The sequence below is a fragment of the Rhinolophus sinicus genome, chromosome 14 (genome assembly GCF_057876585.1).
Source record: "Rhinolophus sinicus isolate RSI-liver-muscle chromosome 14, RSI-T2T, whole genome shotgun sequence".
Taxonomy (NCBI): Eukaryota; Metazoa; Chordata; class Mammalia; order Chiroptera; family Rhinolophidae; genus Rhinolophus; species Rhinolophus sinicus.
This window is the reverse complement of record NC_142514.1, coordinates 182,770,354-182,839,305: the sequence shown is the minus strand read 5'-3', so window position 1 is coordinate 182,839,305 and position 68,952 is coordinate 182,770,354. Positions and strand designations below refer to the sequence as shown.

General features: G+C 51.9%; 2 protein-coding genes across 8 annotated transcripts; one reads left to right on the top strand and one right to left on the bottom strand.

Annotated features, from left to right (window-relative positions):
- Positions 1 to 9,772: 9,772 nt before the first annotated feature.
- On the top strand, positions 9,773 to 27,829 carry LTBP3 (latent transforming growth factor beta binding protein 3). 4 transcript variants are annotated; one of them, XM_074336678.2, is made up of 28 exons: positions 9,773 to 10,837; positions 13,849 to 14,178; positions 14,322 to 14,524; positions 14,707 to 14,812; positions 15,008 to 15,100; positions 15,277 to 15,399; positions 15,904 to 16,059; positions 16,148 to 16,333; positions 16,901 to 16,917; positions 16,994 to 17,066; positions 17,256 to 17,342; positions 19,142 to 19,267; positions 19,352 to 19,483; positions 19,611 to 19,739; positions 19,977 to 20,099; positions 20,364 to 20,486; positions 23,225 to 23,347; positions 23,593 to 23,712; positions 24,648 to 24,776; positions 25,083 to 25,250; positions 25,434 to 25,517; positions 25,767 to 25,895; positions 25,988 to 26,125; positions 26,217 to 26,357; positions 26,505 to 26,666; positions 26,760 to 26,840; positions 26,924 to 27,055; positions 27,167 to 27,829. In XM_074336678.2, the coding sequence occupies exons 1-28, from the start codon at positions 10,513 to 10,515 to the stop codon at positions 27,316 to 27,318; spliced, it is 3,891 nt and encodes a 1,296-aa protein (XP_074192779.1). In that variant the 5' UTR covers positions 9,773 to 10,512; the 3' UTR covers positions 27,319 to 27,829. The 4 variants fall into 4 exon arrangements, with proteins under 4 accessions (XP_074192779.1, XP_074192778.1, XP_074192780.1 ...); XM_074336677.2 differs by having other exon boundaries at positions 9,775 to 10,837; positions 15,901 to 16,059; positions 26,927 to 27,055; XM_019737808.3 differs by having other exon boundaries at positions 9,777 to 10,837; positions 15,901 to 16,059.
- Positions 27,682 to 39,067, bottom strand: SCYL1 (SCY1 like pseudokinase 1). Of its 4 annotated transcripts, none has more exons than XM_019737811.3 (18): positions 38,868 to 39,067; positions 38,374 to 38,514; positions 38,084 to 38,206; positions 37,777 to 38,003; positions 37,268 to 37,358; positions 37,036 to 37,191; positions 34,619 to 34,777; positions 33,657 to 33,764; positions 32,857 to 32,970; positions 31,033 to 31,188; positions 30,286 to 30,474; positions 30,090 to 30,165; positions 29,649 to 29,813; positions 29,285 to 29,427; positions 28,528 to 28,599; positions 28,224 to 28,436; positions 28,074 to 28,147; positions 27,682 to 27,946 (listed from the first exon to the last, which is right to left on the bottom strand). In XM_019737811.3, the coding sequence occupies exons 1-17, from the start codon at positions 38,976 to 38,978 to the stop codon at positions 28,103 to 28,105; spliced, it is 2,289 nt and encodes a 762-aa protein (XP_019593370.2). In that variant the 5' UTR covers positions 38,979 to 39,067; the 3' UTR covers positions 27,682 to 27,946; positions 28,074 to 28,102. The 4 variants fall into 4 exon arrangements, with proteins under 4 accessions (XP_019593370.2, XP_019593369.2, XP_019593368.2 ...); XM_019737810.3 differs by having other exon boundaries at positions 28,074 to 28,128; positions 28,528 to 28,596; XM_019737809.3 differs by having other exon boundaries at positions 28,074 to 28,128; positions 38,868 to 39,064.
- Between the last annotated feature and the right edge of the window lie 29,885 nt (positions 39,068 to 68,952).

Below are 68,952 nucleotides of genomic sequence, written 5' to 3'. Positions count from 1 at the left end.
GCTTCAAGCTCTGCAGGAGGCTGGACCAAACATAGGCCTAGAATCAGGCAGGCCTGGTTTGCTTCTGGATCTGCTACTTACTGGCTTGTCACCTGGAGTAATCTATTTCACCTGTCTGGACTTCAATACCTCCTCTGCAAAGCAGGGCCAAGCACACCGACTTAGCAGGGTTGCTGTGAGATATGAAGAAAGAGGTGCTAGGAGATAGTCTCGAGTGTATGCAGGTCTAGTGAGCAGAGATACTACTTTTGTTCTGGACTCTCTTTCCCAGGATGTTTGTATAGTGAACAGCCTTGGACAACAGCATGTGGCCCCCGCTAGAGCAAAGGACGGGCAACTTACTGCCCATTAGAATATGTTTGGGTGCCCTAAGCTCAAAGTTCCTCTCCTAGAACACAACTCAGCTTGTGTGTAGGCATCCATGCGAGTCCATCTGCATTGTCTTCATGAGACATGAGGCTAAGGGGAAGTGACATGAATATGCTCACATTCTTAAGGCGGGCTGTGCTGGGAGTAATGAAGTCCTCCGTGTCTGACCTAGAAATCTTAGGTCTTCTGCCAGCATCCGTGCAATTGTGTCACTCTAACCTGTTTGAAAGTAAGGTGAAAGCGACCTTTCACAGTTCTTGACAATTTTGGCAGTGAGGATGGGATGCTGACAGAAACATGGTTTTTCTGTAAAAGAAATGATGAGGACCTCACAGGCAGATTAATAGCTTTTGACAGAAGGTCAAGGGATTCCACAGCACACACATTAACCAAACTGTGTAACCTACCAAGCAATAAATGGTCTTTGACTTTATATCCTGTTCGCAAGGAGGAATGAGGGAGGTAATTGCAGGCCAAGTACCGAGAAGTAGGTTCAAAGTCAGCTACCAGCGATTGCCCTGGTTGTTGCTAACTGTCCTCTAGGTGGGGTTGGGGAGTGGAGGGGTAGCTCCTCACAGCCTGGCAGTCAGCCTCAGGTCTGCCCCATTGTGACAGCCGGTACTAAGACTCATCCTGGGGGTAGAGAAGTTTTCATCCCTTTTCAAACAGCATTTACAGAGATGCAACACACACACACACACACACACACACACACACACACACACACACACTAAATCTGAATGGAGACAAATTCACTACCACTATGGACAAAAACCAGATGAATCGTTAGAACTTGGGCTGATCACTTGGGATATGAGGGACAGGGCATGTGACACTTGGTAAGGAAGAATGACAACAGCTGGGCCATCTTACAGCCCAGCTCTTCCTACAGTCTATCATGCCAACCTTATATCCATTCCGAGATAACAGTAGAACGATTCTGTTTTTTCCCCCCAAGTGGGTTCTGGCTGCTATAAGGGAGCTTTGTCCCTCTCGGAGATTTCCTTGAAACAGACAAATTCCCATAGGAAACCGTAGACGAGGCAATGATTACTCTTCGAGCTCTTATTGTCTTAGTTTGGGCTTACAATGCTGATAAAAATGACCCAAAGAAATCTACATAAATTCGTATGATCAGTTCCACAGCCCTAGACAACTCTCCTGGCCCTTATATTAAAACAAAGTAAAATCGAGATATTATGACAGTGGGACAGAAATACCCTCTCTCAAGGTGGTCTCCTTTAAAAGAAAAGTCCCAGCTGTGCAAGTCAAGCCCAAGTCCTGACAAACATCTTAGAACACTGCACCCGACAACAGCAGAATTCATATTCTTCTCAAGGATACATGGAACATTCTCCAGGATAGACTATAAGTTAGGCCATAAAAGAAGTCTCAATAAATTTTTTTTTAAAGATTTTATTGAGGAAGGGTAACAGGACTTTATTGGAGAACAGTGTGTACTTCCAGGCCTTTTTTCCAAGTCAAGTTGTTGTCCTTTCAATCTTAGTTGTGGAGGGTGCCGTTCAGCTTCAAGTTGTTGTCCTTTCAGTCTTAGTTGTGGAGAGCGCAGCTCAGCTCCAGGTCTAGTTGTCGTTTTCTAGTTGCGGGGGGCACAGCCCACCATCCCTTGCGGAAATTGACCGGCAACCTTGTGGTTGAGAGGATGCGCTCCAACCGACTGAGCCATCCGGGAACTCAGCGGCAGCTCAGCTCAAGGTGCCATGTTCAATTTTTTAGTTGCAGGGGGCGCGGCCCACCATCCCTTGCGGGATTCAAGGAATTGAACTGGCAATCTTGTGGTTGAGAGGACGCACTCCAACTAACAGCCATCCGGGAGCTCAGCGGCAGCTCAGCTCAAGGTGCCGTGTTCAATCTTAGTTGCAGGAGGCGGAGCCCACCATCCCTTGTGGGACTCGAGGAGTTGAACCGGCAACCTTGTGGTTGAGAGCCCCCTGGCCCATGTGGGAATCAAACCAGCAGCCTTCAGAGTTAGGAGCATGGAGCTCTAACCGCCTGAGCCACCCGGCCGGCCCTCAATAAATTTAAAAGGGTTGAAATTATACAAACTATGTTCTCAGACCATGAGGAAATTAGGGAAATTCACAAGTATGTGGGAATTAAATAACAGACTCCCAAATAACTAATGAGTCATAGAAAAAAAATCACATGGGAAATTAGAAATTACTTTTGAGATTAACAAAAATGAAAATTTATGAGATGAAGCCAAAGCAGTGCTTAGAGGGAAACTTATAGTTGTAAATTCTTATAAATGAAAATAAAAAATCTCAAATCAATAACCTAACCTTCCACCTTAAGAAACTGAAAAAAGAAGAGCAAACTAAACCCAAAGCCAGCAGAAGGAAGGCTATAATAAAGATTAGAGAAAATCAACTAACCCACAAGTTAGTTCTTTGAAAAAAATCAACAAAAATTGACAAACCTCTACCTAGACTGACCAACTCAAGCCCCCATCAGCCAACGGGTGTGAACCTTGCAGCTCCTGGAAAGCAATATGGTTGTGCTTGCTGAGTCAATGAGTCCCATATGTGAGATAGATAACGTCAGTAATATCCCCGCCCAATAGAGGGCTTTGGATGGCAATGTTTTCAACTAACTGTGGAAACAAATCACCGCTGATCAAACGCTCTAGATCACTTATGTAGATGCCCATGCTAAGAGCCCTTTCTCTGATGAGACTGACAGGAATCAAGCTGTTGACTGAGACTGCGCTGTCCAGATTGACTCCATTTCTGTCTGGATCCATCATCATACCAGACATGGCAACATGTCCACTATCATAGAGTGGGCACAAAGCAAACGACTGTCATGCAGGGTCTCTGGTCCCACTCCCCGCATAAGAACACAGGATATGGTGAGGCCAAAAAGGAACACCCACAAAGCCATAGATAGGGGGTTCATACCACTATATTCTCGCTGGCGGCTGGGTTGGAGATAGAGGAAGCTGGAGCCACATGATCTGCAATCCGTCGTCCGCTTCTCTGCCAACCGACCCCACTTGCTAACCGCAATCCACGCTTGCTAGCTCAGCCACGGGAGTTATATCAGTGGCTAATGGTTAACTGGTTACAGTTTATGGCCAACTAGTCACAGCTGATGATGGCCATCTACTACCCGAGCCAGCACCTTTCCACGTGAGGACGAGAGCCTGGAATCTGCTCTCTGGGACTCTGTCCCCACACCGACTCTATGCTTTTGAATCCTTCCCAGTCCTTTACAGGGGTGGGCACATGGAGGGTCCCAGGAGTGCTGGTGGTAAAGCCAATTTACAGCAGTCATGGTAGGCAGACCAGTTGACTGGGAAGCAGTGGGCTTGGGCTCTTCCAAACCCTTCCTCACTGAAGAATTTAGCACATCCTCACGTGAGCCAGCCCAACACCTGTCCCAAGCTGTGGCACTGTTGACAAGGCAGTTAGTTAGGCCGATTCCTGAGTGATAGCACATGCAGTGGTGGTATATTCACACACAACTCAATAACAAGCCCCCACGACTGCCTCTTCTGGAGGTTAGGTTCACATGGTAATGAGTGGCCTATGCCACGTAGCTGTGGCTCTGAAAATCATAACTTACGTGACTGTATTTTCACACTAACAGGCTTTGAAAATGGATCGGCTTTCCTTCTTGTTTTTCACTGCAATGTGAATTGACTTGACATTTCTGTGAAACAGGAAAGAGCCAGATGATATAGTGACAAAAATAATTAACACTCAACTTTTGGTGTATGTTTTCTTTGGGCCAGGCACTGTGCTGAGAGCTTTACATGAATTCTCTCATTTCATTCTCAGGACAACACGGTGAGTTAGGTCTTATCATCAATCCCCAGTTTGCAGATGAGGAAGCTGAGGCTTGGACAGGTTGAGATTTATCTATGATCACCCTGGCAGGATGTGGCAGGACTGGGACTCCACCCAGGCAGTGTACGTCTAGACTCTAGAGCCTCATTCTCACTAGTGTACTTTTGCTGGTTCAGAAGGTGGAGAAGAGCAGTGGGGCTGAAGATCTTCTCTGATTCATGAAGGGTGCCCATCCCTCAGTGCCCTTCCTCACAGTATGGGGCACATCAGAGGGGCTCGGTGACAGCCACTTTCTGTGAAGTGTCATTGGAGAGAGATGTTTCAGGGCCAAATCGTTCCCTCCAGGTCTCTGTATCTTCCAACCCTCATCTTTAGAATTTATGAGCAGCCCCCCACCCCCCCACACACACCAAGAGCCTAGAAGCGTCCCAAACACATTCAGAACTCAGAGAGGTGCCCTAGAGCCTGGCACACAGTCAGCCCTCTTTCCATGGTACTTCTTCTCCTCCCCACACACAGCCCAGCTCCCACCAGCCAGCCTATCATGGCTCCCAGACGCAGATACTAATGAAGAGACCTAACGTATACTGAGTACTTACTATGTGCCCAGCATCCACTAAGGACTGCCTAAATGTCAGCTCATTTGATTCTCTGTTTAAAAATGAGGAAACGGAGGCAAGAAGCGGAAGACCTTTCCCAAGTCACAGAGCTGGTATAGGATGCAGCCAGGAAAAACGCATGTGAGAACACAAGAGCTGAGCTATGCTGCCTCCCAAAACTTAATCTCTTATGCCGGCTGCGGCTGCCCTGTCCAGCCAATTCCCCTAATGAGGCACCAGGAGCGTGGGTTTGAGTCCTGGCTCTGCAGTTGACTGGCTGTGTAACCTCAGCCAAGTTTCTTGCCTTCTCTGGGCCTCAAGAACCCCTCTGCACAAGGGACCCTTCCCTAACATTTAAGCAGTCTGAACATTCCCTGGGCTTGGGTCCCGTGTCTCCTCTTTGTCCCATTCTAGCAAAGCCCCTCATTGTCGCTGGGGCCCCACCCACCTATCTTTAGGACATCTGTGGGACCCCTCTCATTCCTCCATCCCAGGAGCACTGCTTAGGTTTTGGATTGAGCAGACCTGACTTCAGTCCCCACCTCTTATCACCAGATGACCTGTGTCAAATTGTTTCATTTTGCAGAGAGTTGGTTTCCTCTTTGTAGGGTCATTGAGAGGATGAAATAACTGAACGGCGTAAAGTGCACAGTAAATGGCAGGTGCTCTTGTAGTCTCACTCCATTCAGTCAGTCAACAAACTTCAGCAGCGTTTCTGTGCAACCCTGTACTAAGATCTGGAGACAAGTTTGTGCCTTCTGGAAGGGCAGTGAGATGGACAATAAGCAAGTAAACAAAGCCATGGGCCGGCCCGGTGGCTCAGGTGCTTGGAACTCTGTGCTCCTAACGCCAAAGGCTGCCTTTCGATTCCCACATGGGCCAGTGGGCTCTCAACCACAAAGTTGCAGGTTCAATTCCTCCACTCCCGCAAGGGATGGTGGGCAGCGCCCTCTGCAACTAATATTGAACACGGCACCTTGAGCTGAGCTGCCTCTGAGCTCCCGGATGGCTCAGTCGGTTGGAGTGCACCATCTCAACCACAAGGTTGCCGGTTCAACTCCCACAAGGGATGGTGGGCTGTGCCCCCTGCAACTAGCAACGGCAACTGGACCTGGAGCTGAGCTGCGCCCTCCACAACTAAGACTGAAAGGACAACAACTTGAAGCTGAACGGCACCCTCCACAACTAAGATTGAAAGGACAACAACTTGACTTGGAAAAAATCCTGGAAGTACACACTGTTCCCCAATAAAGTCCTGTTCCCCTTCCCCAATAAAATCTTTAAAAAAAAACAAGCAAACAAACAAACAAAGCCATAAAGAAGAATATTTCAGGCTGTGACAAGTTCTGGCAGGAAACAGACAGGTGATGGGATCCAGAGGGCCAGGGTGGCTGTTTTAGAGAAAGACATACAGAAATGCCTCCCAGAGGCAGGGACCCTGGACACCAGGGATCACTCAGGCAGAGGACTGGGCTTAGCACCTCTGAGGCTGAGGACCTCGCAGGGCCAGGTGAGCAAAAGAAAACCACTGGAGGGCCAGCCCGGTGGCTCAGGCGGTTAGAGCTCCGTGCTCCTAACTCCTAAGGCTGCCGGTTCGATTCCCACATGGGCCAGTGGGCTCTCAACCACAAGGCTGCCAGTTCAATTCCTCGACTCCCGCAAGGGATGGTGGGCAGCGCCCCCTGCAATTAAAAAATTGAACATGGCACCTTGAGCTGAGCTGCCGCTGAGCTCCTGGATGGCTCAGTTGGTTGGAGCACGTTCTCTCAACCACAAGGTTGCCGGTTCGACTCCCGCAAGGGATGGTGGGCTGTGCCCCCTGCAACTAGAAAACGGCAACTAGACCTGGAGTTGAGCTGCGCCCTCCACAACTAAGACTGAAAGGACAACAACTTGAAGCTGAACGGCACCTTCCACAACTAACATTGAAAGGACAACAACTTGACTTGGAAAAAAGTCCCGGAAGTACACACTATTCCCCAATAAAGTCCTGTTCCCCTTCCCCGATAAAATCTTTAAAAAAATAAAAAGAAAATAAAACCACTGGAGGTTTTTAAAGCAGGGCAGTAGCATGGTTCGAATTAGGTTTTAAAAGGGACTCTGGCACCAGGTGGTGGAGGGACCAGAGCAGGCAGAAATTCTGGTGAGGAGACCTGTTAGGTGGCAGAAATGATTTGGAATGATTGCAGAAGTAATGGTCTCCTTGGATTTATACGACAGCTTATGTCTTGGAGGCATGAAAGCGTGCCGGTAAATTCTAGGAAGATGGGGGTGACACAGGAGATGAGGATAGAATGGGTGGACAGGCCAACGACACCACATGTGTGGACTGTCGCAGTCTGCCCTGCAGATCCACTGTGCATTCTTGCCTTCCCTGCTCCGTGCCACGAGGCTCACGTGTGTTGTATTCCCCCGAGACTCCCCTGCCTGCAGGCTTCCTTTTGGGTTCAGCCCCTGGGAGGCCCAGCTGGCTGGCTGGAGAGCCGAGGGTAATATTTATTTCCCCAGATCCCTCCCTGCGGGCTGCAGGTGGACAGGTGGTGCCGGTCTCTGCTGAAGACCACAGCTCCAGCTCCGGTGGCTCCACTCCAGGGGGAGGCTGATGGGGGAGTGGCTCCCTCTCCTAGTCCCTTCAGTGGGGCTCTCCTTCCCTCTGCTGTCCTGCATGCTCTCCTTAGCACTTCGTAAATAGTTTCTCCATTCAGTTCCCCTCAACTACCCACCTGAGGGTGTCCTCTGTCTCCTGCTGCTGGGTCCACTGGGCTTAAGGACTTTGGCCATGACAATAGGTAACAGTTACTGAGCACTCGTTAGGTGCCTAGTACTGGGGGGGGGGGCTTGCTTTCATTGCTCCCAGTCACTGAGTCCCTGAGCAGCCCCTGAATAGGGCTGTCATTACCCCCATCCTGCTCTCAGCAGCGTTAGACACTGTTGGCCACACCCTCCTCCTGAAATATTCACTCCTCTTGGCTCTTCCTGCATCACACTCCTGGTTTTCCTCTCTCTGCTCCCTCCAGCTGCTCCTCTGAGTCACTTCTGACTCTGCCTCCTCTCCGTGACCTGGGAGCGGTGACCTCCCTGGTTCGCCCTGGCCCTTTTCTCTCCTGAGCTGAGCCCATCCTTTCCCGTGGCCGGAAATGTCCCTGTATGCTGAGGACCCATCTCTAGGCTACACATTCCGTCTGAGCTCCAGACCCCTGGGTGAGACGCCTCCACTTGGATGACACAAGGATCTCAATCTCAGCAAGTCCCCACCAGAACCATTCACGCCACCTGTCTCTCCAGCACCCTCCACTTCACGCAGTCTCTAGATTCCACCTCCCAAATACATCTCCACTGCGTCCAAGTCCAAGCTAGATCAGCTCTCCTGAAATGACAGCAACAGCATCCCCTTGGGCCCTGAAACAGTCCCATCGCAATGAAAACCCAGATTCCTCACGTGGTCTCCACCTCCCAGTGCTCTGTCCTCCTCCCAATCCTGTTGCTCCTCTGGCTTTCTCTCCCCTCAGGCTGCCTGCAGGCTTCCCTCAGGCTTGGCTGGCTGCTCACCCATTAACTGCTCCTCCTCCAGATTCGAGCTTCGAAGTCCCTTTGGCAGAGGGGCTTCCTGGACCTCCAGATCCCACCACCACTCTTGGTCCTACCTCCTGCTCTTCTGTCACAACACTGACCTCTGTTGTAGTCACTGTCATGTGTGAATTGATTTATCACATGTCTGTTTCCCCCAGTACAGAAGCTTTAGGAGGACAGGAATTGGTTCTATTTCTTAGCAAGAGCTTGGCATGTGGTGGGTTCTCAGCTTATTGAATGACTAGATCCCCATTTCACAGATGAGAAAACTGAGGCTTAGGGAGATTAAGACTCCAACCCTGGTCTGTTGACAGTCCCGGGGTCCAAGTTGAGCCACATCCAGCTCTAGGCAGAGGACGGTCAGGTTCAGATAAGTGTGAGGAAAAAGTTACTATCAAATGTCCAGCCACACACCCAGCAAGTGGTCAGGTGGGCGGCACTCAGTATTATTCCCTGCCCGGATGTGTGACCTGAGCCCTGAGGGCGGGTGGGGCTGCCCCTCCCACTCCCTCCTGGATCCCCAGCAGCAGGGATCCCCTAGTGACAAGGGATTGCCCCATTCCACCCCTGCAACACCAGCTTAAGCAATTCAGGCAGGGGCTCCACTAAAGGGTCTCTCACTCTCTCCAAAACTACCCAAATAAATCCACCCTCAAATGAGTTCCTTACACAGGTGTGCCTGAAGACCAGTCCCCGAACGCCCCCACCGTCAGTCAGACTGCCACCCCTTGTGCCCAACAGGAGAGGGTTTGGTGCCACCCTGACTTGGCAATGTCCTATTCTGGACGCACTCTAGTCACACCTACCCCCTGCTGAGTTCTGTGAGTCAGAGACTGAATCAGGGGCTGTCCTGGTCAGCCCCCCACCTGACCGCTTGCCCCAGGACACTGCAGCCCTCCAGAGCCTCCCTTCTAGACCAGTGGACAGGCCTGGCTCCTCTTCAGCCTTGACCAAACTCAAGGCCCCTCCCCAGCCCCTGCCAACCCCTACCCTGGAGCCCTGCTGTGCCCCTCCCCAGGCCCCTGGGCCCTCAAGCAGCACCCCCCTCCTCCCGGCTGTTAGCCTGGGAAGGGGGCCAGGCCCTGAGCTCAGACCTTGGCGATTCCAGAGTGTCTGAGGCCCAGAGCCAGCCCCGCCAGCCAGGCCAGACAAGGCGAAGGGGGAGGAGGGTTTAGGGTGGGCACCAGGAAGCCATTGGGAGGGGAGGGGGATGGCAGAGAAGCTGGGTTTCCATCTACTCTTCAGGACCCCTCACTGAGCCCCTGGCCGAAGGGGAGTGGAGCAGTACCAATGAGAAGTGACTTTAGGGTGGTAGGACCCCCACATGCGCAAGGGAGGCTGGGAAAAGGCTGACGCCTGGGTTCCAGCCCCACCTGGCCTCCCCTTCTGTTCGTGACCTGGGCAAGGAAGCTCCTTTGCCCTCAGCCTCGGTTTCCCGCTTTAATGGGGCAGGCGGATGTCCAGGCCGACCTCCCCGCCCCGCCCAGAAGAATCTGGCGGCCAGGCGGGCCGGCCCAGGTGAGGGCCCTCTGGAAAGGGCCCCGCGCGGCGGCGGGTTCTGGCGGGGCGGGCATCTGGGGTGGGGACCGCCCCCAGCCTCCACCCGCCTGCACCCCCTCGCTCCTCCAGGCGGCAGCGGCGACGCTTTAAACAGAAAAAAAAAACTGTCTCCCTGGCCGGGGGCCAGCGTCCCAGCCCCCTCGCTGCCGCGCTGCAGCCAGGGAAAAACAACTGCTCACTTCTCCCTGCGTCCTGCCCGCGCTCCCTGCTTCCCCGCCGTCCGGGAGCCCAGCCCGGCCGGGGGAGGCGTGGAGCAGGCCGGCCGCCCGGCCTTCCTCCCCTCGCTCCTCCTCTTCGCCTCGACTTGCTGCGGCCTCCTCGCGCCTGCCTCCGTCTGGGGCCTTCGCAGGCCCCGGGCCCGGTTCGTGGCTGGGCTCTTTCCCGGGCGGTGGAAGTTTCTGGGCTCCCCGCTGTCCAGCCTCCATCTCTTGGGCTCTCCTGGGACCCCGCCCGTGCCTGCTGTCCCTTCCCTGCGAACTTCCTCTGTTCCTCGCCTTCGCGACCCTCTCTACCCTCTCCCGGGGTTCCTGGCTTGCTGCCTGCCTTGGGCGCCGGGACCATAGCCCCCGCCCGGGCGCGCCCTCCGGGTCCTGCGGCCCCGGATGCCCGGGCCCCGAGGGGCTGCTGGCGGCCTGGCCCCTGAGATGCGCGGGGCGGGGGCGGGGGCAGCAGGGCTGCTGGCGTTGCTGCTGCTGCTGCTGGGCCCGGGCGGAGGGGCCGAGGGGGGGCCGGCGGGCGAGCGGGGCGCCGGCGGGGGCGGGGCGCTGGCTCGCGAGCGCTTCAAGGTGGTCTTTGCGCCGGTGATCTGCAAGCGGACCTGCCTCAAGGGCCAGTGTCGGGACAGTTGTCAGCAGGGCTCCAACATGACGCTCATCGGCGAGAACGGCCACAGCACGGACACGCTCACGGGCTCCGGCTTCCGCGTGGGTGAGGGCCAGGGGTCACGGGCTGGGGGAGCCGGGAAGGCCCGCACCAGGACAAATGCTGGATACATGGCAGAGTAGGCCATATAACATTGGGGGCCAGGGGTACTGAGAGCAGTGCTCTGGGGACCTGGGACCCGGGGGTGGAGGGCATCAGCGGGCTGGGGAGGCTGGAATCCTGGGACCTGAGTTGGGAGGGCTGCATGGCTGCCCTGACTGTACTGCTCTGGCTTAGAGCTGAGGCGTAAGGTGTGAGGGTACTGGTGGGGTCCTGGATGACACAGGCCTCTAGGAAGGTGCTGGGTTCTGAGAGGGAGTCAAGGTCAGCACACAGAGGCTTTGAGGAATGTGAACTGGGGGCAAGAGGTCTCAGAGGAGGGATAAACATTCCCCCAAGAAACAAACTTACTGGAAGAAACAGGAAAAGTCTTAAAAAATGTCTAAAGTCGGGCCCGCCAGGGGCAGACACCTGCATTCTCTGGGAGGAAGCATTAAGGTCAGGACTGGGGCGAGGGACTTAGTTACTGGCAAGGTCTGGGAGGGGAGGGGTGTGGAGGCCCAACAAGTGGGGTGCAGGCCTGGAGGTAGAGGCTGGTGTGGGTCCTCAGCCCCTCCTTTTCCTGGTGTCCCATCTATGCCATTATGGGGGACTTAAGCTCTCAACGGTTCTGCCTCAGGCCCTCAGAGTCTCCCGCCAACAAGCTCTTATGACTCCCCAGTGCCACCTGGAACCCAACCCTTTCCCAGCATCTCTCTTCAAAGAGCCAGGCCTGGGGCTCAGCTCTCCTCCCCCAGGGCCCTCTGGGGCAGGCGGAGGGAGGTGTCCCAGCAGTAATTACCCTCCTGGACAGGGTAATTAGGCCAGGCCCAGGATGGCACCAGCATTCTTATACATTCCTATACTCACAGACCCTCACAGACCCAAGGAACCCCACGGATGTGGTTCACAGTTCTCATGAGGGGTGTGTGTGTGTGTGTGTGCGTGTGCATGGCACACACAAAGGTATGCATGGGCTTTGGAGTGGCACAATGTGATTAAGTACATACTTCTTGTGCTGTTGTCTTAGGTGTGTGTCTCCAGTCACTGTGGGAGTGTTTATATGAGCCTGTGTTGGTGTCATAACGAGTCTGTGAGTGTGTATGTGTGCCAAGATGACTGTGCATGTGAGTGTATACAGGCAGGGCCTCCCAGGCCCCCTGGCCATCCTGCCCAGGATGCTGTCTCCATCCATGCTGCCCACATCCCCCAGGCTCTGCGCCCAGGCCACAGTGGGCGGGTGTCACTGAGAGGTCACCCTCACCGCTATGGGTGACTCACTGGGAGGCAGGAAGAAGATCCTGCCTCCCCCAGCCCAGGACACACCCCTTCTGCCCTGAAAGTCCTGGCCCCAAGAGACCAGGCAGGATGGGATGGGCTATGATGCTGTTAGCCAGGCCCTAATGGCCACGGATGTGGCCTGTCCCTCTGAAGTCCTTCAGGTGTCCAGGAGAGCAGCACCCCATCTTACCATCGTGGGAAGTGAGGGCAGCCACGGGGCAGGCAGAAGAGGGGTTGGGTCTGCTGTGTGAGCTCAGGGCCCCAAGGCTGGATGTCAGATGTGAGTGTGTGTGACACAAAGACAGAGGTCCCAGCCTCTCAGTCATTCCCCCTGCACCTCCTCTGGAACCCAGAGCTGAGGCAGACCTGGCCCTCCCCTTCAAAGCACCCTTTATGGTATGGGAGACAGACATATAACCAACTCAAGCAGAGCTGGGGCAAAGGATGATAACTCAGGAGAGGGGACGGGGTGGGTGGGGTGTGAGGAGGAGAAGCTGACACTGGAGGGATAAGATTTGAGTATGTAGAGATGGGGAAAGGGCTCTGAAGTGGAGGGAATGGCATGAATAAAGCCCTGGAGACAGAAGATGTGGCTCCTTTGTAGCAGAGAGATGAGTCCTGGGCAATGGGATGCACACGGAAAATGCAGAGGGGGATGGGCTGAAAGAAGGTTCGTTCTGGGCCACGGAGAAAGTTAACTGTCCTTGCAAGGAAGCCAGCCATGAGCAGGAGTGTGACTACGCCAGGGCTTTGCCTGAGGCAGATTTCTAGGGGTGGTGGTGGTGAAGGGGGAGTGGGGGGGAGGGGTGTGCTGGGATGTGACTAGGCAGGAGAGGCTGGAAGGGGAGGGGCAGAGGGCAAGAGGAATGGGGAGATGGATGCATGAGACAGTACAGAGGCCAGAAGTAGTGGGGGCAGGGAGGGAGGGGAGCAGGAGAGATGGACCCTAGAGGCTCAGTTATGAATGAGGGGCGGGAGGGCAGGCAGGGATCCCTGGTGGTGGAAGGTCAGAGAGGGTGGGGAGTCAAGATGCTGATTTCCTGTAGTGTCCCCTGGGTGGAGGTGCCCCAGAGAGGACCTGGGGAGCTGTAGCTACAGATGTGGGCATCGTCGGCAGTGGTGAGGTGTGGGCCCTGACATGGCAAGGCAAAAGGAGGGAGAGAGGAAGAGCCCAGAGGACTGAGGCCTGAATCGGGAAGAATTTAGAAGAGGAGGAAGTCCTAGGTACAGATCACATTCCCAGGAAAGGCCGAAGAAAGAGGAGGAAAAGTCTATTCCATCATCATCATTTGCTACTACTTATTAAGTTCCCTTTCTGTACCAGGCACTGGGCTAAGCATTTGTACAGGTATTACCTCATTTAATAGACAATATCCCCACAGATGAGGACACTGAGGCATAGGGAGGGGAAGGAAGGAAGTTGCTTAGAGCCCAACAGTTGACAAATGGCCTCCTAGCTAGGATTTAAGTGCAAGACTTGAAGCTCCAGAAGCCAACATGGGTAGGATGCTGGGGAACATAGAGGTCAGTTTCTGTGTGTGTATGATGTGTTACAAAAACCAGCTTCCCAAGGAGAACAGTCAGTGGGTGGCAAGGAAGTAGGAAGGGGGGGGGGGGACACAGGATGTGGGTGAGGACTGGGCCTGGGTGCTGGGGGTGGGGGTTGGCCTACGCCCTGATCCACCTCCCCTCCCCAGTGGTGTGCCCTCTGCCCTGCATGAACGGCGGCCAGTGCTCCTCCAGAAACCAGTGCCTGTGTCCCCCGGACTTCACGGGTCGCTTCTGCCAGGTGCCCGCCGGAGGAGCTGGTGGGGGCACCGGCAGTTCCGGTCCTGGGCCCGGCCGGGCCGGGGCCCTGTCCACAGGTGCGCTGCCGCCCCTGGCTCCGGAGAGCGAGTCTGTGGCCAGCAAGCACGCCATCTATGCGGTCCAGGTGATCGCGGATCCACCGGGGCCTGGGGAGGGGCCCCCTGCCCAGCATGCAGCCTTCCTGGTGCCCCTTGGGCCAGGACAGATCTCAGCAGAAGGTACCGGTCCACGGGCAGACCTGGGGAGGCTGGCGTGGGCGGGTGCTAGGGTGGAGGGACCTGGGCAAAGGCCAGCCCTGCAGGAGTTGCACGCTGCCACCTGGTGTGGGGCAGTCCTGAGGCCACGGTTCCCCGCCCCCCAGTGCAGGCCCCGCCCCCCGTGGTGAACGTGCGTGTCCACCACCCACCTGATGCCTCCGTCCAAGTACACCGCATTGAGGGGCCGAATGCCGAGGGTCCAGCCCCCTCGCAGCACCTGCTACAGCACCCCAAGCCCCAGCACCCCCGGCCACCCACCCAGAAGCCTCTGGGCCGCTGTTTCCAGGACACACTGCCCAAGCAGCCTGTGAGTGAATCCATAGTCCCGGCTGGACCGGCGGTGTGGTCTCTCAGGGTTGCCTTGTCTCAACTCACAGGGATTGCTCAAAACCGAGGGACCATGGGATGAAGAGGGAGGAAAAGGGTCTCAGGAGGGAAGTCCGGTGGGGGCTGGGTGCCCTGTGATCCTGTCCATGCTCCTTCCACTAGTGTGGCAGCAATCCACTCCCTGGCCTCACCAAGCAAGAGGACTGTTGCGGGAGCATCGGTACCGCCTGGGGCCAGAGCAAGTGCCACAAGTGCCCCCAGCTGCAGTGTGAGTGCCTGTGTTCAGGGATACTCCTACTGCAGGGTGGACCCGTTCACACCCCTCCCAGCCCAGTGCAGCCTGCGCTTCCCACTGCCCACCAAATTACTCTCTACATCCCACTCTGCCCCTCCCTGTGCCCTCCCTTTCCTCCCTGCAGGGCCCTCCAGTGCCCTCCCCTGTCATGCTGTCCTCTCTCTGCAGACACAGGGGTGCAGAAGCCAGGGCCTGTACGTGGTGAGGTGGGCGCTGACTGCCCTCAGGGCTACAAGAGACTCAACAGCACCCACTGCCAGGGTATGGCCAGCGAGGACATTCTGTGGGCTGGAGGGGCAGGCCAGTTGTCCCTGGGGGAGGTCCCACAGGTGGGTGAGGGAGGAGGCGGGGCTGGGGCAGGGCCCTGAGGTTCTTGGAGCAGCTTGCTGTCACCCTGTGGCCCCAGACTAGAGGAACCAAACTCCCACTTACCACAGACATCAATGAATGCGCAATGCCGGGCATGTGTCGCCATGGTGACTGCCTCAACAACCCTGGCTCCTATCGCTGTGTCTGCCCACCTGGCCATAGCTTGGGTCCCTCCCGCACGCAGTGCATTGGTGAGACTGAGGGCTTGGGTCCCTGGGAGGTCACAAGGCGTGGGCAGGAGGGGTAAGGCTACAAGCAGGAGGATCGGAGGTCGCAGAGGTCAGAGTGGGATCAAGCGTTGACTGTAGGAGGAGCAAGGCCTAGAGTAGATAGGATCAAGGATCAGCAGGGTCAAGAGTCAGAGGGATCTGGAGTTAGAGGTCACATGGGCTCAGGGACTATATGGAGTCAAGGTCATATGAGATCATACACTTGATGGGTAGGAGCGGTAAAGTCTAGAGCAGCTAGAATCAGGGGTCAGTGGGGTCAGTGGTCACAGAGGTGTCAAGGGTCACATGAGGTCAGTGTAACACAGGTTCAGGGGTCACATGAATTCAAGGTCATATGGGGTCAAGGGCCACATGAGGATCAAGTGTTATTTGGACCAAAGAGGCAAGGTCTGGAGCAACTGTGAGGAGGGACGTGGGCAGTGTTCAGGCCCAGATGCCCATGCCCATCACTGGCCCCTGCAGCAGACAAGCCAGAGGAAAAGAGCCTGTGTTTCCGCCTGGTGAGCCCTGAGCACCAGTGCCAGCACCCGCTGACCACGCGCCTCACCCGCCAGCTCTGCTGCTGCAGTGTCGGCAAGGCCTGGGGTGCGCGGTGCCAGCGTTGCCCAACTGATGGCACTGGTGAGCCTGGGTGTGTGGGCCTAGGGGCTGGCTGGCCCTGTGCCAATCCAGGAAACACTCACTTCTCTGTCCCTTGCTCTGGCCACAGCTGCCTTCAAGGAGATCTGCCCCGCTGGAAAGGGGTACCACATCCTCACTTCCCACCAGACGCTCACCATTCAAGGCGAAAGTGACTTTTCCCTTTTCCTGCACCCTGACGGGCCACCCAAGCCCCAGCAGCTCCCTGAGATCCCCAGCCGGGCGCCACCACCTGAGATCACAGAGGAAGAGAGAGGTCTGACCTGACCTTTTCTATTTTCTGACAGATGCTGAACCCTTAGATCTGACTCTTTGATCCCTGATCCACAGATATAACCTCAGAGTCTAACCTCTAACTCCTGATACCTGTCCTAACCATTGACCCCCAGAGCTAATCCTCGCACTCCTAACTAAGATTGTAACCCCAGGATTTAACCCCTAACTGACAGTATCTGACCATCCAATGCCTTCCAGATCTCTTCCTCTGGCCCCAGAGCCCTTTGATTTCCAGACCAGGGCATCGATTCAGCCCAAATGCTGGCCCTAGATCTGACCCTTAACCCAGAGATTTGACCCTAGCTATTAGCTCCTAAGCCTTGTTCTATAACCCAGAGACCTTGAACAACCATCACTCCCCATATCTGTTCCCCTGACCAGTGATGCAAACACTCCCTGACCCCAGGATCTAACCCTTGACACTTGGCCCAGAGACATGACTGTTGAACTCTTACAGACCTTAACCACAAATACTCAACAGCTGATCCCACACTTGACTCTCTTCTCCCAGCCCCACACTTAATAGCCCCATCTTTTTCCCTTTTAGGGGTGAGCACGGACTCAGTGAGTATGAGAACCCAAGCGGGAGGGACAGGGAGGTAAAGGAGACACAGAGGGCTCATGCTGCTGTCACCTGCAGCCAGTGATTGAGGAGCAGTCAGCACAGCAAAGCCATCCAACCGCCACCACATCTCCTGCCCGGCCTTACCCCGGTGAGATGGGCACTGTAGGGACCAGTCCTCAAGAGCTGTCGCCCCGGGGGAAGTTCACGGCCTAGGCAGGGGGTGGGGGGACCGGGGGCGGTGAAGTTGGGTGTTAAGTTCCCAGCTGTTGGTCTTCCGAGAGAGGGGCGGCGCTCCCACCCTTCTCACCTCCTGACGGGTGTGCGTTGCTGCTCCCAGAGCTGATCTCCCGGCCCTCGCCGTCTACTGTGCGCTGGTTCCTTCCGGACTTGCCCCCGTTAGAGATCGCCCCTACTCAGGTCACAGGTAAGACCCGCCCACTTAGGCCACGCCCCGGGCAAGGCACGCCCCCTAGCTTAGTTTTTCTCCTCTCCTACCTCCCTCCAATCATTTCCGGAGCGAAAACGCTTATCTAGGGCTTACTGTGTGCCAGGCCCCAGGGATGCCTCGGTGTGCGGCAGAGACCCTACTCCGCCCTCAAATGATCTGGGCATTATGGTGGTCAATCCAGTCCGAAGGCATTTATTCCTTCATTCATTGAACAAACATTTACTGAGCACCTACTATGTGCCAGGCACTGTTTAAGTGCTGGGGGTACAGAAGTAAGCAAAACAGACGTAAATTCCCTGTTCTTGCCGAGTAGGCAGACAACAAATAGATCAATGAGTAAAAATCTAGGCTGTCTCATAAATGCTATGAAAAAATAAATCAGAGAAGAAGAAAGGAAGTCTGGGGGTTGTGATCATTTGTAGGGTGGCAATGAGAGGAGGCTCCGACAGGGCTTTAAGGATTGTTAGAAATTAAAGACGAGAAGGTTGGTGAAAAAAACATTCCAAGTGAAGCTAAGTTTGGGCAAAGACATGGAAACATGAAACACTAGTGGAAGAGGGAGAAACCATACACAGATCAGTGTCTCTGAACCAGGGAAGGGCTGGTGCATGGAGCCTTGTGAAGAGGTTTGGGTTTGATCCCAAAGGCTATGGGAAGTGTATGTAGCGTTTCAGGCATCATAATAATTGCTAGCTATGGCTGAGCAATCGCCCTCTGCCAGGCACTGACTAAAGAGTTTTACATACTAAATATCATTTAGCCTTCTCATACTCTGTGAAGTGGGCACTGTTGGCCTTATTTTCCGATGAGAAAGCTGAGGCTCAGAGACGTTCAGTAACTTGTCCCAGGTCACACAGCTGAGCCCGATTGAAGCCCGTGTCTGTGTGTACTCCAAAGCCACATGGGAGCCGCCAGCATGATTGAAACCCAGAGGCTAGATTTGCTCCTAGGGTAAGGATCCGGTGGAAGGTGGCTGGCCTGGAGGCCTGCACAGACTAGGACAACCCTGTGACAGCCCTGAGGGCTGTGGGAATGTGGAAGAAGAGGCACCTGGGGAGGCTTCTCAGAGGAGGGGGTGTCAAGAATGCCTAGGGAGAAGCACTCTAAGCAAAGAGAACAGCCTGCAAAAGCCCACTGGCCTGGGGTGTTTGGGGTAGGGCAAAGTTCAGTATCAAGGCCTGTTGCGTGGGGTGGGGGGTGGAGCAGGGGAGGGACTAAAAAGAGGGAGAGGAGGGAAGCAGGAAATCCTGGGACTGGTGACAAAGAGGGTGAGGGGGATTCCTAGATCTGGCCACCTATGAACAACCATGGGGCAAACCGCAATTCTCTGGAAACCAGTTCCTGCCTTCCTTAGGAGGGGAAGCAAATCAACTATTCTGGAATGGGGGGCTCAGGTTCCTGAGACAGGGGTGGTTGGGGGTCACTGGGCTAGAGGAATTTGGTGTGACTGAGGCTGCAGGGTTTAAAATATTGAGGTGACTGGGGACATGGTATAGTGAGTGGGAGAGAGTATCAAGGTGCCCTGGAATTGGGGAGATAGGATGTCAGGCACCTGGGGTCATGATTTGGGATGGTCTGGGATGGAGGTGTAGGAAACCCTAGGATGGAGTGTGGGTGTACAGGGACCTAGGGTCACCGTGTGATCAGGCTCAGGTATCCAGGTCATTAGGAAAGGGGTGGGTATGGAGGTTCCACTGGGAACATGGCAGACCGTGAGTGCTCCCTGCTCCGCCCCCTGACCTGCCACCGCCCCACTCTCGCCCCCTGGCCCGCAGAGACAGACGAGTGCCGATTGAACCAGAACATCTGTGGCCACGGAGAGTGCATCCAAGGTCCCTCCGGCTACTCCTGCCATTGCAACCCGGGCTACCGGTCGCATCCGCAGCACCACTACTGCGTGGGTGAGCGGGGCGTGTGGGTGGCCCGGGGGCGACCCTGGCTCGCGAGACCGCTGTGAAGTCTCCCTGACGGCGCGTCCTTCTCAGACGTGAACGAGTGCGAGGCTGAACCGTGCGGCACTGGCAGGGGCATCTGCATGAACACCGGAGGCTCTTACAACTGCCACTGCAACCGCGGCTACCGCCTGCACGTGGGCGCCGGGGGGCGCTCTTGCGTGGGTGAGCGAGGCCAGGGCGGGTACGGCGCCGGGGCTGAGTGGATGAGGGGGGGCTCTCCTCCCGACCGCCCGCGGAATCCCTTCCGCTGTCCCTTGCACTCCGTTCGCGCCCCCTTCCTCCCGCTCAGACCTGAACGAATGCGCCAAGCCCCACCTGTGCGGCGACGGCGGCTTCTGCATCAACTTTCCTGGTCACTACAAGTGCAACTGCTACCCTGGCTACCGGCTCAAAGCCTCCCGACCGCCCGTGTGCGAAGGTACAGGAGACGCGATCCAGACCGAGGGGGGCCTCAGCTGTCCCTCGCCCTGGGGTGGGGGCGGAGGACCTGAACTGTCTCTGCCCAGCTCAGGGCCTCTCAGAGGTTGGGGTCCGGAAGCCCAGAAGGGCCGGTTTGCCTTGCTGATCTGTGATGGAGGGAGGCCCTGCCGAGGACCCTGAGTGCCTGGCTGGCCACGTTATCCGTAAACGGGTCCTCCTTCTCCCTCCTGAACAGATATCGACGAATGCCGAGACCCTAGCTCCTGCCCGGATGGCAAATGCGAAAACAAACCCGGGAGCTTCAAGTGCATTGCCTGTCAACCTGGCTACCGCAGCCAGGGGGGCGGGGCCTGCCGCGGTGAGGCTGGGATCTGGGTCCGGAATAGGATAGAGGGCGGGACTTCGGAGGCCAATAAAAACGGCCGGTCCCGGAGTTGCCCCCAATATGGGGCCGAGTCCACGTGGGACAGGGCGAGGGTAGAAATATTGGCCGTCAGAGTCGTCTCGAGGGCGGGGCCTCCCGGGAATAGAGGTCCCCCTTCCCGGGAGGAGGGGACTCCCCACGTCGGCACAGTGCACTGTGCAGTGGGGCGGAGACCGAGATGAGCCTTCTTCGCCGCAGACGTGAACGAGTGTGCCGAGGGCAGTCCCTGCTCGCCCGGCTGGTGCGAGAACCTCCCAGGCTCCTTCCGTTGCACGTGTGCCCAGGGCTACGCGCCAGCACCAGACGGCCGCAGTTGCCTGGGTGAGCTCCAGCCCTCCCCCGCAATGCCACCCGCCACCCACTCATGCACCGAAGCTGGGGACCGGGTCACCCGGTCTCTCAGACGGGTGTGCAGGAGGTACATAATTCACCCCTCGGTTCACTGATCAATTCACTCATTGTCTCAGCGAACCTGACCCAGGAAGGGCCACCAGAATTTCAATGTAGGAAGAGTCTTAGGAGGCAAGGCTTGAAGCTGCGTTTGCAAAGCACGTTACTTAAATTTGAAGGGAAAAAAAAACATATAAAAGAAGGGGCGGTTAGTAGTCTCTGTTACACTAATATGTCTTACGCGCCAAGAGGCCCGCTGGTGGCTGGGATTCCAAAAACTGGGGAACATGAGACACAGACTGTAGAGCACAGGGCTGTGGGCCTGGATGGAATTTGGGTGCTCCTGGGAAACCCCAGGGCTGGGAGGAGCAGAAGCCTGAATTGTCTTAAAAGGTCAATAGGAATTAGCCAAGCAAAGAAAGGTGAGAGGGACAGCAGGCAGAGGGCTCAGCACTTGTGGACTCAAGTGAAAAACAGTGCAGCGTGTGCTGGAAATTGTAAGGTACTAGCAGGGGGTGGGGACTGAGGCTAGCTGGTGAGGGGCATGTCCCCATCCCTGGAGGGTTCCCTAAGCACACCTCCAGGAGGTTGAGCTTCATCCTAAGGATATGATGAGGCACCTGAAGCATTTTAAAGGGACAAGATTCACCAGTTGCTGTAGAAAGTTCCCTGATGCCAAGTGTGGAGAATGGCTGGAGGTCTATTGGGGAGACTCAGAACAGAGATACTGGTGGATGCGATGAGTAGTGGCCTCCGGATGGTCATGAGATGCTGTGATATTAGAGAAAAATTACCTTGTTAACTGGATGTCCAGGTGAGGGCGAGAGGTGAGTGAGGGACCCTCCAGGTTTCTGGTTTGGGTGACTCGCTGGGATAGGGTCCCCTAGAGGGGGGCATGTTTGAGAAGGAAGACACTAGGTTTCATGTTGGACAAGTCGAGTGGGTGGCCCCTGTGGGCCTCTTGGCTGGACATGCCAGCAGAGGGTGAGCCATACAGGTTGGAAGCCTTGGGCCAGACATGCCCACCCAGAACTGTGGACTGTGGAGGCTGTGGAACTTTGGGGTTCACCTGCTCAGCCAAGGAGGGGAGTCCAGTGAGGGGAGCCTTGGAAGAGCCTTGGGGACAGTGCCACATAAGTGGCAGGCAGGGGAATAGGAGCGGGAGGTGTGGGAGAAGTAGTGGTGGGAGGGTCCCAGGAGCACCAGCTGAGAAGCTGGGGAGGGGAGGCTTCTAGGGCAGAGCTGGATGCGGTCAATGCAATAGAGAGGTTCTTGTAAAATAAGGTCCCTGGTGGCCTTGGCAGGGTGGCTTCTATGGCATGATGGGAAGCCAGGAGATGCAGGCAGCACATGAGGAAGAGAGCTGGAGACACTGTTAGGGCTGTAGGCTGAGGAGACGCCAGGAAGGTGGGTAAGGAGACAAGCGGGGCAGCTGGGAGAGGAGCTCTGGACAGGAGAAGGAACATCTCTTGCTCTAAGGGGAGCAAGAAGGGAGTGGATGTAGATAGTGATTTTTAGGAGGTTGAAGATCACCATAATTCTCTCAATAAACAGTAAAGGGCCTGAGTTGAGTAGGGACTTGAGGAGAACAGTCAAGGTTTGAAACTGCCTTAGGGACTGGCCAGAGGTCAAGGCTTGAAAGGAGGGGAGAGGGTGGCACTAGCCACACTGAGGCTCTATCTGGCCCGGCTGCAGGCCAGAGTGAGTGGCCATGGCCCAGTGTGATCAGCTTGGTGTCTGGCTCCATCTGGACCCAGCACCCAGGATCCAGAGGCCTAGAGGCCGGCCATGGCTCTGACTTTGCCAGACCATGAAGAGGAAAGAGAAGTGTTCACGGGCCCCTGCAAGAGAAGGTGGAATAGGGGGCTTGAGAACAGCTGAGGCAGTGGGAAGGAAGCAGCATCTGAGATATGCCCAAGGTAGGGCGGATCCCAGCCCCTTGTCCCAAGAGTGAGTGGCTGGCATGGAGGTGAAGGTCATGGAATCTGAGAGATCAAGGAATGTACGGTCAGAGGCTGGGCCTGGCTGACCACATGGATGTTGAAAACTCCTAGAATGGGGAGAAAGGCAGAGGGAGAGGGATTGGAAGGTAGGTTCTGACAGCAATAGAATAGAGAAGGTGGAGGCTGGTGGGGGCGCCCAGGGCTCCTCCGAGGAAGAACATGGTTTGGAAGGGGCCTGGGGTGTGGGCAACGACCAGCTTCCACCAGAAACGACATCAGAGAAGCGCATTCTCAGGAGGGAGCCAAGTTCCTTTACTGCACAAGCAGAAGAAATTATTTTGTGAGAAGGACCAAGACATAGGGGAGCTTATTTACATGGGAAGAAAGAGCCATGGCAGGTGGGGGTAAGAGCAGAAAGTGAGAGAAGCTGGGGCAAGGAAGCCCAGGGCAGTACGGGGAGGGGATGCAGGAGGGTGCCTCTTGTTTGGCGAGGACGAATGAAGGAGGGGATGCCTGCTCTTTGGAATCAGACACAGCCAGGGTTCCAGGCAGCACCTGGCCTAGTCACCAGGGCATGGGGGGTGAGGGTCCCATGCTTCTCTTGAGCTCCACTGGCCTCAGTTCTTGTGTTCCAGGCATGGGCAGGAGTGGGATAAAGGTAGCAAAGGTTCTAGACGACCCCACACACCCCTGATCCTGACCCTCTGATACCCCTGTGTCCTGCAGATGTGGATGAGTGTGAGTCTGGGGACGTGTGTGACAATGGCATCTGCACCAACACACCAGGTTCCTTTCAGTGTCAGTGCCTCTCTGGCTATCATCTGTCAAGGGACCGGAGCCGCTGCGAGGGTGAGAGGGGCCTAGAGCTGGGGGGCTGACCTGTTCCTCCCTACCCCAGGACCTCCACTGCCCAGGCCCCAAGTCCAGGAGCTACCTGTAAACAAGCCAGACACTCCCATGTCCAGCCCCCATCCAGATCCAAGATGGAGCATGGGGTGGGGGCCCCACCTGGGGCTCTGTGGGAAGCCTTGGCAGCCTCAGGCTGTGTGAGGGCGTCAGCCCCTGAAGTTCTCCACCAATTTGATCCCATACAGACATAGATGAGTGTGACTTCCCTGCAGCCTGCATTGGGGGTGATTGCATCAACACCAATGGCTCCTACCGATGTCTCTGTCCCCAGGGGCACCGGCTGGTAGGCGGCAGGAAGTGCCAAGGTATGGGGGGAACTGGGTGTGAACTCCTGAGGAGGAATGGCAGGGAGCAGTAATCTCCTAGACACACTGTTGATCTGTCTGTCTTTCCATCTATCCATCCCCTCAGCCATCCTTCTATTCTTTCACCTAGAATAACAGTAACAGTAGCGACAGTAATTACATGGTGTCTACTATGTGCCAACTCACCCTTATATGCATTCATCCAACAAGAGTTTACTGAGATCCTACTATTTGCTAGGTGCTATACTGTGTACTGGGTATTGAGCAATGACCCAGGGCTCCCAGCTAGGGGGCTGATGTGTAAACTGATCCTTACCGTTCGGAGTGCTGGGTGCCAAAAGAGGTCTGGACTAGTGATTAATTGCAATGGAAAGGTGACATTGAATCTGAACTTGAAGCATAAATAGATTCCCTAAAGCATAAATAGGTTCTCTAAGCAGAGGGAAGCATGGGATGGTATTCCAGGCCCAAAGAACAGTATTTGCAAAGTGCAGAGATCTGGAAGGAGCTGGTTGTTTTCAGGGGAGAGTAGACCTGTGCCCTAAGCAGAGTTGAGTTGTTGGTGGTTTAGAGGAAAGAGTGATGAGACTTACAGATATTGAGAGACCAAACTGAAAAATTCTCAAATGCACAGCTGAGAGTTAGGACTTCATTCTGTTGTCAGTGGGAGCCATTAAAGGTTTTATGAAGACTAATGAAGTGAGTGTGGACCTGCTCACAATAATTGCAAATTCACTTCCAGGACTCATAGTCTCCCTATGTTCACACATCTACCCACATGCAGGCAAACACGAGTGAACTTCCCATTGTATGTACTTTGAAATCAAAGTGGAAATTCAGGTTCTGAACTTGTGTGCGGCCCTTGAGGCTCACCCCCAAGGAAAGGGGCTTGTTTCCCTCTGAGCAGCTCTTCCGGCTCCCCTCACTCCCCACAGACATAGATGAGTGCAGCCAGGACCCAGGCCTGTGCCTTCCCCACGGGGCCTGCGAGAACCTGCAGGGCTCCTACGTCTGCGTCTGTGATGAGGGTTTCACGCTCACCCAGGACCAGCATGGATGTGAGGGTGAGTTCCTCGGGGCTCCCTCCTCTGACCAGACAACCCCTGAGCTGCAGCTGGGATTCAGAGATGTATCCTGGTCCCACCCTCTGGAATGTTGGGAACAGGAAGAAATCTCTTTTGCCTGGGAGAGTCCAGTTGGCCAGACTTGGCAGGAGGGCCCTGAATGCCACACTGAGGATGGAGTTTGGCTCTCACCAGGTGGCTTTGGGGAGCAAGGCAATGTGGGGCACCAGAGGGATGCCGTTGGTGGGCAGCGTGGACAGGCAGAGGCAGTCTGCAGGATCCTGAGCTGCCCTCCCCTGTCCTCAGAGGTGGAGCAGCCCCACCACAAGAAGGAGTGCTACCTTAACTTCGATGACACGGTGTTCTGCGACAGTGTACTGGCCACCAATGTCACCCAGCAGGAGTGCTGCTGCTCCCTGGGGGCTGGCTGGGGAGACCACTGCGAGATCTATCCCTGCCCAGTCTACAGCTCAGGTCAGGAGCCGGCAGGCCCTTTTCCTTCCCAGAGCCTCAGTTTCTTCATTAGGAAATGGATTGGGGGAAATGGCCCCTCCCTGGGTAGGTGGGGAAGTGAGGCAGAGACCTCTGACCTGCACCAGACAGCCAGCATGCACCCACTCGATCCTCCCTCCTTCCCTTCCCGCTCTCTCCTCGCAGCTGAGTTCCACAGCCTCTGCCCAGATGGGAAGGGCTACACCCAGGACAACAACATTGTCAACTACGGCATCCCAGCCCACCGCGGTAAGTCCCTACACGGCTCCGCCCACCAAGGTTTGGACCAACCCGACCCTGCCCTGCCCACGCATCCATCATCTGCCCCGCCTCTCAGCTGAGCCCCGCCCCCATCACTCAAGTCGCCTCAGGAAAAACCTCTCCCACTTAGTTTGCTTGGGTCCCGCCGAACCCCCCACTCACATGTTCTGGGCTTGCCGGACCTCAGTGGCCCTGCAGGTAGAGGCCGCTGGGCGCCCAATGTTTGTCACTCCGCAGACATCGACGAGTGCATATTGTTCGGGGCGGAAATCTGCAAGGAGGGCAAGTGCGTAAATACGCAGCCGGGCTATGAGTGCTATTGCAAGCAAGGCTTCTACTACGATGGGAACCTGCTGGAGTGCGTGGGTGAGTGCAGTCGGCCCGGGCGGCCGTGGGAAAGCGGCTGGGAGATACGCACAACTCCCGGCTGGTTGCTCCCAATCGCGCTTTTCCTCCAGACGTGGACGAGTGCTTGGACGAATCCAACTGCCGAAACGGAGTGTGTGAGAACACGCGCGGCGGCTACCGCTGCGCCTGCACGCCCCCGGCGGAGTACAGCCCAGCGCAGCGCCAGTGTCTGAGTCCGGAGGAGATGGGTGAGGCCAGGGCCTGCTAGCTGGGGAAACAAGAAGAGGGCAGGGGCCCAGGCCGAGCTGTGACCACCCCCGCCCATCCTCCTGCCCGTAGACGTGGACGAGTGCCAGGACCCAACTACCTGCCGGCCTGGTCGCTGCGTGAACCTCCCGGGCTCCTACCGCTGCGAGTGCCGCCCGCCCTGGGTGCCTGGGCCCTCCGGCCGCGACTGTCAGCTCCCCGAGAGCCCGGCGGGTGAGGGCAAGGGTCATCCGGGGCCAACTCCAGGGCCCTGTCTGCCATTTGGAGTTTTGGGGGTGCAGCCTCTGTGCTGATGGGTTGGAGCGCAGACGGGCAGTCCTTGCTTTGGGCTCCTCCCTGACGCTGGCTCCCCCTTCGCAGAGCGTGCGCCGGAGCGGCGGGATGTGTGCTGGGGCCAGCGTGGAGAGGACGGCATGTGCGCGGGCCCCCTGGCTGGGCCCACCCTCACCTTCGAGGACTGCTGCTGTCGCCAGGGCCGCGGTTGGGGCGCCCAATGCCGCCCGTGCCTGCCGCGCGGTGCCGGTGAGCCGGCCAGGGAAGGGTTGGCTCAGAGAAGGGTATGGGGGCGGGAGTCCCGTGTATCCACCACGCTGATCACTGACTGGCCCCTCCCAGGGTCCCAGTGCCCGACGTCGCAGAGTGAGAGCAATTCCTTCTGGGACTCAAGCCCCCTGCTGCTGGGGAAGCCCCCCAGAGGTGAGTGTAGTGGGAAGGGACAGAGTGTAGTGCGGCCATCGCTGGGGGCAGTGATGACGTCTGTGTTCTCCCGGGCGGCTCAGAAGAGGACAGCTCCGAGGAGGATTCGGACGAGTGCCGCTGTGTGAGCGGCCGCTGCGTTCCGCGGCCAGGTGGCGCTGTGTGCGAGTGTCCCGGCGGTTTCCAACTTGACGCCTCCCGCGCACGCTGCGTGGGTAAGCGCCAAGGGGACCGATCCGCGGTGGGGACGGGGGCCTGAGGGCTCAGAAGCACGGCTCTGGCGCCGTCGCTAAGTCCACACCTGTCACCCCCACCCCCACCTCCAGACATAGACGAGTGCAGAGAGCTGAACCAGCGCGGGCTGCTGTGCAAGAGTGAGCGCTGTGTGAACACGAGCGGTTCTTTCCGCTGCGTCTGCAAAAACGGCTATGCGCGCAGCCGCCCGCACGGGGCCTGTGTGCCCCAGCGCCGCCGCTGACACCGCCCTGGGCCCGGACCTTGGTGATCACCCAGCGCTGGGACGAACTCAGCCTCTCGCTTCTGCCAGGACTCGGGGCTCCGACCCAGATACTCTTCTGGCCCATAGGCCCCTTCCAGAGCCCCGTGTCCCGAAGATGCCCATCGGGCTACAGCTGGTTTACAAGCGGATATTGGGTCTCCTGGGCGCTGCAGTCCTTCCTCCCAGAGGGTGTTTCCTAGAAACTGATAAATCAGATTGTGCCTCTTTACTCTTGGCTTTCAAAGCAAATTGATGTTCACCTCCATAGTGGGTGCAAACTCCACAGGGCAGCGCCAGACCTCAGCCTTCTCGGAGGAGCTAAACTGAGCCCAGCACAGGGGGTGTGAAATAGAATTTATTGTGGCTCTGATTATGTACACATGAGATGTGCCTGGCCGGGCTGGCCGGGCTCGCATGGTTTGTACAATAAATACATCCGCGGGGCCTGCTCTCCGTGGCCGGGAAGCACCCACACCAAAGGTTCAGTCCAGCTTCCGAGTCCCCAGCTTCATGGGTCCCTTAGCTGCCTTCTTCTCAGCGCGTTTGGCCTCCATCTCCTTGCGACGCTCCTCGCGCTTCTTGCGGGCCAGCTCAGCCTTCACCTGCCCTGGGAACGGGAAGGGGAGGCAGGATAAGGGCATCAGGATGACCTGGGCTCAGCTTCCCAGCCATGCCTGCTGGAGGGATGGGATGGGGAGTGTTCTCGTCATCAGCCCTCTCAGGGAAGCACTTACGGCTCTCGGTTTCTAGGCCCTCCCAGTTGTCATCGCCCCACGAGTCGGGTCTTGGCTGAAAAGGGAAGCAGGGGCTGCTGGAGTGGAGGCCAGCTCCCAGCGGATGCCCACCCCAGGTCTGCACCCTCCCACTGGACTGGCGCCCAGTACCTGTGTGCCAGTCTCCCGACGTGCTGACAGGGCAGCAAAGGGGTCGCCTTTGTCACTGGGCTCCTGTCCACTCCAGTTATACTCGCTGGCCAGCCGTGTGCCCTCAGGGGGTGGCTCCTGGGGGCTAGGCTCCTGCAAGTCCTGCTCCCATGAGCCCTCAGCTTCCCAGCCGCTCCAATCTGACTCGGGGGACTTGTGGTTGGGGTTCATGGGCTGCAGCAAAGGGGGAGGTAGCATCAGACAGGGAGGGAGGGGCCAGGCCCCACTTTCCATGTATACATACACCCTGTCCCACCCAGCTCACCTGCCCAGCACGGCTGGCTTGGCTCGCGGGACTCCAGTCGTCCTGCTGGGCTAATACAGACTCAGCCTCCTGCTGCAGTAGGAAGAAAAGCATGACCATAAGCCCCCCTACCCCTACCCAAAAGGGCGAGGAAGGCCCCAGCCCCTTCCCAGCCATGGGCTCCGCCCTTTCCTTCTGCTTTCCATCTCATTTGCTCCTGAGGACCCTGCTTCCCATCTATAAAGTGGACCCACTGAACCTAGCCCACCATCACTGCTCCATGAGGCTGGGAATGCGATCTCGAGTTCCACACCCCTTTGCACAGCCTCGGGGGGCCAGAGCCTGCTGTCAGCCAGGTGGGGAAATTGGGCCCAGAGCTTTACGATTTCCTGCAGGACAGCCCCACTCCATCCTCAGCCAGTCCTGAGCCCAGCCTCCAGGGAGGACTGGTCTGGTTCTAGGCCTGTGAGTGGCCTTTCCTTGCTGACCACTGCGGCTGGCAAGGCATTGGAGCAGGTGGCAGAGGGACAGAGTGGAAGCGGAGGAGGAAGATCAGTGCGCTGCCCAAACCAGCACCTGCTCCCAGGGGCCCCTGGAGTTGAGTGGGGGTTCGGCTGCCAGCTCTGGTATAAATGGTCACCTCCCGATGCCTCCTCAGCGGGGATGCTGTGCAGATGAGGGCAAGCCTGACTCCAGCCAAGCCCACACGAGCTCTGTGAATGGCCGCCTATGACCTTTGAGCTGAGGTCTCTTGGGGAGGCCCCCTCAGCCCACTCACCTCTAAGCTGCCCCAGTCTTCGTCATCCCATCTGTCCGCAGCACTGCTGTCCTCTGCTGTGTCCTTATCCTCCTCTTGTGTCTCCCAGTGGCCTGAGGTCACGGGTGTGGCAGGGACAGGGGCGGGGGCCGGGGCAGGAAGTCCTGAGGAGCAGAGGCTCACTGAGTTCCCACACACTGGTTCCCAGGAAAGTCTCAGAATAGGGCAGAGGTTGTGGGGTGCGGGCGGAGCTCACAGGGGATGAGACCCTATCCCATCCCCTATGTCCCCATCATGACCCCAGGGAGAGCCTTATCATAACAGATCTTGGATGCCAGCACCCCCAAGCCCTCAGTCACTGATTCAGCCAGTTGGGGACACTCACCCTCGGGCACGGGTCTCTGGGGGACATTGGTCTCAGCCGGGGTAGCTGTGGGGTGTGCACGGATCAACTTGGAGGTGAGCGAGGAGACCCCTGTCACAGCCCAGCCTGCCCAGCTTGCTGCGGCTCCTCCCATTCCAGGACTGGAGGCGGCATGGACGTCCTTTTCTAGGCAGTGACCAGGGAGAGAGACAGGTATAAGACACCTCAGGCATCCATGGGGAAGGTGATAGGACGGCAGTAACCGAAACAGAGCAGCCTGTAGTGAGCCCCCTTCTCCAGGCCTGTGTTCTCCCATCTATAAGATGGGGGGTAGGGGTGCTGTCAAGTCTGCTCTCTGGGGTTCTTCCAGCTTCCAGTGAGGTGGAAGGGGTCCACGACAGGTGACAGTCAAGGAAGGATGTGGCAGGAGGAAGAGGGAACATATGAATGTGGGCCACTCACCCACTTCGGCCAGCTGGGTGGGGTCCTCTGACACAGACTCCAGTTTGGACAGGAAGCTTCGGATGGCCTTGAAGGCCTGTGGGATAGCAAGGGGCAGAGATGGGGCCTCCAGGGTTCCTGGGAGCCCACCAGGCCAGCGTGGGCCCTGCATCCCCTAGTGCCCCAGCTCCAGGGCCAGGCCCCAGCTGTGCCTCACCTGGTCCCGCACCGATTTCTCGGGATCCACCGTGAGGCCACAGAGCACAGGCAGGATCTTGTGGGCGCAGTCACTCATTGAATAGAGGTTATGGGTGGCAGCGAAGCCCAGGACGCCCGCGACCCGGGATGGTGCAAATGGGTCCTTAGTGGCCCGGCTGAAGGCAGAGGTGAGGACCCTGTGTCTGGTCTGGGGTGGGGAAGGGGAGAGGGCTCCTGAGTGTAGGCTCAGTCCTGGGGCCCAGAACTGCCAGGCCTCACTTCCCAGAGCAGAGGCCAGGGCCCCCCAAGTATGAAAAATGTGTTAATCCCTATCAAAGGGGGAGAATGGACTGGAAACTCTGGATCTTGGCTTTGTCCCAGATGATTGGGCTCACGCTGCCTCACAGTGACAGGGACAGAGCAGCAGCTGCCCTGGGGCTGGGACCTGTGCCTCCCCTCCCATCTGTCCCACTGACCCAATTCATTCATTCCTGTTTACTTTCTGGGCACTGCAGGCGTCAGAATGTACAAATGTTGGCTGAGAGGATACACACATACCGTGGGCTCAAGCCGTCCTGGGTTCAGTTCCCAGCTACTGGCTGTGTCACCTGGTGCCACTCAATCCACCCCTCAGACACGGGTTGGGAGTGCCCACGGCCTAGGTCTCAGGGAGGACAACAGCCCACACACAAGGAGGCCTGGTCCTGGAGGAGGCTGTGGTTCTGTAACAATGACAGAACGGCCAGCACCTGTGTGGGGCACTCACGCTGGCACTGAGGTAGGAGCCGATTTTGCCCAGGCAGACGGTGGTGTTGCAGCGGATGGGGCCCTGCTCGTCCTTGGCCTGCAGCCGCGCGAAGTGCTTCATCAGCTCCACGTTCAGGTTGGCCTCGTTCAGCTTCGGGGCCAGGAGCAGCATGGACTGCAGGGCGGGCACAGTGGAAACTGTGGGCCAAGGGCCACACGCAGGAGTGGCTGCCTGGGAGGGTGCCGAGGACACCCGCCAAAGCCCTCCCACACCTACCTCCGAACACGGTCTTGGTCCCTACCCAGAATGCTGAGGAAGGAGACCCCCGTTTCTCTATGCCCTTAACAGCAAAACCTCCAAAGTGTATCTGCACTGTCTCCCATCTCTCTCATCTGCTCTCTCTTGCGTGCACTCTACTCAGATTTCAGCCCCCACACACTCTCTACCAATTGCCTTGGGTTGAGGTCCGCAGTGACCTCCACGTTGATAAACCCAATGGCCAATTCTCCATCCTCACCAAACTTGAGCCCTCAGCAGCTGACATTCCCGAGCTCTCCCTCCTTGAAACTTCAGTTCCTCATCTGCCAGGACACCACCGTCTCCTGGTTCTCCTCTGACCTCGCCGGCTGCCCTTTCCGTCTCCTTTGGCTGAGCTCTTACTGTTCAGACCCCCCAAGTTACTCCTCAGGCCCCTTCTCTTTCACACCTCACCCTAGGTGATCTCACCCCTTCCATGCCTTGCTATGCCTGTTAGGTGACAACACCCAGATATGCACCTCTAGCCCCGACTCCTTCCCTAAACTGCACACGCACAACCAGACCCGACATCTCCACCCGGCTGTCTCACAGACATGGCCAAGACTGCACCCAACTCCTCCCGCACACATTCCTCCGTCTTCTCAGTAAACAGCTACTTAACCTTCCAGTGGCTCAGGCTAAAAGCTGCAGAAACCCCTTGATTCCACATCTATCCAGCAGCGAATACCGTTGGCTTCACCTTCGGAATGTGGCCCCTTCTCTTCACCTGCTGCTACCACGCACATGTGAGCCACTGTCACCTCTCACCTGGGCCACTACAACAGCCCCTAACAGTATGCCAGCTTCCACCCTTGATCTGAGAGCCAATTCTCCACACAGAAACACAGCGATTCTTTAAAAACAAGTCAGACCAGGGCAGTGCTCAGCTCAGTCCCTCAGTGGCTCCCAGCAAATCAGGTCCCTGCCACAGCCTACGGGGCCTCGGCCCCCAACCCCACCATTACCTCTCAGACTCCACCTCCCACACCCATGCCCTTTCAATCACACTAACCCTCTTGCTGCTACTTCTACACTTCGGGCACAGGCCAGTCTCAGGACCTTTGTACATGCTGTTTGTTCCTTCTGCAAGGAGCACATTTCCTCTAGATCTCCATATAGCTCAATCCCTCCCCTCTGTTCCTTAAATGACACCTCGTCAGCAAGGTCTTCCCTCATCACTGTTTCTAAAACTGGAAATCCTTCTCTTCACACTCTCTCACTTTCTAACATAATACATATTTTCTAATTCTGTTTATTGTCTGCCAAACCCACTCCCTGGCCCCTCAAAAGAAGTTCTGTGAGAGCAGGGAGCTTGGTCGGCCTATGAATACTGCATCCCAGAGAGGGGCTCAGCCAGTGTCTGCTCCCCCACCAGCTGCTGAGCTGCACCCACTTGCAGCCTGGACCCACATGCAGGACGGTTCCTGCCCTTCCCACAACCTGCTCACCGACAGAGGTCAACCAAGACTTGTGTCCTGGTTACAGTAAGACCCCTTCAACCCTTGGAAAACCAGGGGTGGCCACTCTGGGCCTGGCCACACCCACCTTGACAGTCTGCTCCCGGATGGCAGGGTTGGTGTCCAGGAAGCCATGCACGACGTGGGGAAAAATCTGGGTGTTGACTGTTGGCTCATCAAGGTATTGGATGAACTGCTCCATCTGTGGCCCAGGTGTGGGGCGTGAAAACTCAGTCAGCCCCTCCACCTCCCACCACACCATGGGACCATTTGTGGCTTAATTCCCCTACCTGGCAGGCACTGGCTGGCCAGGCCAGTCTCCTGAGCCCCCACCATGCATCTGGCCTCTGTCTGGCCTCAAGCCCGCACGGAGGGGTTAGAATAGGTCAGGAGGGTGCTGGGAAGAGCCAGGGACTGGGAACAGAGGGCTTGGCCTCTGGCCCTGCTCAGCAGGCCGACTGTGTCACGCCCCCTCTCAGACCCTCCATGGCCTCTTCTGGAAGAGGGGGCATCACCCCTGCCCAGACAACTGTCGTGAGGAGGGCTGGTGCATTTGGCAGTTGGAGACGGAATGATACCTGGGAGCCACTAGATACTTCCTGGTTCACAAGGGGCCCCACCCTCGATCCCATCAGTCCTGTCTGATGCTCCCAGCTGCCCTGGGGTTGGCAGAAGAGACACCGTCCCCACTCTAGAGCAGCTGAGCCAGGAGACTGAGGGGCATTTGAGCCTGTAGCCTGGGCAGGCTGGGCGTTCCCAAAGCTGCCAGTGAGCGCTGTGATTGTCTCCACTTCCCGAGAGCTCATCTCACTGGTCCCTACCTGTGTGTATGTTTGGGCAGGGGTTTGGGTGTCAGGGCAGGGGTCAGGGCCTGGCCGGGGCCCCTACCTGCTGGAGGAGGCGGATGCGCATGGCCCGGTCGGTGGAGGAGAACATCTTGACCACAACGGGGATGATCTTCTGCTGATACTCCTCGGCGCTGAGGAACTTGCCCACCTGAGAGGAGGAGCAGGAAGAGGGGCTCAGCTACAACCACAGGATGAGCGAAGCCACTAGGCTCATTGAAGCTCCCCAGGCTCCCTGCTGATCTCCCAGGGTGGGAATGGGGTGGTGGCGGGGGCACAGGCACTTCCTCAGCAGCCCCTGCGCCATGCTCCAGCTCAGCTAGCCCTGCCCTTAACCTGTTTAGGTCAAGCCTCGCTCAGGAGGCCGACAAAGGCGCCGCATCCCTCCTATAACCAGGCGGCCGCCTGCCACACGCACACACGTGCACAGAATTCTGCCTACGCTTTCTGGGGCTTCCCAGTGATGCAGGATTTGCTTGCTGTCTTCTCCACTTCCCCATGCCAAGTCCAGGGTGGGCAGAAGGGGAATGGCAGATACCCAGCTAAGGGTGGACGGGGGTCTGAGGAATCCCCTAGCAGGCAGGAAAGCTCAGTGCCAAGTGGTCAAGTGCCAAGGATGGAAAGTGAGGTGGTGAGCAGGTGATCCCCTGGTTCCTGGGAACTGGGACGGGAACACAGGGCAGTCCAGGAGGGCTGTCTGGGGGAAATGGAGGAAGGGCTGAGGGATCGGAAACAAGGGGCCTTTGGAAAAAGAAATTTGGAGGTAGAGGGTTTCCCTTCTCCAAGGACAAGAGGTCCCCCCAGCCTCCTGCCAGCTGGTCAGGTGGCCCTGGCTGGCTAAACCACCAGGGTGTCGGCAGAAAGCCAAGTTCTCACGTGGGCTCGGGTCTGCCCTCACCAAGCTGTCCCTCCCCAGGATGGTTCCACAGGGCTGGCTGGCTCCCACAGTTCCTGGAGCTCCCAGCCTTGCTCGTCTCCCCTCACTGAGGCCCTGGCCCTGCTCACCTTGAAGAGGGGTGTAAGGACCACGGCCCCTGCATTGCCAAACTCGAAGGCAGTCAGCAGCTGGGGTAGCACTTTGTGCCGGCAGAAATCCTCGGGGAAGGAGTCTAGGCTCTTGCTCAGCTCCTGGAAGAACTTTTGCTTCTCAGCCGGCTCTTTGATCTGGGGGAGCGAGGACAGGATACAAGGAAGAGGAAGTCAGCCTGGTCACGGCCCTCCCCAACCACAGGCAAGGACAGGGGGTCACCCCAGCCTGAAGGAGAACTTAAGCTTGTGAGCCCAACGGCCTGGGTTGAAATCCCCTCTCCCATCTATCAGCCTTGTGACCTTGGGCAAGTTCCTGCACCTGTAAATTGGGATGATAACTATACTACTTCCCAGCTGCCAGCAGTGCCCAGCACACCATAGGTGCTCAGTCAGGTGGTGAGTGTCATTCTCATCACTGCCACCTGACCTGTTGCTAGGGAAGCAGCTACCAGGGGGATCAGGCCCTCTGTCAGCATTACCTCTATTCCTCAAGACAGCCCAAAATGTGAGTACCACTAACCTCATCACACAGATAAGGAAACTGAGGCTCAGAGAGGTGAAGGGGCTTGCTCTTTTCTCCTGGCCCTGGCCAGGTCAGGCACACCTGCACCCCCACACTGGGTGGGGTTCACGGCAGGCTGTGGGACAGCAGAGCCCAAACCACTCACTAGGTCCAAACCAGCCAGGTTGTCAACTCAAAGTCTCCTTTGGTCCTCCTAACCTCTCAGAGGCCATAATACCCACAACTCACATAACCTGAGGACTACGTGCCAGGCAGGGTTACATGGTAAAATCTTTACACAGATTAAATAATCCTCCTCACAGCTTTATGAGGTATGTACCGATGTAATATACATTTACTGCAACAAGGACACTGAGGCACAGAGAGGGCAAGCAGCTTGTCCAAAGTCACACAGCTAAGAAGTGGTCACGGGAGGGTTTGACTCAGTGGCCTGGCACCTCTGCTACACCCTGTGAAGAGGTGTTGTCATTCCATTTACAGACAGGGAGGCTGAGGCTCAATGTCACCTGCCAAGAGTGGCCAGGCAGGGATTCTAACTCAGTCCAGTATGATTCCAAGGTTCCTGTGCTCTCTGCTGTATCCTCACCTCCACAGCCGCTGCCTAGCCCAGAAGAGGCGGCCTCTGGCTGGGGAGGAGGGCGACCTGGTTGGTTCTTCAGCGGCTCAATCCAACATGGGAGACAGGCTCAGTGCTCTGGCAGCAGGGCTCAGGGGAAGCCAAGGCCCAGAGAAAAGCCAAACCACATCCAAGGTCACACATTGAGAGAGTCACAGCTGGGTTGTCTCCATCCAATGACAGGAAGAGGGGCCCCCTGTGCACTGCCCTCCTGCATTCTCTTGCAACTTGACAGAAACAGCCTATTTCCTCCGGGCACATATTAAGAAGGGCAGCCTGGCAGAGCCAGCCATGTGATAAGAATTCCAGCACTTCTTCAAGACACAGCTCAGGCTCCCATCCGCCCAAGGCCCTCCCAGCTCCCATCTGAGTCATGCAAGATTCCAAAGAGCATCACGGTCTGTGGAAGTGCCTGTCACTCCTCCCAGATTCTCAGTCATCTCTCTGTGTGCCCCACACAGGGCCAGGTCAGAGCACAGCCTCCCTCCTTCATCCCCTATGACAACCCTATGGGCCAACAGATACTACTGTCAACCCCATTAGACAGATATGAACACGGAGGTTCAAAGAGGTTAAGCCAAAGTCTCTCTCCTCACCATCTTTCCATTGACTGTTCCGTTTGTCTGGGACACCCTTTTCCAGTTCCCATCCCCATCCCACCTTCATGCACTTCAGGTCTCAGCTCAAATGTCACCTTTCACAGTGTCCTTCCCTGAGTACCTTCCTGGCATGTATCCTCATCCCAGGGAGCCCACATTTCCTCATTTCTGTGTTTTCTGTCCCTCTCCCCCAACAAGAGTTCCCAAGGTGGGGACCTGGTCCATTTACTCCCTGATAGATCCCTGAGGCCAGGGATCTGGGTCTGATTCCTTTCTCCCCTCAGTGCAGCCCAGTACTGGGCCCAGCACACATCAGGGACGAGGCCAGAAAGTATGTGTGGAGTTGATGGCGTGCCAAATGCAGTCACTAAGCACCTACGTGCCAGACACTACACTATGCTCTTTCAACTCACTGACTCCTCTCCACGCTCCTTGGTGGTAGGTATTATTATTAGGCCTGAGCTTCAGCCAAGGGAAGTCACACAGCAGTAAGAGCAGGAGCCAGGGTTGGAACCCAGAGAGCCTAGCTGAACCCACAGTCCATGCCTGTCTACAAAGATCTAACCATGAGGGAGCCTGCAAAGTTGTGGGGAGGGGGAACAGGGGCGAGGAACACAGGCCCAAAGCCCAGCGTGTGGCGGGGGAGGGAGCTCACCTGAATCTCTTCCAGGAAGAGGTTGGTCTCCACGAAGCGGTTGTTCATGAAGCCACCAGGTGCTCGGCAGTTCTGCAGGAAGCGCGCTGGGTTGGGACGCATCTTGGGGTTGGCTCCGACCAGCTCACAGTAATGGGGCACCAGCGATTTGGGGATCTGTGGGAGAAGGGTCAGTGTCGGGGCAGGCCTGGTTGGCTGGCAGTGAGGCGCAGGGCTTGGGCCACACACTCACCTTCCCAGGGTTGCGCAGGGCGGCGGCCCGAGGTAGGGGTCCATTGAAGACTTCCCAGATGAGGCAACCCAAGCGCCACATGTCAGCTGACCTGAGACAGTGACCAGAGGTGCTCAAGGCCCTGCCTCCTACCGGCCCAGGCCTAGAACCTGCCTTGGGCACCAGCCACATACTGCATGGCAGACCCTGGGCTGTGTCCCTCTGCTGCTCCTCCAATCAGCCCAATAAGCAGGTTTCATGAGTCCCATTTGACAGATAAAGAAACAGGCTCAGCGAAGTAAGGACATCTGTCCCAAGTCACACAACTTGCAAATTCAGAACCACCAAACCCAAAAAGCCTGTTGATCCCGCCCCACCTCCCTGAGGATGCCGGGAGCAGAGGAGTCCCAGCCGGAGGACTCTGATTCCCTCCCCAGCCAGGCAGCAGGGGACTAGCTCCTCTAGGGGTCTTGAGGCTGCAGGGCTTCCAGAACAGAGCAGGTTGGGACATGTCACCCCCAGTCACCCACCACTTCTCTCTGACTGCTTTGCCACCGCTATCAGCCAACTCCGGGGGGTCATAGTGCTCAAGCTCGGGGATCCCCTTGCTGGGGGGTCCGCCACCATTGCCCTGGGCCGAGTACATGTAATCCAGGCCTCCAAGCTTCCACTCGCCGGCGCGGTCCACAAACACAGCGGCCATACAGACATTGTTGTGGATGAGGTTGCAGTCGTTGACCAGGAAGCTGAGGGCTTTCTGGGGGCAGAAGGAGCCATCACACCCCAGTACCTGAAGCCCCCCACCCCTGGTCTCATCACCACTGCCCCCCACCTCACCACGATCTGGTGCAGCCCCCAGGAGAGCTCCAGTTCCTTCAGGCCACCAGCTTCCATGCGTGCCTTGAGGTACACTCCCAGCGGAGTCACAGCCTCTGTCACAACGTGGAGGCATTTATCTGTCTAAAGAGGGGACATGGGGATATCAGGGCAGGGTGGGGAAAGGGGGGAGGTGAGACATGATGGGGAGAGAGGTGGACAGCGGAAACAAATCTGGGGGTGCTGAGACAAAGGGGTGGAAGCTGGGAGAAAGTGAGGGGCAGAGTTGAGGCAGACTGGGCAGCAGGTACCTCCAGCCCATCGATGTAGGCCAGAATGTTGGGGTGCCGGAGAGTTTTGAGGCGCTTGAAGGCAGCTTTGGCCACCTGGGTCTGCTCTTCCGCGCCGGGCTTCACATCATACACGAAGATGGACACCGGGCTGCCCGTGGCCTGGGGGAGAGCAGAGGGACCTCAGGAGTGTGGCGCGGGCCCCGGGCTGACTACTCCAGCTCCGAAATGACCCCCAGAGCGGTTTAGTGCCTGAAGGAAAGGTCTCCCAGCTGGGTCTCTCCCCATGTCAGACCTTAGGTACTGAGCCGGGCCCACGTGACCCCGGTTCCGTCTGCCTGTCGGTCTCTCGGTCCTTCCGCCCGCCACGTCGGCACTGCTCGTCCCCCTCCCCCGGCCCGTTGACTCGAAGGCTCCGCAGCCACGTCAGGCGGGGCGCGACGCGGCGGAGCCGGCGGCGCTAACTAGGCAAGGCCGAGGTCGGCCCGCGGCCTGCGGAGCTGGGCAGCGCTCACCTTCTTGCGGCCGCTGTGCAGGGCCCAGGGCCCCGGCGGGCTTCCGTCAGCGGGGTCCGGGCTGAGCTCGAACGGGAAGTCCCGGACCGGATCCCGGGCAAAAAACCACATCGTCGCCGCCGCCGCCGCGGGCTCTGGCCCCTCCGCTCCCGGTCCTTGGCCGCCCGAGCCGGGGCGGGGCGGGGCGAGGGCGGAGTCTGGGCGGGAGGGGCGGTGCGCCTGTGCCAGTGGGCGGGGCCTGTGGCAGTGGGCGGGGCAGAGGGGCACAACAGGGAACGCGGCAGGTGGGCGGAGCGCGTGCTCTCCTATAGCTGCCAGCTACCGGCTTCGCAGCGCTAGCAGGTCACCCAAACTCTCCAAGCCTCCGTGTCCTTATATCTAAAATGTAGGTGGTAATAGACTACACCTCCAAGCGTTATTTAAGGATGAGAGCTTGAGAAGGGACAGATGGGGAAACCGCGGCAAGGAAGAGAGATGGGGAGACCGATGGAAAAGGAAGTCGACAGACATACAAAAAGGGGTGCAATGAGAACTGAGGCGGAAACAAGGAGGGCGATTGTCCCCAAGCCAGACACTCTTTCACCAGCCTGTGGGTGCCTTACTGTCAGTGGAGTGACCAGGCAAGAGGCACAGAGAGACAGAGCCCCTGAGACGCAGCGTGGGTGGGGGCCAGAGAGTGAAGCAAAGGTCCAGGGGAGGTCCAGGAACCCTGGGTCAGGGGAGGGGACCTGGGAAAGGAAGTGGCACTGACCCCAAAAAAGGAGAAGGGTAAAGGAGGAACACCCCAGCAAGTTCAGAAGAGAACAGAGGGCCCGATGGGGGCCCCTGCTCTCCTGGGCTCAGCAGACACGGCTCTGGTCTACAGGGCCAGCATCTCCTCCAGGACCCCCAGCGCCTGTACAGATTGGGGCTGTCAGCAGCAAAGTGCTGTCAGCAACTCAAATGCCAGTCACACTGCTGGGGATGCAGCCCCCTAGCTGGACAGATCCCAGTGTCCAGGAGGGGTTGAGCAGGCAATGGCCCCTCTACAAGTAGGGTCTCAGGGACCCAGGGTGGGGACAGTCTCACAGCCACACCGTGTGGAGTGTGGGTGAGATCCTGGAATTGCTTATGAAACGTCTAGTTGGGTTGCTTTCAGAGCAGATTCAAGGGCAAGGATGCCAAAGTCAGCAGCGCTGGGTTTGAATCCGGGTTCAGCCGCTCTCACTGGCTGTGGGAACTCACTTTACCCTCTGGGAGCTTTGGTTTCCCATCTATAAATTGGGGTGAACAGTGCCCTGCATCTCACTTGACACAGAACAACCACTCAGCAAACGCATTCTCTCCCTTTCCTTATCCAAGTACCTGTGTGGGACGGTCACACAGAGGGAGGATCAGTGTTGGCTGCTTGGAGCAGAACAGACATGATGACTAGAGATCTTCTTGTGTGACTTTGATAGGAAGACAGTGACAACATTGTGAATATAGAATCGGCAATACTGGGGGTGGGGAGCCTGCTGTCACTGGAGAGCAGAGGTCTTAAGTGCCAGAATATAGTCTAGAACTTTGTCCTACTGAAGAGTTGAGCCACAGCCTTAGCCATGTGTGTGCGAATGTGGAATGATGGAGAGGGAGAGGCTGGGGTGGGGTGATGCTTTGGGATGGAGGTCATGGTTAGGGGGGAGGGTCTAAGAACATAGGGTTCACATTGTGGCATTTAGTGGCACATTCTCTTAGCACCCACCAAACGTTAGGCCTGTGCAGTGCACGGTCCGGAAGGGCAGGACCACGGGGTTGGGGGGAGACCTGGGAGTCCCCACTGCACAGAAGAACAGCGGGGGGAGGCACCAAGCCCAGGACAGGCTGCACAGAGCACACCAGAAAACACAGTTACAAATGAAGAGTCAGAAAAGGGAGCTGGGGCCGGCCCAGTGGCTCAGACGGTTGGAGCTCCATGCTTCTAACGCCAAAGGCTGCCGGTTCGATTCCCACATGAGCCAGTGCCAGATGGCTCAGTTGGTTGGAGTGCGTCCTCTCAACCACAAGGTTGCCGGTTTGACTCCTCAACTCCCACAAGGGATGGTGGGCTGCGCCCCCTGCAACTAGCAATGGCAACTGGACCTGGAGCTGAGCTGCGCCCTCCACAACTAAGATTGAAAGGACAACTTGACTTAGAAAAGTCCCGGAAGTACACACTGTTCCCCAATGAAGTCCTGTTCCCCTTCTCCAATAAAATCTTTAAAGAAAAGAAGAGAAAAGAAAAGGGAGCTGCTTCACAGATTCTCTGCTAACTAACCCTGCTTCTACAGAGGAACCCAGCACAGAGGATACCATCTTTGGAAGGGGACAGCACCCCTTTCCCAAGCTCTCATCTTGTGCTGTCCTGCCTTCACATTGTAGCCTGCATTTCATCCACTGTAGAATGGGGACAATACCAGTTCCTCATCACTGCCCGATGAGGGGAGACCAGTGTTGTTCCCATCTCACAGATGAGGAAACTGAGGCTCTGAAAGCTCATGTGGTAGGAAGTGGCAGGGCTTGAGCCCCTGTGCTGCTGGCTGCCTCCCTTACCAGCCAGGACTCGTCCAAGCATCCCTGCAAACCCTGCCATGACCTGTGGACAACCTAGGGCAGGCACGCATTGGACCTCTGGGGACACCAGGAGGCCAGTCACTCCAGAGGAGATACAGTAGGATGTCAAGCAGGCAGAACCCAGAGGTAAATGCGTAGGTCTGAATCCCATTTCTATGGGATCTTTGGCAAGTCACTTCAACCCCCTTTCCTTGTATGTAAATGAAAGCTATAAAAGTAACTGTAAGAGTTCTCCATTGTGGTTAGTAGAAGTATTTGGCCCCACATAAACAGCACACCAGGAAGGAAAATGGAAGGCCTTGAAAAGGAAGTTGTAAACAAGACTTGTGGTGTGGATGCAAAATAAAGGGAGTGATTGGAAAGCTCAATGATGGAAGTGATTTATTAACTGGAGGTCTTCAGATGACACAGGAGATGAAAACAATCCACAAAGGCAGGAAAATTAACCCCTGACCATGGTGCCTCTGGCAAGGTGGAGCGTGAGAAAATACAGCTGGAATCACAGTCAGCGTTAGGACAGTATTCTCAGTCTTGCAATACGTTATGTTGACCAAACGTTTTCTTTCTCCAGGAAACTGAACGTTCTTTACTCCAGCTGTAATTTATTATTAGGAGTGTAATGTTCCTCTCCTTTCATGAAAGAGAAACACTTTCAGTTACTAAATTGATAAAAAGTTGTAAAATACTTTGGTTTTGTGTATTCAAGTTCTGCTCTAACAGCATCAAGAGTGGGGGTGAGGAGGAATTGGGGTCTGCAGGCACTGAGGTGGGAAGTCCCTGGCCCAGCTGTAGTGAAGGGTAAGTCAGCAGTACCTGTGAACCACTTTGCCCCAATAATTCTACTTCTAGAAACATGTCCTACACAAACCCTCCAAGTATGCAAAGACTCATACAAAGTTGTGTAGTTGTCAGAGCCTGGATTGTGTCACCAGACTGTCGTCCCAGCTCTGCTGCTTATGAGCTGTGCGACCTTGGCCACATTATCTGCTTTCTTTGTACCTCAGTTTTCTCACCTGTAAAATGGGTGGAATAATAGTATCTGTTCTATAGGTATCGTGGGCTGTATAATGTCCACTCAAAGATGTCCACCTCTTACCCCCTGGAAACTGTGGATTTGTTACCTCCCCAGTAAAAGGGATTTTGCTGATGTGATTAAGGGTCTTGAGAGGGGGAGATGAATCTGGATTATCCAGGTGGGCTGGATAGTCACAAGGGTCCTTATAAGAGGCAGGAGGATCACGGTGAGTAGGAGATGTGATGATGAGAGCAAGAGGGTGGAGCGAAGTGAGGAAGGGGTTGTGACCCAAGGAATGAAGGCAGCTTCTAGACGCTGAAAAAGACAAGAAAACAGATTCTCCCCTGCAGCTCTCAGAAGGGACATGGCCCTGTTGAGACTTTCATTTTAGACTTCTATTATCCAGAACTGGAAGATATTGTGTTGTTTTAATCCACTAAATTTGCGGTAATTTGTTACAGTGGCCATAGGAAATGAACAGTGGGCATGTTGTGAGGGTGCGTGAGTTAATGTAATGCTTCAGTGTATATATAGCATATAGTGAGTTCTCAGTGAACGACTACTCCTGTGTGGATCGCAGGACTGTTTGTAGTAACGGAAAAGTAGAATAATCCAAATGTCCGTCAGGAGCTGAGTCAATGCTCCCTGCGTACTATGGAACCACAGCAAGAATAAGGAAGGCTGCGCTATGGCTTCTGATGGGGGCGTGGAGGGGGCGGGGAAATGAACGCTCGTGATCATATCACAGCTGTTTTCTGAGTCCTCCACGCACGTCAGCACAGAGCTGAGCGCTCTCCGGCATTATCATCTCTGATCCTCATAACAATATGCGGGTGTGTTTCAGTCTGAGAAACCACAAATATGAACAGGGAAAGTCTAATATAAAGAATTATTAACTACAACAGGGGATCGGAGTAACAAGGGATTGGCTAACGGGAGGTAAAGAGAACTCCAAAGAATATAGGAATATAAGAAGCAGCCCCCACCTCTAGGGCTGGACTAGAGCTCCCCGTCCCCCACCAAGAACCCCTGTCCAGCCCCAGGTCTGAGATACTCACCTGGCTGGAGATGAAATGGCTGTGGCTCACTGGATAGTAGCAGAGAAGTTGCTGACGTGCTGAGCAGGTCCCGTGGAACTTACTGGAAAGCTGTCCTTTCGGGTCCTGGGGAAGAGGCACTCTAATACTCCCAGGGTCGGGGTGGGGAGCTGCTGGCCACCTGCGCTGCAGGAGCCTGGTGCCGGCAAAGCTGCCCCCGACCCAGGAGCTGAACTAGAGAAGCCGCCCGGGCGGCAGAAGCCGGCTGAGAAGAGCTTGTCAACACCACCAAACAAACCTTTTCCTCAAGAAATGGCCATCACCACCCTCTACTGGCTAAACTTAACATTGTGCCATCTGGCAAAGGAAAAATATTTCAAGGACCCAGATCCCTTTTCACAGAGGAAGCAAACATGATGAATTTGGAACTGAGAGGTAATAAATTAATAACTGACACAGAATCATTAGTTCCATTTTTACAGATGAAGAAACTGAGGCTCCAGAGAGATGAAGCCGCACACCAGTGCTAGGATTTTCTGTGCTCTACAAAGCGTTTAGAAAGCAGGCTGCAAAATGATCCATGCTACGTCATTGCGGTAGTCACTCCTCTTTCCATGAATGTACATAGATTGTCACTGTGTGAGGGATATAAGTGATAAATGTCTAACTATTACATTGTTTTGTGCACCTGAAACTAATAAAAAATGTTTAAAATAAATAAATAAAGTTAATAGGCAAAAGTAAAAAAAAGAGTATAAAGCAATGATGTGACAAAAACACAAAGAAAGAAATAGAATAAAATGAATCACCTTATTTAAGGTGTCTTCTTGTAATAAAAAGAAGTGCACAGATATACTCTCCAAATTTGGAGGAATACACACCAAATGCCAGTGGTTTCCTCCAGGACACTGGAATTACAGGGTGTTCTCCTTGCTATGTTAATCATTAGGTCGAACAGTATGAAATTGCTGTTTATAGGTCAAAAATAGTGAAATATTGGCAATTCATACAGTTCAAAATAATATTTATTTCTGTGATGTGATGTTTGAAGTTTTCACAATGAGCATGAATTTCTTTTATAAACAGGAAATTATATATACATGTACATTTCTATATATACTTATTTACATCCATATGTATATACATATACATACACACACAATAAATGTATGTATTATGTATGTACGTTTTGGAAAGTCCTCCCTCCAACTGTCTTTTGCCAATAGTGGTATCTTTTCCTCCAATAAAATAGAAACTTTAAGTTAACAGGTATCCAAAGACTTCAGGGGAAAATATTTGTTATTCAACCCACTGCAAGTTCTCCAGAGCTACTTTCTAATGCAAACTTACTGTAGGAAAAAAACTGTCATTTGCGTTCTTTGTATTTGTTTTATGAGATTTAAGTCATGAAACAGAAAAGCTGCTATTAAAAAATGGTGGATCTCATGTAGCAGTTGACCAAATTTAATTTAGAAAGTATTTGAATTGTCCTTCATCCTAAATCTAAATATTCAGAATTGAAGAACACATTTCAATATCTGCAAAAACATCTGAGAATAACAATAAGGTAAAACCTACTTTGCCTTTGAGCGGCTGGATGGCTCAGTTGGTTAGAGCGTGAGCTCTCAACAACAAGGTTGCTGGTTCAATTCCCACATGTGATGGTGGGCTGCACCCCCTGCAACTAAAGATTGAAAAACGGTGACTGGACTTGGAGCTGAGCTGCGCCCTCCACAACTAAACTGAAGGAGACTTGGAGCTGATGGGCCCTGGAGAAACACACTGTTCCCCAACATTCCCCAATTAAAAAAAAAAAAAAAAAGTTACTTTGCCTTTAAAAAAAGAAAAGTTGTTTTTGTTTTGTTTTGTTCTGTTAGCAAATATGATACCTATAAAAGAAGCTGCTCATGGTTCTGGCCTGTTGTGATAGGCAGAATAATGACCCCATCCAAATATCCATATCCTAATTCTCAAAAACTGTGAATATGTTACATGACAAGGGGGGAATTAAGGTTGCAGATGGAATCAAATTTATTAGTCAGCTGACCTTAAGGTAGATTGTCCTAAATTATCCAGGTGTACCCAATGTAATCACAAGAGTCCTTGAAAGTGAGAGACCCAACATAACAATATACATTCTCAAATACACATAGAACAGTGTTCAGGATAAACTACGCGTTAGGCCAAAAAATGAGAAGAATAGAAATAATACAGTGTGTTTTCTGAACACAGTTGAATACAATTAGACATCAATCACAGAAAGAAATTTGGAAAACACAAATATGTGGAAATTAAAAGCAATACAATACTAACTAACCAATTTCAAAGTCAAGGGGAAAATCAAAAGGGAAATTAGAAAATATTTTGAGATGAATGAAAGTGAAGACACAACCAAAATATGGGATACAGACAAAGCAATTCTTTGAGGGATTTTTTTGCTGTAAATACCTATATTTTCTTTAAAAAGAAAGAGATCTCAAATCAATAACCTAAAGTTCTACTTTATGAAACTGGAAAAAGATGAGAAAATTAAATCTAAAACAAGTGGAAGGAAGGAAATGATAAAGAGTGAAAATTAATGAAATACAGAATAGAAAACCAATAGAGAAAAATCAATGAAACCAAAAGCTGATTCTTTGAAAATATTAGTAAACATGACAAATCTTTAGCTAGGCTGACCAAGAAAAAAAGAAGGCGGCTCAAATTACTAGAATCAGAAGTAAAAGATGGGACATTACTAATGATCTACTAGAAATAAAAAGGAATATAAAGGAATACTATAAGTAATTATCTGCCAATAAACTAGATAACTTAGATGAAATGAAAAAATTCTAGGAAGATGCAAACTACCAAAACTGACTCAGGAAGAAATATACAACCTGAATAGCTCTATAATAAGTAAAGAGATTGAATTAGTAATAAAAAACAAAAACAAAAACAACTACACATAAAGAAAAGTCCAGGCTCAGATGATTTCACTGGTGATTTCTACCAAACATTTAAAGAAGAATTGATACCAATTCTTCACAAACATTAAAAAAAAAAAAAAAAAAAAAAAAAAAAAAAACAGAAGAGGAAGGAACACATCAGGCCAATATTACCCCATACCAAAGTCAGACAAAGACCACAAGAAAACGACAGACAAAAATCTCTTATAAATATGGATGTAAAAACCCTCAACCCAGTAAACCAAATCCAGCAACATATAAAAAGAATTATATATTGTAATTAAGTGGGATTTACCCTAATACAAGGTTGGTTTAGCATTTGATAATTAATTAATGTAATATACCATATTAATAGAATTTAAAACATATCATCATCTTAGTAGAAGCAGAAAAATCATTTGACAATATCAACACACTTTCATGATAACAACACTCAAAAAACTAGGGCTAGAGTGGGACTTCCTTAACCTAATAAGGGCATCTATGAAACATCAACAGCTAACACCCTACTCAATGGTGAAAGACCGGATGCTTTTCCCCTCAGGTCAGGAACGAGACAAAGATATCCACTTCACCACCTCCATTCAACATTGTACTGGAGTTCTAACCAGAGCAATTAGTCAAGAAGAAATAAAAAGCATCTGGATTGGAAAGAAAGAAGTAAAACTATCTCTATTCGCAGATGACATGATGTCATCCATAGAAAATCCTAAGGAATTCATGAGAAAGCAATTAGAATTAATAAAGGAGTTGAACAAGTTTGCAGAATACAAAATCAATATAAAAAATCAACTGTATTTCTGATACACTAACAATGAACAATCTGAAAATGAAATTAAGAAAACAATTCCATTTACAATGGCACCAAAAGAATAAAATATTTAGAAATAAATTTGACAAAAGTCCAAAATGCATACTCTGAAAACTACAAAAACACTGTTGAAAGACATTAAACAATATCTAAGTCAATGAGAAAACATCGCACATTCATGGATCAAAAACAATATTATTATTATTTTTTAAAACAATATTATTAAGATGGTAAATTGAGCAACACAATCCTTATCAGAATTCTAGTTTGATTCTTTATAGAAATTGATTAGCAGATTTTAAAATTCACATGGAATTGCAAGGGATTCAGCATAGCCAAAACAATCCTGGAAAAGAACAAAGTTAGAGGACTCACTCTTTCCAATTTCAGAACTTACTCCAAAGCAATAGTAATCAAGACAGTGTAGTACTATCACATAGGTAAACATATAGAGAAACGGAATAGAATTAAGGGTTCTGTAATATCTCGACTGTGGTGGAAGTTACACGGGCACATACATTTGTCACAACTCATCAATCAGTACACTTAAAAGATATAAATGTTATTATATGTGAACAAGAGATGATTAAAACAACAACAACAGGCCTCCTGATTCAAAGAGTAAAGCCAAAAGACAGCTGTCTTCCCAAAGTACATACTGTTCGAAGGAGTTTCACAGGTACCCACCGCAAATTGTGGTGTAGGACAGCGTGCCACTTTCTCTGCTTTTGGCTTATCTGATGATGCGTATTTGTAGACAAAAATCTTCCCCAACAGATGACTCCTGTGGGGAGACTTGGGAGGAGCCCTTGGTTTGAGGTGGGGAAGCTGGAACCAAGAGGTGGGCACGGCGGATGATGGGAGGCCCCTCGGCCAGGTTATGGAGGTTGACCATCTGGAAGAAAAGAAGTTATCGAGGGGGTGACACAGACTTGCACGTTAGAAGCATCCATCAGGGGACAGCCTGGGATAGGACTGGAAGGAGTAACAGCGCCATCTGGAGGACACTCAGGAGGGGGTGTGGATGTCCAGAGAGGGACGTGATAGTTGGGCCAGAGCAGAGGTGGTGGGCAGTGCAGAAGCTGTGTAGGTGGAGGGTCAGGAAGAGGAAGGCACCAGGGGCAGGGAGCAGGGGTGGGAAGAGGGCAGGACAGAGTAGTGGAGGAGGAAGGAGGCTGCACGAGTGGGGCACAGAGGCAGAGTGTTATGTGGGGGACATTGAGGGGGCAGCTCTAAGGACTGGCGACCCAGAAGCTGGGGGAACACAGGGTGCCAAGAGCCTCATACTTGGGAGGGTTCCCAGCTGGAGGCTCCCCAAGGGGTTCAGATGAAGCAGAAGCAGCTTGTGAACTCAGATGCCTCCTCTTCCAGGAAGCCTACCCTCATCTCATGCCCTGTGGCCCTTATTCTGACTCCTGGGTACCCACTATTCATAAGTGGAAGTCAGAGCTGAAGGTATGTTCTCCTTGAGTACAAGACCCATTTCTGCTCTGTCACTCGAGCCACAGACAGTTCGCTGGGAAATATGTGTTGAGGGTGAGTGGGTGTATTCCAGGCTGCCTGGGTTCAAACCTCAGCTATTAACTGAGCTGTTATTGGTGGCATGTTGTATTATTGTTATGAGTGAGTGAATGAACAGGTGAGTGCAGGATGGGACAGTCTGGCGAGGTGGAGGGATGAAGGGACATCATCAGCTCCCCCTGGCCTCGCTCTACCTGGGCAGAAATGGGTCCAGCTCAAGCCCCCTGTTTGCCTGTCTGTTGCCAGTACCCAGGAATGCCTGGTTCCGGGGATGCCAGGTCCTCGGGTACCCATTTCAGCTCCAAGGTGGGCTAGCCTGGGAACCTGCTGACTTCTACCCCTGCCAACCTCACTCCTGATCACAAAATCACTTCTCTGGTGAAAGTGGCCCTAGTCAGGTTAGGGGTGGGAACCCCCTGCATCCCCTTTGCTCTGTGTCCTCACATCTTCCTTCCCAGGCTTGCTGCCCACACCTCTGCCATTGTCCCAGGTCCCAGGTAGGCCACAGGAAGGAGCTGGGCCTAGGAGAGGCCAGAACCACCTCACCACTCTCCCTTTTGACTCACCTTCTGGGGGCACCTGGCCTGCCAGAGGGCTGGGTGTGGGCTTCCCTTCCTGATGGGAAAATAAAGGGATGGGGTCTGGAAAGGAGAAGAACAGAGAGCAAAGGGAGGAGGGTAGAGGGGTAGGGGGTGGGCAGGAGCGTTCAGGTGTGAACTGAGGGGCCGCCAGTCTGCTGTCCTGGTCACACTAATTGCTGAACATTGGCAGTGCCACTGTGGCAGGCCTGACACTACGCACCAGGTTCTTCCAGGGGACTCCCTTCTCTGGGCACAGGCAGAGGTGGGTGGAGGAGGGTGGCTTTAGGGGAGGGCTTTGGTGCTGGGGCCTAAGGCTGGCCAAGTGGTCGGGCCAAGGCAAGGCACCCTAGGTCACCTCACAACGTCTGGGGCTTTAAATGCCATCTTCATTTCCCATTGCAGTGGGGCCCTTGCCTGAGCCCAGCCTCTGGTTCTGCCGGCTGTGTAACGGGCTCCTCAAACTGAGCTCTTGATCCCCACAAACTTGCTGAGCCTTGCTCAGCGGCCAATGGCAGCTCCACTCTTCCAGGCCTGAAGTCGGGGTCACCCCAATGCTTCTCACATCTTACACAGGCCACCAGAAGGTACTTGGGCTCCAACCACTTGGCACCTCCAACTCCTCTCTCCACCCCCCACCCCTACCCTGCTAGGCCACCAGCCTCTCTTGCCTGCACCCCTGCGGCAGCCACTTCACAGGTCTCCCCACTTCCATCTTTGCCCCCTGCAATCTACTGTCCTCACAGCCACCAGGGAGATCATTAGAGAATGCAAGTCAGGTCACCTGACTGCTGTCTAAGACCCTCCGACACCCCCATTTCACTCAGCGTGAAGTTGGACCCCTGACATTGGCCTGCGAGGCCAGTGCCTCCTGTCCCCAGCCTCCTCTCTGCCCACCCTCTCACTTTGCAGGACTGCCATTCGTACCAAAAGCACTTTGGGTTCAACCAAACGTGCTCCATGATTCCATTTGCTCTCGGTTGTTCCAAACTGTTGCATTGAGTTTCTTTGTCTGAAACCGTAATGTTGAAATATCATATGTATTAGTGAATTTATTTGGTGCATTTCTCAGTTTAAAAAAGTCAATCTAACTCATACTATTTTTGCAACTTTTTGTAAGTCTAAAAACATTACAAAATTTATTAAAACAAAAAAAAAGGGGGTGGGGGAAGGGGAGTAATTATCTGAAAAAAGAGTCACTGTCCAAAAGTCACTTTGTAAGAGCCACGTTTCCTGTGAGACAAGAGTATCGCAACACCTGGGGTCTGGGCTGGGGCTGTCACAGGCATGCACACGTGTACACCACACGTCCGCTCGGGAGGGGATGGTCCTCCTATTTTAGCTGAGTGAACCAGAGCATGGCTTCAGGTGGAAGAGTCAGACGACGCAGGGCGTGGAGGGGACATGGAACACAGGCCTCCAGGAGGCTCAGGAGGGTGGGCTTGGCCAGAGCGGCTGCAGCCCCAGTAGAGGGCAATCAGGTAAAGCTCCATCACTGAGGGAGCCTCTCAGCTGGACCTTGAAGTGGGATTTTCACTGGAGATGAGCAGGGGTAGAGAATATTCCAGAACGGAGGAACAGGGGAGAATGAGGGGCTATGTGGGGAGAATGAGAGGTTTCCTTTAGTGGGAAGGAGTTGAATGAGGGTGTGGGTGTCAGAGGTTGGGTGGAGGCAGGTGAGGCGGGCACAGCCCAAATCTGGTGGGAACCCTGACAGTCAGTGACGGTGGGTGAGTGGGGAGGGGCTCAGCGAGCTCAGCGGGTCTGGAAGGTGACGTGGAGGGTGGCCTAGTGCCAGGGCCACAGTGAGCAGGGCAGGGGACTGAAGGGAGAGGCGAGTGAGAAAGAAGAGGCAGTTGGGCCTACACGACTTGCTGGCTGGAGGTGCAAGCAGGAGAAACGGAGCAGTAGCAGTCGGGGAACCCCGTGAGTTGGGAGGAGGCCCACCTCCCACTCTCCATCCCGAACCTGCACCCTTTCCTTCCCGGCTCACAACCGTGTAACTCTGTGTCTGTTCAGCCCTCGAAATGTCGGCTCCACGAGTGTGCAGACACTTACAGCTGGTTCCCCTCACTATCTCCAGGCTCTATGACTGTGCCCAGCTCATGTTCAGTTAGTATTTGGTGAATGAGTGAATGAATGAATCAGTGAATGAATGAATGTATGAAACTACATTCGAGAGGCAGGAGTAAGAGGAAACAGAGCCCAACGCTGACTGAACTACACAGAGAAGCCAGGTAAGCCTGCCCAGGTCCCATCCTGCACATGGTCCCCACGTAGCTAATCCATGCTTATGTCACCATCTGGGCGGTCCCTGGTAGCTGGCAGATCCAACCAAGACCCATTCCTGGCCTCCAGCCTGTGCATCCCGATCACGTACCAGACATCTCCGCTTTCAAACCCAGACATCCCATGGCTTCTCAAACTCCACAGTCCAACACTCAGCTCACTATCTTCATCTGTCCATGAACCTCCCAATCCCCTCCTTCATGCCCTGCTCTGGTTTGCCCGATACCCCTGAAATCAGAAACCAGAGGGCCTTCCTCAAAACACTTCTCTCCATCAGTCCCAGCCTGAGGGTCTTGCCCCTTCCATGCCCTGGTCTCCAGACCTCCAGGCCTGCTTGCTTTCCCTTTCTTCACCCATGTTGTGGCCAGAATGACTTGTTTTATCGTCTGCTCCCCAGGACAAAGCCCTAACTTCTCTGGAATTCCAGGGCTTTTAACTATCAGCTTCCAACCAGCCACCCCAGCTTCTCTTTCTCTCCCCCTCTCCTAGCTTCCACCCCGCCTCATCCCCCCCCTCACACCTCCAAGCTGCTCAGGCTGTTTTCTCCCACCATTCTATTGTCCCTCCAGCAAACCCTAGTCATTCTTTGAGGCTCCGCCCATGTGCCCCTGCCTGTCTCCAGCCCTCCCTGAATTCCACAGGTAGTGAGCACTGCCTCTGTGCGAATGACTGCACTGTGCATCACAAGAAACGCTATTAGAGCCTTTGATTAAGCTGGTACTCAGTGCTAGCCATATATATCTCTCTCCTGTTCCCTGTGACAGCACCCTGGATGAGGTATTATTACGCCCATTTAACAGAAGAATAAAACAAGACCGAAAGGGATTAAGTAACTTGCACCAGTGCACACAGCCAGTGTGTGCAAGAGCCGGAACTGGAGCTTGAGTTTCACATTGTCGTTTGGAGGCATGTGATCATTGCTTCTTTAAATTGCTATGTCATGCAGGGTCTCTGGTGCCACTCCCTGTTTAAGAACGCAGGATATGGTGAGGCCAAAAAGGAACACCCACGGAGCCATAGGTAGGGGAGTCATACCACTATATTCTCGCTGGGTTGAAGACACAGGAAGCAGGAGCCTCACGATCCGCAATCTGCCGTCTGCTTCTCTGCTAACCCACCAATCACTTGCTAACTGCAATCCGAGCTTGTTAGCTTAGCCATGGCAGTTATATCATTGGCTAATGGCTCACTGGTTACAGCTGATGGCCAACTAGTCACAGCTGATGGCCATTTACTACCCGAGCCAGCCCCTTTCCCCGTGAGGCCGAGAGCCTGGAATCTGCTCTCTGGGACTCTGTCCCCACATGCTACTTTAAGCCTTAGAGTTGCTGAAGAGAGCCCGTTATTTCTGTGTGCATCCCAGCGTCTTCTCGGTGTTTGGCGCGCAGTAAGTGTTCAGTAGATGCTTGTTCTTGCATGTGTATATCTTCTCTTTCACAACTTTACTGACGTACAATAAACTGCTAGTATTTGACGTATATAATTGATGAGTTTTGACACAAGGGTACGTCCATGTGTCGGAGCCCCGCACCATGAAACCAACACGTCCATCACCCCTTTCCTTGTGCTCCTCTGTAACTCCTACTCTGCTGTTATTTCAGATTAGTTTTCATTTTTGAGAATTGTATATAAATGGAACCAGGCCGTATGTACTTTTTAAAAACTGGCTTCTCCCTCTCAACATAATTATTTTGAAATTCCTCCATGTTATTGTGCATATTCAAGATTTAAAACTTCTACACTTCGAAGATGAAAAGTGAAAAGGCAAGGCACGTACTGGGAGTAAATACGTTCAAAGCGTACACTGACAAAGGACTTATACCTGCTATTATATGTAAAAGCTCTTCTGAGGTCGGACAATGAAGTTGGTGAACTTGTTGCAACAATGTTGCTAACCTTTTTTGCTATCAGAGGGATTATTCATTACGAATTTGTACCAACTGGACAAACAGTTAACCAAGTTTACTATTTGGAAGTGCCGAAAGGCTGCGTGAAAACGTTAGACGACCTGAACTTATCGCCAACAATTCATGGCTCTTGCATCACGACAGTACAACAGCTCACACGGCACCGTCTGTGAGGGAGTTTTTAGCCAGTAAACAAATAACTGTATTGGAACACCCGTCCTACTCACCTGATTTGGCCCCCAATTACTTCTTTCTTTACCCAAAGATAAAGGAAGACATTTTGATGACATTCAGGACATCAAGGATAATACGACGACAGCTCTGATGTTCATTCCAGAAAGACTCCCAAAATTGCTTTGAAGGGTGGACTAGGCACTGGCGTTGGTGCATAGCTTCCCAAGGGGAGTACTTCGAAGGTGACCAAAGTGATATTCAGCAATGAGGTATGGAGCACTTTTTGTAAGATGAGTTCGCGAACTTAATTGTCCCACCTTGTATAACTCAACAAGGAAAGACAAATATCCCAACAACAATATTGGCCAAAAAAATGAATTGACACTTTAGCAAAAAAGATTTATAAATGGCAAGTAAGAACATGAAAAGATGTCCAACAGCACTAGTTAGAGAAATGCAATTTAAACCACAATGAGATACCACTACATATTCACTAGAATTAGCACTAAAATGGCCAGATATGACGATATCAAATGATGGTAGGAATGAGGAGAAATTTGGAACTCTTCATACACTGTTGGTGGGAATGAAAAATGGTACAACCACTCTGGAAAATAGTTTGGACACTTTTTAAAGACTGTGCGTAAACGTACCATACAACATCTGAAAAAAAAGGAAAGCATATGTCCACACAGATTTGTGCACAGGTGTTTATAGCAGCTTTATTCATAATTGACAAAAACTGGAAATAACTCAAATTATAATATCCATGCAATGGAATACTACTGAGTAATAAAATTTGTTTGTTGACTATGCAATTGTATTATGTAGTCCAAGGCAGTGCATGCAATACTGCATTTGCTCACTAGATGGTGGTAAAAGCACACTCATTTCCATTCAATCTGCATCGCCTGTGGTTTCTCTTCCTCACCACAGCAGACATGACAGGTCATTATTTCTCATTCAATGGGTGAGAAAACTGGCACCTGCAGAGGGCAAATGACACTCCAAGTTTGCCCACTTGTCAGAGCCAGGACCCAAGATCTGACCCATGTCTCTTAGATATTCTGGGTTTCCGAGTCAACTACCCAGGTAGACTCTCCCACGTCAATTCACTCCCCCATCCTGTGTGTCCCCTCATCCCAAGTTCTCTCTTCTAGTTTCACACCTTTACTGAAATCAGAAATCTGCTGCCCACATCCATACCAACTAGCCCTGAGCCTGGGGGGCTTGAAAGGATGCTTTGGGGTGGCTGGGAAATGGTGGAGCTACCATTTGAATTCAGGTTTGTTTTAGCCCCCAACTTCTGGGATTAGCAGGATGATGAAATCCAGGGACACAGGTGTGAGAGCCCTTTGTGCAGCTTGGGGGTTATTTACAGGACATGCCTGGGGTTCATGTTGTCAAGACCCAGCCACTTAACTTCAATGTCATTTTCTGTTGGCCTCCCTTCTTTTTGTGCTCAGAGGGTGGAAGTGGCTTTGGGCCTACTTTTCTGCCCTTTCCTGGGTCTGGCCTTTACATTTCCAATCCCTGCCAACTTTGAGCCTGTTCAATCCCAGGAACCAAGTAGCCCCTCCCCTGACTATTTTGCTCCCAGTGAAGTCTTCCTACTTCCAAGCCTTCCAGCTCTGGAAAAACGCGGGACATCTTTCTCCGTAAGAGGCTCCAGCAAGATGCTGACAGACTCGGCATCACAGGGACCGTGGTGTGAGTAGTTCACCTGACCCCCTGCCCCTATTAAAATCACCTTGAGGGAATAGAAAGCCCCTCTGCCCAGGGTCTGCTCAGGCTGATGGTTTGTCTGCTGCTGCCTTGTCTGGACCGTTGCTGCACTGAAGAAAACGACGGAGCTGGGAGTGGCTGGTTAGCTCAGACGGTTAGAGCCTGGCGCTCTTAACAAGGTGGCCTGTTCAATCCCCACACGGGCGCTGTGAGATGCACCCTCCACAACTAGATTGAAACAACTCTGACTTGGAGCTGATGGGTCCTTGAATAACACTTAGATAAAAGTTAAAAAAAAAAAAAGTTGAAATGTTGGAAATTGACTAGAGTTCGAATCCTAGCTAGGTTGCCTTGGCAAAGTGACCATTCAAAACCTACTTTGCTGTTTGCAACACAAGTAACCCTTCCTGAATTCAGTGATGAAAAAGCTTTCTGAGGCACCTCCACTGGGCTGAACCTGTGTGGTCATTCCTCACCGGCTCCCCTGGCTAGACCTGTGCTGGGTTCCCCACTCCCCAAGCCTGGCTGGATTTAGCCTCTCCCACCTGCTCAGGAATAGGGTCCGAGTAGCAGAGACACCACGGATTTTAGAGACTGGGTAGAACCATGAGGGTTAGTTATTTCAGTATTTCATCTGCAACTGAGAAGTATCACCTGATATTCATGCCATTCCACACAACAGGGGACGTGACCAGCTTGTAGTTTGGGCGCTGACAACTGATAATGTAACCATGAGTCACTCAAGACTTAGAACAGGGAATATCAGAAAGTTCCTTATTAGGTAAAATGTCTCTAAATTTACAAATGTCTTTCATAGAAGGAATGGAAACCCTCTGTGGGGACAGAGCCCTAGAGAGTTTTCAGGCTCTCAGCCTCATGGCTGCGCTGGTGGGTGAGTTGTCGGTCAGTTGGCAGAAAAGCAGATAGCAGGTCGCACGTGCTGTGAACCCAGCCTCCAGTGAGACCACAGTGGTATGACTCCCCTACCTATGGCTCCGTAGGTGTTCCTTTTTGGCCTAGCCACATCCTGCGTTATGTGGGGAGTGGGAGCTGAGACCCCTGAGACCCCGCAGGCCACCCTCCCTCCCTCTCCCTGTCCTCCAGTTGACTCTACCCCAGCCCACAGCCAACGAGGCTGCTTAAACCAAGTTCCCACTTGTTTCTGGGGGATGTTACTGGGTCACCCCAACCATACCACATCCCCTCCAAGTCCTTCCCCTACCTGAAGAGTGCGTTATCAGTGATGTGTACTTGTTATTGGACAAGTTAAACAGGAACAAGGGAGAACCCCCACAAAACACCCATCTACTCATGGGCAGAAATTTGGCTTATACACGAAAGAAGCACACCAATGAAGTTTTTCAATTTTTATTAAGCTTTTCATTGTGAAGCTTCTCCAAACAAACACTAGATGTATGGGAAATACCTGAAAATTAAAGACAAGGCAGTTATATCACATTCTCATGTAAATATAAGTAAACTGATTCAGGCTTCTGACAAATTCAAAAGCTACTTCACTCCCAACTCCAGAGCCTAGCTAGTCCCAGAAGAGAAGAGGAATGTAGAGTCCAGAAGGAAGAGGTCACTTCAAGCAAAGACGCCACAGGGACTTGAACCCCGTCCTGGAAACCAGGAGTGCCAACCACCAGCATCTTTTGCTTTTTTTTAAAGCTAGGAAAAGGTCAAAAAGCAAAACCTGAGAAAACAAAGGACTTTGTTTTCTCAGGAAAAGAAAAACCTTTACAACCCTACTGAAGAGTACTGGAGAATCTGCTTCAGCTAAGCTGCTAGCTTGGCCAACTCTGTATGTTCACCTGAAAAAGTCTTAGCAGAGAATTTTTGCAATCCCACCCCATCAGCCCTCTCAACCACTAAAATGCCTATCTTCAGTTTGAAAGTTATGGCATCCCACCCAACAGTAGTTCTTAAATTTTATTATGCATTTACTGGTTCATTTTAATCACTATAGTGCTGTATACTTAAGGCATCTTAGAGCCTTCAGTTGTGGTACTAACCATTTGTAGGCAAATTAATGGCCTTTTCTAGTAGTGCAACCCACCGGAAGACCTCGGCACCACTGTTACCTTGAAACATATGGACCATGCCCACAAGGATCCAAGCTACTGGCAGCATCGAGGTGAGGGGTGAAGGGTCTGCGCTAGGCCAAAGGCAGGGGGTGGCGATGTGGCAGAGAAGTCACTTGTGGGGAGACTTTGCTTTTTAACAGGCTTCTGGAAAAGCTAGGGAAAAGTGGTTGCCCGCTTTCCCCCTTTCCCTCCCCTTCAAGCATCACTTGAGGTTTGGGCTTTATTAAGAGCTGCTATAAAAACAGCTTAATTAAATGTTAGAAGCCCAGGGATTTACAAGGAAGGTACTTAAGCATTCCTTTAGATGCTTCTCTCCAGAAAAGAGGCTCAATGCATATCTGTCAAGTGATGTTGAGGCAAGTCCTCATTTCTGACAGGAGATGGGGTTAAGAGGCCGACACCACTGTTGACCTTAGTATAATAGCGCTTTGTTGTTTCTCTTGCCACAGGAAGGCTCCGTGGTGGTCCTACTTTAAGCCTTCGGTGCCTTTAGTGAGGGGTACCTGAAAAATCTTAAAGAAAAAGGCTTAGCGCCCACCTTACCCCTCCACCCCCAAGGCCAACAACTTGCTCACGTGCTATTTACTTCAGCATAAAGCTGAAAATCTATTTAACACTCATTTACCCAGAACAGATCTGACCTGGTATGTAAACATAGAAAAAGCTTGTTCACCTGTTGTCCTCATTTTGTCCACTGGTGAATTCAACTGGAAGATCCTTCTATAGTCTGAAGAATACCATCTGAAAGAACTAGTGGTGGTTCCCAATCCCCACATTTAAAATGGAATGTTTGTTTAAAGTAAATAAGCTATTTTTCCTTACTGGGTCTGGCTTCTCTGGCCCTTCGCATACGTCTGCTGTTTTGAATGTTCCTGCGTATAAGAATTAAGACCAAGGGAGGGGAGAGAGAAACCCGCACAAAGACAATGCACTAAGACCACTGAACTATTAAAAACATTTCCACTTGCCAGTTAAATTTCTTGAAGACTGTTGCTTGTTTGGGGTTTATTTCTTGTCACTGATTTTAAGGTTGCATCTGGAAAAGACTAAAGGCTTCAGTGCCCTCCCCACCCTCCTACCAGAAGTGAACAAAAAAGCATTTTTTTACCTAATGCACAGCAAAAGGTACTTGGCTTCAATCACAAACACGAACGCTTAAAGCTGCAGAAACTTCAACACTCAGCCTTTATCACTCAGCTGGATTTTCATTCAACAATCACTATTCCAAGCATTGGGCAAACACCTTTGAATCATACTCCAGTCGTTTCACAATGCATTCTAATAGCAGCGTATCAGAACAGTACTGCATTACTTGCCAACAGAACAGACAGACCTGAGGTCAAGACAACTGCATTCTCTGTGTAGTCTGTAAAAAAAAAGCTAAGAAAGTAAGCCCCACCCCCTCCTCCCTTCCCTCCAAAATGGGGGAAAAATAAGTTACTTGAGTATGCTGAAAAACTCACTGCAAGGTCTCACACACTCACTAGGAGAACAGAAGGCAGAGCCAAGCGATTATATGCAAGTCAAATCCTGAACAGCTTCATGAGGGATGAAATGAAGCCTCTGCAAGGGAAAATTCTTTAAAAACCCACATCTCCCCAAGTGGCTATACAAAAGGCCAAGTGTAAACACCGGCTAACGCTAGATGAGATGATCGTAAGCATTTAGCTAACATGCAAACTTTGGAAATGTAGGCAGTGTTTTATTAACTAAGTTTAACCACTGCCAATTTGGACTCCTTACTTTCTGGAAACAGCGTGTAGGTGTAGTTACCTGTTATTCTGATCATTATCTCCCACCTGTCTAAGAGGTATTTATTCCTTATTTAGAGGGCCTCTATTGCCATGTGCCTGGAAATATTAAATGCTCATCACTTTACGAAGAATAAAATTTGTCTTTCCTGCCTTAAGAAAGTTAAATTCCTTCTTCCGCTCAATTTCTGATCTTGTCCATTTAAGAGTGTTCGCAGACAAAGTTTCTGAAAGATTAGAGAAGAATCCCCCCAAGATTGCCCAAAACTAACTACAAACAAACAATATTTTATTTAAATAAGGAGACAGCTACTTTCTAAAAACATACATTCTCTATTTAAAAAGTTTTATTTTAAATGATTTAATGGTTTTCTGCACAATGTACATTACAAAACATTAAATTTTAGCAAGATTTTAACATATCTGGTTAACAGCACATTACGCTATCCTTTAGTTTTTCCAGAGATTCAATGCTAAACAAGTTTTCTTAGTTTTATAAACATTACGTTCTGATTATCAAGAGGCTTGAGGAATTAACTTGCCTCTGAGTGAGGGGTGCTATCCCATCATGGAAGCCCACAGGCACAAGTCCTGTCTAATCTAAAAAGGCTGGATGGGAAAATTCCTCACAATCCTGGAAACCCCGATGGAAGGGATCAGGAAAGTGGCCCATGATCAATACTTAAGACCACCACAGCTCTTCACAGTGAATAAGCACTTATCCCTGACATGCAATACTGCGGATGCAAATTAAACTTATCTGTTAACAGCTGCCTGCTGTTTTCTGCTCCCAGATGAAATGAAGCAACTCTTCTGATAAGTGAAGAGGCACCTGTCTGAGGCAAACGAAAGATTGGCAAACAGCACAGCCTCCTCTGAATCCACTTGATCCCACTCCTCTGAATTATGCCAGCTTCTTTTATTCCAGGATTAATGGAGGATTATCATTTTCATTTCATTTCACTTATATTCTGTCTGCTTTTATAAAAGCAGGATTTTGAGATGGACATTTGATCTTCACTGTATTGATCATCAATTCGTTACTTTATTCATCAATTCGTTACTTTTGTGGGTACAGCTTGATAAGCCATAACTTTAAAATAGTAGATTCCATTAACTTTAAATTGGTAGCTTTCATTTGCTTTTTTTTTTTTTTTGGCCATATGCAGACAACGTTTTCATCAGTAGTAAGGATCTCAGGGTTATGCCTTCTCCCCAACAGAGGTATGAAATATAATCTTTTCTCCCTTTACTTATCATTCACCAAGGAGCTGTTCCCTCTCCATCTAGGCCATCATTATTGCCAGGCTGGTTATGACTCAGAAGATGTTATCTGAAAAAAGTCTACAGAAAAAAAAAGGTTTCCCCTCCCTCATCAACAAAAACCCACCCCCTTTTATCAGTTACGATTCAAATAGTTAAGATGCAAACGTAAAATATACAATTTACAGTAATGTTGAAGCATACCTTAACATCGTGTTTCGCAGTCATACAAAGGAAAATTTGTCCTATGCTAAAAATACTTGCTTATGCACAACTGAAAATAGAATCTTACTTGATCATATAAAAGCTACCACCAGAAGAAATCCCTTCAGGATCATTAAGCCACTTCCTTTGCTCTGAAGCTCCTAGAGCAGTATTAAGTTTTATTAAATCACCTGAAAAAAATTCCAAGAGAGAACCACACACTACCATATCCAAACAGCTTTAGTGTTTTAACAAAATTCCCAAGATGTTACCTGCATCAGCATATTGGGCTAAACCAACCCCCAGTCCAACACTTTCCTTCCCCAGCTGCCCAATGCAAAAATTGGGGAAAAACGAAATCTAGACGATTGGGCGTTACTTGCCAACTTGAAGTTGCGATTTCTTAGTTTTTCCATCCTAAGTATATAAGTTCTCTGGCATGAGTTATCTGAAATCATAAACTAAACAATTACCTAAACCCAACCCCCCTCCCACTCCCAACTACAAATTGCCAAAATTTGCCCCTCCCCTTTAATAAAAGGTATTTCCAAAGTCACATTTGAAAACTTAACTTCAACATTTGGCCTAGTCAAGCTCCTCTGAAGTTCTCCTGAGATGACTGAAATGAACCAAAGCTGCACTGTGCTGTACATTTCAGCTTCAACTGGGAATCCTCTTCCAAAGGAAAAGGCAGCTCCAATCCCTGAAGGTGTTGGTGCCAACAGCATAGCAGTACAATCCTTCTCTAACCCCGTTTGCCAATAGTACTATAGCATCTGTGGAAAATCTTAGAAAAAAAACATTCTCCCCCACCCTTTTCCCTGTTAGGACCACCCCAAAATACTTCAAGTTAAGGGGTTACATACTTTAAAAATCTGATTAAGGGTGGAAAAAAGAATTACTACCAGCCATTTCTCCAATGGACAGCTCCGCCACAGACCTCAAAGTGAGAACTGCTCGCGTTCTAGTTTCTAGAAACTGTAAACCTGTGGTGCTCTGATTATCCTGATACTGGATTTTCTTTTTTTCTGTTACCTTGAGTCATTTGCCTTTGGGAGTCTAGACAGACCTAGGGGGAAAAGAACTCAAAACATATTTTGCCCCCAACCCACAAAACACTTTCCCCCCAGAGTTACACGCCCAACTTGACATTCGCATCTATTCACAAAACTGAAATGCTTCATTACCCCAAGCTAAATATAAAAACTGCTTACAAAACTTGCCTGAATTTTTGTCTCAAATTCATTGGTTTCCCTCACATTGGTTAAAAGACAAAACCAAAAAAACTTGCCATCTACCATTCCTCCGGGCCTTGGAAGACTGCCCTCAAAAGCTTCGACAAGATGCATGAGAAAACACGCCTGAAAAAGAGAAACCTACGACACCCGGAAATCGGCCTACACCCCATCATCAATCCCTTGCCGCTTAAGTACACAACTCCCCCATTAGCATTAAGTAAAGGTTACCATACGTCAGTTACCAAACATCAGGACATGGCCAACCTCGCGGGCTTTTACACACCACTGGCTCTGCCTGCGGCCTCGCACTGGACGCTCGCTCGCTGCTCTAGGCTCCGCTATCTATCCTCCACACCGCCGGCGCCGCCGCCGCCTCCGCGTGGTCGCCAAGCCGCACGCTAGCGTCAGCACCCCGCGCTGGAGTATGCGCCTAGCTCCACCTCCAAATCGTTAGGGCTCCTGGCTTCTTCCTAGCTTCCTTGACCACACCGCACTGGCTCCCGGACTCCTCTCCTATCTTCACCGCGAACTGCTTGCTGCTGGCTTCTCCGTCCTAGCTTCACCGCACACTGGCTCCTGGAATCCTGTCTGCTGCTCCTGTCTTCCTAGCGTCACTGAATCCACTTCTGGGTAGCACCTGGGTCAGCTGTCAATTAATGCTAGTCCTTCCTCAGGGTTTACATCATCTGAGGTCTCATCACAGTCCAAAGCCAAAACGTTAAGTTGGTGGTTATTCTCCATCTTGAATTACTCCTTATGAAAGTCCTTTAAATATTCCAAACAAAGCTAAGCTAGTGTATTTAAGGCTTTTCAAACTTGAACTCTTCCAAAAACACCCTAGTCTTAATTACTTCAGTCCTTTTATCAGCTTTTTGCTGTGATTTTTAACCGATTTCCCTTCTAGCTTCCTTCCAGGTATTCTTCTAAGTTGCTCCTGGTCTACAGTAGTTTAAACCAACACCCTCCACCTCTTCAGCTCTAACTTCTTTCTGCACCACCAGAAATTAAATTCGTGGGCTCTTAAGGTTTTATTACTATAAAAAACTTCCTCCTTATATATTTTTTTGGTTCTTGTACTTTGTCCAATTTTTTGGCTTTAAACTTTACTATCTTCTAAGCTTCTGACGTCTATCTTGTATGCTGTGTTCAATAGTTCTAGCTTGATTTTCTCCTTTTCTAGCTGAAACTTCTCCTTGACAGTAATTTTCAACCTTGTTTCTATCTTCTAGTTTTCTACTAAATTTGTATCTTCGCCTTTGATTTTCTACTTGTCTTAATATTTTCTTCTGCTTCCTACCCTTTTGGGTTTCTATCTTCTAGTTTTCTACTAAATTTGCATCTTCGCCTTTGGTTTTCTACTTGTCTTAATATTTTCTTCTGCTTCCTACCCTTTTGGGTTTCTATCTTCTAGTTTTCTACTAAATTTGCATCTTCGCCTTTGGTTTTCTACTTGTCTTAATATTTTCTTCTGCTTCCTACCCTTTTGGGTTTCTATCTTCTAGTTTTCTACTAAATTTGTATCTTCTCCTTTGGTTTTCTACTTGTCTTAATATTTTCTTCTGCTTCCTACCCTTTTGGGTTTCTATCTTCTAGTTTTCTACTAAATCTGTATCTTCGCCTTTGGTTTTCTACTTGTCTTAATATTTTCTTCCGCTTCCTACCCTTTTGGGTTTCTATCTTCTAATTTTCTACTAAATTTGTATCTTCGCCTTTGGTGTTCTATCTTGTCTCAATACTTTCTTCTGCTTCCTACCCCTTTGGGTTTTTCTGTCTTCTAAAATGCGTATTATCTTCTATTTTCCTATCTTCTCTAAGTCTTTTCTTCACCTTCCTGTACACTTCTGTCTTCCAAGTTTTCCACTTCGAATTTCTAATCTTCTTTCTCCAAAAATTTATCCTAGCACTAATTAACATTTCCGTCAATTTTTAGCTTTAAGATCAACGAAGCTTTAAATGACGCAATCTTTCCTGCGCCATCTATTTGAAGGTCTCTTAAATGACCTTCAATTTGATCTTTTTAAAAGACGGCCTTTAAGATATTTTCATCATCTACAACTTCATTTTCTAAGAATGTTAGGTCTTAATACTATTTTAAAAGCTTGACTTTCAATTTAAGTTTAAGGCTTTTTGAATTCGGACTTCGCAGTCCTTTCAGCAACTTCTTTGAAAATTATTCTTACTCCATATAAAGCTTAAATCTCTTAACCTCCCATCATGTTCTAGAAATATTTTTTCTTCTTTTTCTGAAACTACTCTTTAAAGTCTTCATATTTTCACTTATATAAGATCTTAAGTTATGAAGATAATGCTAAGCGATCTCTAGAAGTAGTTTCTATAAGTACTTTCGCTATTTACATTTCCTAAAGAATTGTATTAATTTCTACCTCTTTTTCTATTAATTCCTATCTCTTTTTAAGAGAAAGACTTATCTGCGGGTTCCCCAAGCTGTGCCTCCGCCTCAGCAGTCCTCTCTGCGCTCGCTGCCTGAATGCCTGCCGCAGAGCCTGGAGAGGCGTATTTATAGGAGAAGGACACTTCACGTTGCCGCATTCAGTAACCTTCCGATGCCTTTGTGAGGGGGAAGCGAAAATAGTCCCTCGGAAAGGTTAAAAATAGAAACTGGTTAACAAGCCTTTCTGGATTTTTCCTAACCATTTAAAAGTCAACTTGATTGCCAACCACGTTCCTAGAAATATTTGACTTATTAGCAAATAGATTTTAGCTGAAAATTTAAACATACAATGAAAGTCTCATTTATGTTGGCATTCAAACAGCTTCTGAAAAATCAGAGCCATTGTTTGGGAATTTTTTAGTAGCTCTCAAAAATACCTTTCATGTTTTCTTGGAGTACAGCAGGTACTATTTTGTGCTTTTTAAAGGAAGGTGAAAAGTGAGTTTACCGACGGCCTTCACTTTCATCATGTAACAGCCTCAGCCTGGCTGATACCTGAGAAATATCAGCAGTGGGAAGTGTTGGGGTCTCTCCCCAAAGTGCTGACCCTGCGAGTTGGTTCTCAGATTATCATTAATACACGTTTTGATTGCCTTTTGATTTGACAAACCCGAGTGGCCTGGGTTATCTGCTTATGAATTCTACTAAATGAGAAAATCCACCTCTAAATGTCTCAAGTAGCTACAATATATGGCTCTCTGGCAGCAGAGCTGGGACCTGTCTGGGAGGCTTCCTACAATTTAAGACACATGGGAGGGCTCACGTTAGTTGTTTTACATGGTGAATATTGTTTTTGCAGTTACTACGTGCTAGACCCGTACGCTTTGAGTTGCCTGTTTAAACATTGCAAATCGAGCCTGGATTCACTTTGTTCTGCCCAAACGTGGACTGTTTGTTTCCAGGCTTCTCTCTCATTAATCAAAATCCAAACCCACTGTCAAAACCAAGTTTAAGTGTGCTCTTTAAAGTATCCACAAAAGCCAAGGGTTTTGCCTCCAAAAACACAGCGACCTGGGGGAACCACTCCCGAAACATGTTCTCAGATGTTTGTGAATCACTTCTTATGGGTCTGCTTTTCTAGGCTCCCTTGTTTAACAGAGTCTCTGTTCTCTGGTTTCAGCTCTTTTCTTAAGGCTTTTTACATTGGAGCTGGAAGGGAAGAAAAGATTTCTCCAAGCCGAAAAGTTTTTCCTTTCTGCGTTGAGTGGTTTATTTAAAAGCACCTCCTGGAGTTTCCCCACAAAAGAAAAGCTGAGTTAAGCACCGGGATGTCAGAACTTTCGGCTGCGTCTCTAGAGTTTTAGGAAAAACACCGGTGCCCGGGCGGCAAAGGGCCCACCCAGCCTCCCGAGCGAGGCCTGAGGGTCTGGAAACAATGGCGCCGGGGACTCCCCGGACACTGGTTTCCACGCGGCTAAAGCGACTGCGCGGAGAAGGAAGAACCGGGAAAGAGGCCGGGGAGGGAGAGGCGCCCCCGTGGCTCCGCTCCCCCAAGGCCAGGTCTGTCTCCGGAACCCTCAGGCTGTCAGGGCCGCAGGGAGGCCCCGGCACCGGACAAAGGCTGGGGGAGGGGCACGGCCCAGCACCCACCCACGGCCGCCCCGCGCAAGGATACGCGGGCCGTGAGCCGCCGCCTCCCTTTGTGAGTCTCCAGCTCGCGGGCGGGCGCCACCGGTTCTAACCGGCTCCAGCCGGTCCAGGCCACTTCCGGGAGCTGTGGCGGTTGGCGCAGCGCGCCGCTGCGCATGCGTGTCCCCCGCCCCCGCCCCGGTCTGTGTAGGTCCGAGGGCAGGGCGTGGGGGGAGGGGGAGCAAGGCTCTGGGCCTGGGGATTTCTGGCCGCCCCTCCGCCTTTCCCCACACTTGGGCTAGCCTTCCCTTCCTGGGGCTGATGCTCCCCGTTCCCTTTTCAGCCCAACTTGCTTTTCCTCCCTCTCTCCTTTGTCCTTTTCCTCTTTGTTGTTTCAAAGTCTTCCATTAATTTAAAATTCACACATGATCCCCTTATAATTATCAAATTCTATTTCTTTATTGTAACATCCCTTGAGTGTTTGTAACATCACCAGTTCTTGTTTAGAAAGCTCGGGGTGGAAGGGGTCTCAGCGACTGACCTAGCAACTGCCTCGTTTTTGGAAAAGAATCGTGGTGAGATAAAGTGGAGAGGTCAGGGGACACAGTGGTTTAAAGCGTGGAGCCCAGGAAGAGGTGGTCACGCCCACCCTCTGGGCCCTCTCTCACCTCCAGGATCTTTATTCTAGAACCTATAAAATGGCACGTCTTTAGGCAGTAAATTCCAAGAGGGGAAGACAAAACTTAGTGACATGGTACAGGTTACGATGGCAACTAAATGACAGGAATCGTACAAAATATGTTACTTTTAAAACCCTTGTGGCTCCTGTACATGACAGTGGTTGTGAAAGGATGGGGGAGCTGACCTTGGGGGGGGGGGGGCTCTAGCAAATGAGGGTACTGTCTCATGCTAACCCCCACTTCTCCCCCAACCCCAATAAGGGCCAGTTTAAGCAGCTATTCTAAATTGACCTTGGCAAAGATGTTTTTATTTAATCAATGTTTTTTTCCCTTTCTTCTCTCCCTCTTCTTCCCCGCTCCTTCCCTATAACAGTGGAAGATTACTGAGATGCTGATGTTTCCCTTCAGACACAGTCTTGACGTTTGCTCTGGGACTGGAAAATTTTAGTACATTTTTAGCGCTGGAAGAAGGAAAACTGAGTTGGGTCACCTCATTTTATAAATGGGGATTTGGGAGCCTGGGGAGTTCGTGATTTGCCTAAAATCAGACACAGCTAATTAGTACTAGAACTTATTCTTGAATCCCAGAATTTCAACCTCAACCTCATGGCACCTCCGTTCCTCCCCCAAGACCTCCCGGGGGCCATCTTCTGCCAGCACTTCTTTCAGCCTCAACTGCAAATTTCTCAGAGCTAGGGGTAGACCTAGGACCCCCTCTGTTATCAATGATCTTTCTCCCACTCTGGAGCCCACAAAATGAATGTTAAGAGCCCTGAAGTGCTTCAAAAAATTGTTACTGTCCCTAAACTAGTGATTTCCATTCCCTTTATAGATTGTGGCATTTTTCTTACACTGAAAATGGCTGTATATTATTTGGTTAATTCTCCCTGGGTTTGGGGAAAGAAATAAGAGGATTTGAATGCAGCTCAGCACTCAGGAATCTCTTGTGACAAAAGAGATGGCTTATCAAGGCCAGAGAGAAAATTCTAATTTTTTTCCAGTTGATAAATGAAAAATATTATAAAGAACATTACAGATACATACTAACTCCTGTTTTTACTGTTTAGGCCCAAATATTGACTGCCTTCATCTCTCCTATCGTTTACTTCACAAAAGAGTGTCTGGCTGTCTCCAAAATATTCTGATTCCTCGCTACTCTTTTATATAGTGAGCCTCTTCTTTTCTGGAAGATTTATTTAAACAAGATGGCCTTAAACCGCCATGTTCTTTGGTGAGGAGACTAAGAAGACATTCGATTATGTGCCCTTCTCTCAACTCTGTGCTAAGAATCCCTTTAGCATAAAACTACATTTTTTTCAATGTCCTTTTTCTCTGGCCCGCATCCATGTTCCTTTTTAACCTCAGAATGTCCTATTGATCAACACTGCTCTCTCCACTGGTATTTCAGTACCCACCTCAGTCTGAAACCTCATCTTCATTTGGGACTGAGGATGCAAATACGAGAGGGCAAAAATGTTGGCTCATGCTCCCCACCCCCACCCTCAAACAAGCTGAGGCTAAAAATAGGAGGCCCTTGGTTCTGGTTTCTGGTAGTCACTCCACTGACAAACACTCATGTGACCTTGGGCACAGAACCTAAATAACTTCTCAGTGGCAATTTCCTCATGTGTAGAATGAGATTAGTTGAAAGAAGTGGTGATGCCAGTTCTATAAAATGCAATAAACAAAGAGCTGGGAGGAGAACATGGAGGATTTTAAGCCTCCTGGCTGTGGCTTCAAGGAGGTGGGGCACTGAAAAGGACTAAAGTAGCAAAAATTTAGAATCGGGCTTCTAGGCCTTGTCAGCACAGCCCTACCTAATCCTCCAGACTTACGTCAGGCCAGAAACCTCCAGAGAATGCCAGAATCCTTCCCTTTTTAAGTCAGGCTTAGTCAAGAGAGAAGCTTCTGAGGCCCTCCCCCTATCTGGGTCTGGGGACCAGAGGCTAGTCTGGATGAGGCTTCTGCTATACCTGGATCCCCTCCAGGCCTCTTGTTTGATTTTCATCTACTCCTTCATTTTCATCTAATCCTACATTACCAGAGACTGTTCTAGAAATGCAGGTCTAACAAAAGACAAGGGGAGTGCCTCCCAAAACAACTTTCTTGTCTTCTAAAGGCTAGGAATTTGCAGTTCCCAGCCCCCTCCTGCCGCAGCCCTTCCCAGAGCTGATCTCGGGGACAATAACTGCGCAAACATTTTGCTCCCTCATCTTTGCACAGCAGCCAGCTCCTGTGGCAGGAAAACACCCACAGAGATAACAC

Excerpts from the sequence above, each read along its gene's own strand:
- LTBP3 (XM_019737808.3), top strand. The coding sequence starts at position 10,513 with ATGCCCGGGCCCCGAGGGGCTGCTGGCGGCCTGGCCCCTGAGATGCGC. Across the intron at positions 15,400-15,900 it reads CTCCCGCACGCAGTGCATTG|CAGACAAGCCAGAGGAAAAG; the intron begins GTGAGACTGAGG and ends TGGCCCCTGCAG. Across the intron at positions 20,487-23,224 it reads AGACGGCCGCAGTTGCCTGG|ATGTGGATGAGTGTGAGTCT; the intron begins GTGAGCTCCAGC and ends TGTGTCCTGCAG.
- SCYL1 (XM_019737809.3), bottom strand. The coding sequence starts at position 38,978 with ATGTGGTTTTTTGCCCGGGATCCGGTCCGGGACTTCCCGTTCGAGCTC. Across the intron at positions 33,765-34,618 it reads TCCTTACACCCCTCTTCAAG|GTGGGCAAGTTCCTCAGCGC; the intron begins GTGAGCAGGGCC and ends TCCTCCTCTCAG. Across the intron at positions 32,971-33,656 it reads GCATCCGCCTCCTCCAGCAG|ATGGAGCAGTTCATCCAATA; the intron begins GTAGGGGCCCCG and ends CCTGGGCCACAG.